Genomic DNA, 64,853 nt, shown 5'->3' with positions numbered 1-64,853 from the left:
AATGCAGTGAATTTTTTTTTAAGAAAATATATTTATAATTTTTCTGTTTGATACCAGTGATTATTGTACTATTAATTTGAAGCTTCAATCTTTAGAAATATATATTTACTATAAAATTCAAAAAAATAATAACGTTTCTTAATATTTAAAAAAATTACAAAAAAAATATATATATATTAAATTCAGGTATAACAGGTACAAAATAAAATCTCACGAGTATGCCTTTTTACAAACAAAAATATTCATATTAAAAAATCTTATTGTTTCTCAAATATTTAAAAAAAATACAATCAAAATTGAAAAAAAGCAATCTTTACACAGTACAAGAAAATTTTTAAGAAAAATTATTATAATATACTCAGGAAAATTATGAAAAACAAAAAAAATACAAATAAACTTACATAAAATCATTTATATAAAAATAATCACATCAATTCAAAAGTACAAATTTTCCAATTTTTTAATATTAAAATAGTCTCAAAATATATTATTAAACAGATCTCCATTTTTTTAAATATTAAATAATTATACTCAGGCAATAAATTACTTTCCATGACATTTTTTTTCTCTACAGAAATTTTCATTTTACAATACATTTATTTCACAATATAAGATTATTTTTTATATAATTTTTTAAATAAAATATTTCTTAGGTTATGTACAGATTATGTCAAATTATGGAGATAAACAAACAATGGAGAATTCAAATAAAAAAATGCGAACTTCGAACTTTTTTTTCGAATGTTAATAAAATATTGAACTTCTTGAACTTCTAAATATTGAAATTATAATTTTATATGACTCATGAATTTTATTATGATATTCATTTGATATTTTTAAATTTGAGAAAAGATGAAAATCGTAACATTTCTCTTCGATTCTAAGCAAACATAACACATCGCTATTGCAAATTGATAATGTCTAATAAAGTACATATTTTGGATTCATATTTTAAAATCGAATAATTTTTTTAGACTAATAACTCTGTTTCCTATATTCACGTTCTTGTGTAGAATGGTAAGATTAAAAATAATAAATCAATTTCATAATTTGAAATAATTTGTACATAAAACAAAATATAGTCCACAGATCTCCAATAACAAATAATTAATAAATAGTTATAGCCGATAATTAATTAATTTACACACTTTTAATTCCATTATAATATACATAAATAATTAAAAATGTTATAAACAATATTTTCTATTATTAATGACAATTTAATATTTTTATAATACACTTTATTAAGATTTTTTATTGTACGTAAAAAAGAAAGAAAACAAAGTATATAATAATTATAACTCTATAGTAATTGTTTTTAAATAAAACTAGCGTCAATCAAATGCAAAATTAAAAATAAATGTAACCTGTAAAATGTATTTACTACAAAAACACATACCTACACAATGTATACGATGTTTATTAAGTAATAATAATAACGAATGTATGAAACAATTTATATATTTTTATATCGTAAATAATTCTACAGTTAATTAATTATTATTCAAAGTATACGTGAAAAATGATTTTTACAATATTGTAATATATAAGTTTATATCAAATGCACATGCGTTAATAAATGTGCGTTTTAAATCAAATATTACCAACTTAATAATAAATAAATAACGTATTTTGTTTGACGCAGTTTTATTTGATAATTTATTTATTTTATAATAAGTTCACAATAGCACAGAATTAAAAATAAAATCAGAATGAAATCTCTATTTAATATAACAATATTACTTATGATAACGTATTGACTATCGAAATATTTATTTACGCCCTAAAACATGCGTAAAGCAGAAAGCGTCAATGCTATTGCAGACATGACTTTAAAATGAATTAACACTGAAATAAATGGATGAGTGTACAATTTATTAATTTTACCAACGTCAATTTACCAGATTTCTACCATTCATATTGCAGGTTAAATACGATTATAACTCTTCTATGATTCTAAGTAGAGAGACCATTCTGACATTCAGGGGTGTGCTTAATTCTGTGACAATAGTCAAAATGTCGTGATACGATTATATAATGATGTTTTCAGGTGACTTCAGGTTTTTTATTTTTACTTAAATATCAATTTCAGGTAATCATCTCAGTCATTTTATATCATTAATTAAAAATATTTCATATTAAATAAATAATTTCAGTCATTTTTACTCATACTGTGAATATAATGTACTTAAAAAAATATAATAGATAAATTAACTTAAGTATAGTACTAATGTAAGTAATATTAGGAAGCTTCCATATAAAGAATAAAATAAACACAAATTCCTTTAATTTGTTGAAATGAGTATGAAATATGTTTTTAATTTAGAAAAATAGTTTGTGCCAATTTTTCGGTTCACAACACAATCAATGTTACCTCTTCAATGTTTCTGTTTTTTGTACCACTTATTAAAAATTTAATTCATACTTACGAAACAATACTTAGCTGTTCCTTAAAAAAATGTAAAACTATATACTCTAGTTCTTCCTTAATATTTTATAAAAAGAAGTTTTTTAAAATGCAATAGCGCAGTTGAAAAATTTATAAAAAGTATACCTCGCATTTTTATAAAATAAAAAACACATTTTATCTCGAGCAAATAAATTTTTATCTCGAAAAAAAAAAATGTACTTATTACAGTACGTAGTATACGAGTGTACTGCCTTCATTATAAAATTTTTTGTTTTTGAATAATATAATTAAAATGTGACTGAAAAAAAAAACAAATTTAAAAAACATACGTGTATGAGAGAGAGACATTTATATATCTATTAATTTTTTTAAATCAATTAAAAATTATACGAATCGATTTAAATAAAGACATTTTTTTGTTAAAATAATTGTTTTAAAAAGCCGCCTTATGTTTAAACAAATCATACTTTAAATTAAAGAAGTAACAACTTTGTAAACAAATTAAACAAGACTTCAAAAGTGCTTAATCATAAAAAAAAAAAAAATGTAAAAAAGGTAATATAAAAAATAAAATTTTCTCTTTTCATTTTACTGCGATATAGCACTTTTGTAGTCGATACATGAAGTTGACTCATTTCATAAAATGCGTAAATTGACATATTAAAAGAAAAACCTTTTTATATTTTGCTTTGTAAAAAAAAGGTTTATCGTTTTTATTTTCTAATTCAAATGGAACAAAACAATGTATACTTTAGAATGAATGCGAATTTCGTTAATTAAAAAAAAATATTTGTAGAAAAATCCAAAAAAAAAAAAAAATTAGGCAAATAGTTTTGGTAATATTGTCGTTGTTAAATATTGTATAAATTAAAATAAAAAAAACGTAAATTAAAATTGAAAAAAATTACTTTAGGAAATTTAAAAAAATGCAAGAAACGTGTTGTTAAATTTAAAAATAATTATTCGGTCTCAAACTTACGATCGGAAAATCAATTAATGTACTTATATTTTCGAAAAAGTGTGTAACGCATGTTTGTTCCATAACGGTTTTTGTGATACACAACAAAAATCGTTATTTTTGTTGTTTTTGGAGTATGAATTAAGCGATAAAGTGAGATTGTATTTATATTTTAAAAAAATAATAGCATTATGAGCTTTTTTTGAGACTGTTCCTTTAAAAAATTTGTATAAAGTAGTTTGTAAAATGAACGGAACAGTGATAAAAATCAATTTTTTTGAAAAAGGTCGGTGCTTACAGGAATTAAAACTAAAATCAATTGTTTTCGCTCTTTGTAAATAATTTTTACGATAATTTGCGATTTTTTGAATTTGTTAAGTATGGTGGTATGTTTTCAGTTTTTTTTTTAAGAAAATTTTTATATATGAATAAAAATATACTAACCAAGTGATACGTTGATTTTTCAGACATCAGAAATATTTTTTCATGCGTTATAAAATTAAGATATTAAACGATATTTGTCAATTGTATAATTATGTACTTACAAGTCGTCCGCAGTTAATATGGTGACTAATTGGATAAGGGTGCCTTTGGCACAATCTGAAATAGGACAGATCACAAAGGACGACCTGCAAGATAATACACACACACATTGACATGTTAATTTTAAAAGTTAATTATTTTTAGGAATATATAATTATTATTACATAGACATGTGATTATTTGTTTTTTTTATTATTATTATTTTGTCTTTGTTATTTCAAAACAACTACCTCAAATCTGTCATAACCTATTTGTACGTTGCAAGAAGGACAGTTTTGTGTTAGTACTTATTTTTTACTTTATTAGTTTTGACAATAAATACATTAAGAATTATTAAAATGAGTATTTAAAAAAACGCCATATTTTAATAAGATCCAAAAATGTACACAGATTACAACAATACCGATTGAATTAAATAAATAGGGGTATTTTGCTGTTTTATGTTAAAAAAAAAAAAAACGAATTATTATATATATTTGGCGAAAATGATAATGTGTGTAGCCTTTTGTTACCTTTTAACCATGGTTTTATTATTATAAAAAATTAGAATTAAGGATTATTACTAAAAAAATTTAAATAAAAGCGATGAAATAAAAATTATACATGTATAGTGAATATTGTAGAACTTGTTAATGTTATATTGATATATATACACGTGGCGAGCTTATTTATTACACTACACGTGCGCGCACGCATGTGCCGTGCCATATGATAATATTATGAAAAAATATTAGTTTCGAAAATTCACACACAAACACTCCACCAAAAGATATTGTAACTCAGTTATGACATCTAAAAAATTATTAAAAATCATATTTTTTTGTACATTTTAGATGATTTCTTCTGTGAAAAACTGAATTACAATATTTCAATAGAAATGTGTCAGAAAAAAATAACTATTTGTTACAACTTTTGTTTTAAAACGATTTTCTTTTTATTTTCTTTTATTTAAAACAATATGAGTATATTGTGGTTCCTAAAAAAACGTAGTGTACGGTTCCTCAACAAATCCTGTGCAAAAAAAATATATATAAATAGAAAAATATTGCACAAAAATTTTGAAACAGAAGAGAGGCATTTTGCAAGTTAGGAAGGCTGGTTTTTTGTAAGTGTAAGTTTTTCGTTATTATTTGTAATGTTTCTTGTTGAGGGACAAGGTGCCTTCTTAATAATTAACACAACAGCCTGAGACGCGTGTAACAAGCTGTCCGAAGTTCCTATACTTGCTCCCTTAAAAATAATTAAATAATATATTGCAAGATTATACTTATGGAAGAAAAATATTGATAAAGAAAATACTTGTAAACATTTTTTTATAGAGTAGCAAAGACATACAATTAAAGAAAAAAGAAATTAAAATAAATAAATAAAGAACACAGCGTATAGTTTTGCTAATATAAGCTGATTTCAAATTATAAAAAATATTTACATAGTTAAGTGTACGTAATTTATGCTACTATACATTTATATAGTTAATTATTAATATAATTCATTAAAAAGAAAAACAAATGCTATCCTTTTTCATCCTGCTTTCTGTATATTATTTCCCAATATCAATGAGATTAAACCTAGCCTATTATTTACACAGTCAAAAATAATTTTTATTTTTCCAACCAGTATGGCAAAAATTACTTTAACTATAACGTCAAGGGGAAAGATTTTCCAAAAATAAAATAATTAGTTTAATATTTTTGATATGCGTCACATTTCATAATAGTACGTTATAAACTCAATCCAAATACGTTTCCCTTCTTAATTTCTTTGTTCAGGAAATAATGTGAACAGAATTTTTTAACAATTTGCTAATGATTAATCAATGCTACGCATGCAGTATAGTATTTAAAAAAGGAGTTTCTTTTTAGAAGTCTATAATTATTATTACTTACTTCTTTTTACAACTCATAACAATCAGTAATGGATAGTTCAAGTTGAAAGCCAACCCAGGTGTCAAATTTGAAGTTATTATGAAAATGAATTTGTAATTGAAACTGTTTGAAAAATAAGTAAATTTTTTATCATTCCGATTCACATAGCATTTCCAAGTCGTAAATACCATTGTTATTTTAATTGTAATTATCTATAGTCTATACTTTATTCTTCTCTTATATTTCTTTGCAATTTAAATAATTTTCGTAAGAGGAACTCTGTTTTATACCTATTCTCTATAAAATTGTTGACAGTTAAAGTTTTACTCTCAAAATTATTTAAATCCACTTAAATCTGAAATTAATTTGCTACTTGACTGTGTAATTAATAGAAAACATGGCACATATTTTACATTCACTAAGTCCCGTCCATTTTTAATTAATAAAAAAAGAATTATATGCTTAATTGCACAAAAAAAATCCATTACACACGTCGATTTTCTTTTATTTAAATTTTTGTCTATATATAAAGAAAATTCACACTTTTTTCTAGAATGAAAAGTTTTTGTTTATAATTTTTTTTTTAATTGAGAAAAAGAAAATATGTTCCTATATGTATGTTTCTCTTTTTTTAATTATGTTAGGTGCAATAATATTTAATTAAAAGAAACTGAAAATGATCGCTCTTCATGACAGAACATTTATACTTGCCATATTAATTATTTTTATTTCTTTTAAATGTGTACTGCTTGCGTATGATTTAAAAAATAAACAAACAAAAAAATAACATAATATTTAATTTCTTTTTTTTATTGTTTTATTACCTCCAAAAGATTTTATACATTCGCTGAAAGGTAAGTTATCATTTTATAAATTATATTTTTAGACAATTTACTTATCAAAAAAAATTAATCTGTTGATGCTGATAAAAGTTTACGTAATTTATTTTTTGTTGCTATGTATGAAAAAGTGCAACGTCGTTAATCAATGTGCATGGCCAATTAATTACTTTTTAAAAGCAAAATATATTGAAACCTAAAAAATGTTTTCCTCTTCAATTAAGTCTATCTCGGTTATCATTCATTTTTATTAAAAATTTGGTTTTTCTTACAAAGCGAAACTTGACTCTAAAAACTAACAAATCTGTTCTACAAATAAAATCGATAAACTACAGATATTCAACAAATCCGTTTATATTTGCAGAAAAGAATAGAAAGCCCACCTAGTTTCGAATAAAACCTTTGTTAGGTCCAAATAGTACAACTAATAAGCCGGGATGCATAGGAAAAGTTGAAAAAAAAACACCAATTTTAATGAAAATAATTGTAACGTGTTTATAGGACTCCAAGGAACATTCAGCCAACTTAACCTAGTCATAAGGGGGCAAGGCTCACAGCGGGGGGCATATGTAAAGCAAATAAAAATATTTTGTCACGAATTCCAAAAGTAATGCCATTTTGACCCGAAATTTAACTTTTTTGCACAAACACGGAAAGCTAAGTATTTATCGTCCAAACTGTTATCTAGACGGTATTTTTGATACGAATCTGATGTCAGATTAACGAATTATGACACGCATTCCCAAACCGAGCCATTTTTGGCTTAGAATTTTATTTTTTGGCACAAAAACAGCAAACTAAGTATTTACCGTCCAAACTTTGCTCTAGACTCTAGAGGGTATTTTTGGCCGCTGATTACAAATCCGATGTCCTATTACACGGATTCTTCCACGTCTTCCAATAATCATGCCAATTTCCTTTTTTTGGTTCATAAACTGTAAATTAAGTATTTACCGTCCAAACTGTGCTCTAAGGAGTATTTTTGTTCGCTTATTATGAATCATAGAATCCGTGTAATCGGACATCGGATTCGTAATTAGCGGCCAAAAATACCTCCTAGGTAACAATTTGGACGATAAATACTCAGTTTTTGTACTAAAAAGTGGAATTTCGGGTGAAATATGGCAGGATACGTGACAGAATTCGTGTATTCAGCGACAAAAAATGTCAACTACATGACAATTTTAAGCCAAAGCTCAAGATAAGCTTTCAAAAAATTTGTACTATATATGCCTCCTGCTGGGACCCTATGCCCTCTTATTATTGAAATTTTTCTTTAAATTCTATTAAAACGAATAAACAGGATTTTAAAAATAATTTTTTTTTCTATCGAATTTGGATTCCAAATTTTGATAGATTGACAATAGGAGTTAGAAAGTTATTTTTCGTATTTAAAACCTAACGATTCCGTTTCAAAATCTTGAATTATTTTCAATAATAAAGAACGGAAAAACATTATTTTTTTCGATTACAACATACTATGCATGGAATCGATAGGAATGTTCCATTTCCTTCATTTTAACAGGAAACGAGTTGAAGTTTTTCAAATCAAAATCAATTTATTTGTTTACCCGACTTCGACTGCTGAAAGAGGCAGTAATGAAAATTCAATATTGCGAACTCCATACGCCATATTGTAAAAAAAAGTCGCCGACCTATATAAAGTGGGGTTTCATTGAATAGCTATTAAATGGACAAATCGATCGATGTAAAAATCATTAAGATCAGCTCATCCGTTTGGTCTCTACAGCGCCACAAACTTAAAAGTGTCAAATAAAAATATAAAAAATAATTCAACAAAAAAAAAAATCGGCTGCGTTAAATAAAAACTGAAAAGAAAAAACTAGTTAAGTAGTTTACATAGCGACTCTAACAGTCATTAATGGGACCCAAATGTTAAGTCGCTATGTACACTACTGGACTTCTTTTTTCCTATTCACTTTTTATTTAACGCGGTCGGATTTTTATAATTAATTTTGTTATTGTGTTATCTAATACCGGTAAGTTTATTTTTAAAAAGATTTTCTCGTGACTTATAAATCAGGAGGACAATACTTTGCTGTTATCTCTTTTACGGTGGCAAAATATAAATCAAGGATATTTAAGACGAATAAATATGCAATTATTATAATCGGAAGTTTTTATTAACATAATAAACAACACATTTACACAATGCCTAAGAAAAGAAACCATGGTTCAAATTGTGAAAATGAATTAAAAATAGTAAATGCATTGAATGATCCGAAAATGTACAATAATGTTCTGTTCTTAAATTAGTTCGTTTGCAGCCATAATTCTCGTAAAATTGCATAAATAAAAACAAATATATTATTTATTTCGTTTGTAAACATAAAAAAAAAATAAAGATAACACAAAAATAAGTTATGGAAATGTATGTTATTTTGCAAAACCTGGTTTCAATTCAACAGTAGTATCACCGAATTCAGTAAATCTCATATGATTATCAATAATTTGGAATAATTCAGCGGGTTGTGGAATACGTCCAGTTTCTAATTTTGACCACACTGGTACATCATTTAAAAATATTTCAAATGCACCGGATGATATAAGTTGCCCTTCAATGATATTTGATAAAAAGAATAACATCATGCAAGCGTATAGTTTATTTTCTAAACACCATCTCCACCAACTCGGTTGTGGTTGTCCAAGAAAATCGAAGGGATTTGTGCTACTTAATATTAATAATATCAAAGCTATTTTGGCGAATGCCTGTAACAAAAAAATTAAATTTAATGAATGTGAGGTTATGGACATACGTTTCCAAAAAAAAATTACTTACTAAAAATCTAGCTAATAACATATTCATATTAGGTGGATCATAATTAGCTCCGTCAACAATTAAAATAGGATATTTTTGATTAATAATATTTGCGTATTCGTCAAACATTTTTCTATAACCACAGGAATAGCTGCAATAATATATAAAATTAAGTCAATCAATATCTAAATAAAACATAATTTAATTCAATTATAGACTAATTAAATATCATTTCAACTAATTAAGTATCGCGAATCTACTAACCAATAGAAAAATTTCAATGTTGGAGCACTAAGTCCATTACTAATTTTTGTTAAAGGAATTTCTTTATCTGCATTTGTATCACTTGGTATGTTTATAATAAAAAATACACATATTATTGAAAAATACCAAAATGTCACATTATGATTAGCCATAGCTGATGACCGATATCACCGTAAGCCAAATTGATTTACTTTTAATTTTGACAGCACTAAAATAACCCTATATTTTTTTATACAAAATATTATGCTCTCTTCGATTTGATGTACTTTTCACTTTGTTTACTTGTGACAAACACTGCTACCAATGTACAAATTGTGATTGTCACGTTTTTTATAAATATATTTTGAGTCTGAAGGTTGGTGTTACTGTGTTTCTGACGTATTTGAGTCAGTGTTGCCAATGTCCGGGTAATTACTTGTTTTCTATGTAATTTGTGTGTTACCGGGTAATTCAATATTTTAAGTTAAAGGAGCAATTAAGTATTTTATTAAAGGTGAATTATTCACCAATGTTTATTATGTTTGCTTGTATTTTAATAGAGCTGCATTAATTTTTTTCAAATTTAATCCACTTTAGCGCAATGTTTACGATATTAGCTATTTTGAAAATCACAAGAAAACATTTTATAAATTGCCCATAACAAAATAAACGAGTTGAATAATAAATAAATTTTTTATTATTTTTCCACAATACATATAGTGAACAGAATATATCATGTTTCTTACTTTTTTCTTTCCTTTTTAAATAATAATACGTTTTTTCCGTCAGAATATTAAAGAGACCAATTTATTGACTATTTTTATATAAAAAAGTGCCAAATACGATGATAAAAAAATAAAAATTTATATAGCCTGGTCTTATTTTTAAAAATTATGATTTTTACCGGCAATGTTCACAGTTTTTTCGACTTTTTTTAAGAAAAACGGTGTGCCGGACAAAAAGAAGTTAAAAGTCAAAAAATTAAAACTTTAACAAATTACGCTTTTTAAGAGACTAGTTTCGTTCTTTATTCTTTGTCGATCAATTGTTATAACCAAATTAATGTTCCAAAATTAACAATTTCTTTCCGATTTTTTTTTTTTTTTTGCTCAACAAATGGTCGTATGGATATTTTATTTCAGTTAAAATGTTGTGTTTCTCACGTATTTTGCAATTATTTAAACAAAATAACTAATTTGTTTATAAGGAATTTACAACTTTCTGTGACACTTTTTGAACCTTTTTGAACTTCCCACTCTGAATGAGCCTAAATGAGTCAATGTTCAAAAATGAATTGTTCTGATAATCATTTATAAGGACGAATTATTTTTTGTAGGAAAAGTAAATTTTTAATTTAAATTTATATCGTTGGCTAACCGACCACCGACGTCACCTAAAGCTCGTTATATTTCTCTTCTGGGGAGATACTTTTTCTCTTTGTGGGCTTGTGACTTGATCGAAAATTTAAGTATTTTGGAATTTTCTCTCTTATATATTTCTTTGGTACCCGTTAGGATATTAGGGTAACAAAAAATTTTACATATACAATGTTTAAATATATAAATATTTAGAAGAAATTGTTCTGAGGTTGAATGTTCAAAAATAAATTGTTCTGATAATCATTTATAAGGATCGAATTATTTTTTATAGGAAAAATAAATGTTTAATTTAAAATCATATCGTTGGCTAGCCGGCGTCAACAAAAGCTCGTTACGTTTCTCTTCTGGAAGATAATTCTTCGGTACTCGTGAGGATGTTAGTGTATTCTTTGGTTAGGGTAACAACAAATTATACAATATTTAAATATACAAATATTTTAATATTTGATCAAGTATAAAAAAAGAATATTTACAAATTACATATAAAAATGATTTTTATATATTTTTTCTTATTTTCATTCAAAGAACGAACAGTCTTTGACTTAAGTAGTGGGTAATACAGTTTTTTTTAAATTTTTTTTTATTAATTTAAATAATAATTTACATATAATTTTTAAATCAAAACAAAATAACAAAATCTTGAATCGATAATCTTTTGTCTTAGAATTTTATTGTCATATTTTGGGGCAAGCGTTTTGTTTATTTAATTTTATACATATAAATTATTGTCTAAAAACAACATTTCGATCCATTCTCACTGAAGTTCTATCATGTTCATCTTCGGATATGGTACCTTCATAGGCATTATTGACTATACCACCGTCGTTGGGTGGACCGAATAAGTTTCGGACACTACCTGCTGTTGATGATCGATGGTTTCGCCCATAAATATTGTTATTTAAACCACTATAATTATGATTATTTGCTCCTAATGTTTGCATTTGTGATTTTCGACGTTCAGCTAACACTGAATTACGACGTACTTCTAGAGCTTTGATTGTTTCACGTTTCATAGTGATTTTTCTAGTTAATACAGGTGTACCTAAAACAGGCAATATTAAATCTTTGCTCTTTTATATATAAGAAAATCGTAATCGTACCTGGATTCGCAGAATTAGCATCCAGATTAAAGAATCGCCGTTTAAATGCAACATCCAATGTACCAATTTGACGTTTTCTTTTTGCATGTTTCTCCAAATTGTGTATAGTTTTACGTCGGCTGACATCGCGTCCCGATCCAGAGTCATTATCATACTCCCCGTCTCCGTCTATACCACGCAGTTTTTGTAATTGTTTTACTAATTCCACCGCGTTTTTATCTATTATGGCATCTTGTGATAGATCTTCAGCCTAAATTTTATTTTAAAATAGATATTAAATTTGGAAATGTTATATTCTAATAAAAAAAAATAGTACCTTCTTTGAGCAATACACATTTAGGTCTGTAGATGCCAAAATGTGAGCCAATGTTCCAAAACGATGGAACAACATAGCACTGAATTGTATTACCAAGATAAGTGCAAAGAAAAATACGAATACTAAACCAATAGGTTCTAACTGAAGGTATTCTTTCGTAATATGCACCTAAAAATAAAAAACGTATTCTATAAATACGTAAGGAAATCACTCATTTCGTTTCAAATTTGATTATTTACAATGTATCTTCAGTGCGAATATCATTAAAAACATATTTATAAAATTTACAAGAAATGGATCCATCCATCAAAATTTTTGTTTGAAATTGTTACAATCGTTAGAATAGAAAACACATAAAATAATATTAAGGTTTTAGTGAATTTGAAACTTTTTTGAACATATACTAAAAGAAGTAGCCAGAAAGAGAAAATATTGGCTTAACAGGCAAAGATAGAGCTTGTTTTACATCACATCCATACTGCGCACGCGTATGTTTATTCAAACGCAAGTAAACGACAGTTCCGTTATCGGGTGATCATGCACATGCATGCGCATATCTTGCCTGAGTCAATTCTGTCTCTTTATTTGCCACTTCATTTGAAAGTTGCGCATTCTTCTAGAAGTATACATTGAATTTCACAGTTAGGTAACCTCAAAAGAAACATTATTTTCTGTTAATTTGATTTTGTAAGTGAAAAAGATTTTGTGGAAAAGATCCATTTGAGTGTGCAATAAACATGCGCAATTTGCTCAAACATTAAACAATACATCAATTTTAATTTAATTTGTTTCTCTAACTTATGTCTCGTTAAAGAAGATACAATATAAAAACAATTAAAATTAAAATTAACACACATGGATTCATGAATTTTATTCAGATTATTAATAAGAAACCCAACACCAAAATATAGAATTTAACGTGCTTCGTTGGGAACAAACAAAATGAACATATATTTTTTTGTTTAAAAAAAATTGTACTCTCATGTGATTTTAAGGTTATGGAAACATTTTTTATTTTAATTAGGAAAAGCACGGTAAATGTTAAACAATTTTTTCAGATAACCTCCGAAAAAATGTTTAAATTGTTTTAATTAGGCACCATTTTAACCTAATTATAACAATTTAATAGTTTTTTGGTTAAGGAGAAATTGTTGGTTGTGACGAATTCCTGGATAATCATTCCAGCTGCTGCCTGTAAAAACCTGTGGAAAATTTTTGAAACCCAAAAGCCCCCCGCCAATTGTTTGTTTATTTGTTTTAATTTTTATTTTGAAGGGCAGCAACGACGAAACTAGGAACATTGTTTTTATGGATAATGGATATTAATGGATTTTGATTTTTAGTTTTTATAATAGCCATTTGCCATTGAGTATCATAACATAAAAATATTATTTACATTCCACGCCATTCCACCCAAGATTAGGTGCATTCACAATTAGTTTTGTATTTTCTTTTTCGGGTAAACTTGTATAAAATTGTTGTATTCTATACAAAAAGTTTCAATGTGCTTTATATATTTTTGCCCATGACTGTAGTAATATTATACACATTGTGATATACAATCAGTGAGTAATTAACTCTGCGATGAATAGGCCCCCGTTGAGATATTAAATATTTTTTAAGAACGAAATAATCTCAATAACATTTTTTGACCTTCTGTTTCTCATCGGAGAGTTAAACAAGAATACAACAATTAAAACCATGTTTGCAATGGTGTAAAAATTATTGAAACATTAATTTTGGAACATGTATTTATATGAAAAGTGGGGGCATGCGAGAGTGCTTAAAGGTCCCACAAAGAAATTAGTCCTCCACATTGAGTACGTAATTTCTCTGAATACCTCTGCCGTCTCTTCAATATAGGTGATATTGGTCTTGATTCCCAATGGCCAATCAACATGAATTTGATCTTTATTCAATTGTAGTAAAAATACGACCAATACAAATAAAGCATTGAACATGAAGAAAGCGAATACCGACTTGTTGCGTAACTCGATCAAATCAGCTGCAATCCTAGCCTGTAATATTGGATAACACAAAAAAAAATTAGTTTATTGGCTTCGCAGTTCCAAACTTTTAAATTCTGTGATAAATAAACATTTTTTTTCCGAGTATAAAGAATGTAGTGTAGCAAATCATATTCGACGCACATAAATTTGGTAGCAGGAACCACGAAGCCGCCAGGTAAATTCTTCAATTTAACATTACCTCTTGTGTACTCTCATCATAGGTTATGTTTGTCTTGATACCCAGCGGCCATTTTATGTGTAAATTGTCTTTATTTAACTGGAGTAAAAATACAATTAAGACAAACAGCGCATTCAACATGAAGAATGCAAATACGGATTGATCCCGAAGATCTTTGAGATCAGTGGCGATACGTGCCTAAAACATTGTATAGTTTTGAATCAAAATAATTTGAAAAAAGGTTATATTTCCTGAAATGGAAAAATTAGTGTTTGCACAGATCATAACCTGAAAAAGAATAATAAATTTGGTTCGTTAATCGAATACCTTCTCTTGTGGATCATCGTCAATTGGATATAAATATTTTTTGAGCATATCTTTCCAAAATGAGTTTTCGGCAGCTGATATGTATTCAACATTACCATTACGTAAACCACTATCTTCAATCCAATATGGGTTAATTAAATGATCGCGTTTTTCTTTTGGTACAGTGGAAACGGTTTCAGTGTCTGTATCAGTTGGTTGATCAGTTTCATTTGATTTCTCATTTAATGTTTGCATATGTTGTGGGTCCCGCGAACTTTGTGATGTAGTTCGGCGGCGGTGGCCATGAACATCTACTATCCTGTAATAAATCAGAAATGACAATGACCATTAATTCCTGATATATTTATGTCGTTAAAGATAAGATATAAAGAATTAAAAACTTACTTTTCAATATTATGTAATTTTTTGTTTAATGTGTCCAAAGAATCCGCAATATGTAATAATTGTTGCTTTTCATCAGTACTTTTTTGATGGGTACATAACATACATTTGAATAATCCAGCTAGAGAAATTTCAATACTTCCCTCATCATCGTCATTATTACCTGAACCACCTTGTAAAAATCCAAGTAAAGACTTTTGCTTAGCTTTCTTTTTAGCCTCTTCCAAAGCTTTACGTTCTTCTTCAAGTTCCTGTTGTAAATATATTATATTTTGAAAACTATTTAAATTTAGAAAAATTCAAAAAATCAAATCCAAACCAAACCCAGAAAAAGAATCTTTTCTTGCTAAAAATCATTCAATAAAAGAAAAACTTCAAGTATAAAAGAAGATTAGAAAATCCACCTCTTCAGCGTTAATAAACAAAAAAGAACAAGAAGATTCTTCGGTATAGCTGTTTTTATTTATGGTTTTAAAATACCACTTTTATTGTGTGGGACAAAGCAATTAGTCATATCAAGTCGCATCAATACAGAATAGCAGTTAACGTTTTTTGTATTAATCATTAGTTTTAGTTTAAAATTTATATTACTTGAAATTTCTTATGAAAGGTAGTATATACTTGGAAATTATATAATTTCCAAGAAATTATTTATAAGAATTACAGTTACCTTTTTAGTTTTTTTAGCCGTAACTTCACGTGTACCCCATGCAACATTATTCAAATTAAAAATAGAATAAATCATAAGTAATAAATACATGCTTGGAACTGTTATATAGTAAATAACACCAAATGGTAAACAACCAACTTCTTGTGGATGCAATAGTCCAGTAATAACGATTTGCCCTGTCACCATCAAAAAAAATATAGAAGTGGGTGCTAACAAACCGTCCTCACCAATTTGCAAGAATATAGCAATTAATACAGCCATCATTGTTAAACCATAAATAGTACTTAATACGGCAGCAAAGAATAACTATATTAAAAGTATCTACTGTTAGTAAAAGAAATAATTAAAATAAAAAACCTTCACCAACCTTCAACCTTTAATTGTCCATCACCACTTATATAAGATGCTAGACAAACACAAACCTTTTTCGTTTTCTTTGTGGCAACTTCACGAGTACCCCAAGAGACAACATTTAAATTGATTATGGAATACAATATAAGTAACAAGTACATAGATGGGATGGAAAGGAGATAAATAATACCAGGAATAACACATTTAAACTCTTGTGGATGAAGACAAGCGGCTATAAACGTCGTACCCGTCATTACAATTAAGAAAATGGCCGATGGTGAACCTAAACCGTCCTCACGTAATTGCAATGCTGTACCAACAATTACAGCCATCATAATTAAAGCATACGCCGTAGACAATATTTGAGCGACGAGTAGCTAATTTTGTGGGAGGAGACAAAATATAACGTCACAAAAACATATAAACATGGATTTTGAAAGAAATGATTCTTACCTGTATATTAGATTTGCATGTGAAACATACTAACATGAATAATAGAATTGGGCAAATGTTGTAATAAAAACTAGTCCAGTTATCAATGTGGAACGCAGCAACAAAAGCTCCCACCAACATAAGAAATATTGTACCAGGACCCAAAATTGTACCACCCATCAAAAGAATCTGTAAAACAAAATTAAACGTCAGATTTCTTAAAATATGTCCTACCACATTTCAGAGTCATACTTGGTAGAAAATATACGGTAACGAAATATTATCATTAATTTTAATTGTCTCCTTATAATCCATAAGTAAATCCATAATATTTGCCATAGTAGATGGTACCCATCGACGACGTTGGTTGTAAAATTCATTAAAACCTTCCGGACAATGTGTGTAGGCATCTGAAGCAGCTGAATATTCTACACGATATCCACGTTGTAATAAAAGTGTACAAAGCCAACGATCTTCTCCTTGATCGTATTGTACATAATGACGAGCTTGATCTGAACGTGTTGTATATTTTGCCATGACATTGTCATCCATCAAAGCTTTACCTCTGAAAAGTGAAAAACATCCAGGACTACAAAGTACACATCCAATCATATGTTCGGTAGATTTTTGCAGCCAATGTCCAATAGCATATTCGAACATTTGATACCACACCATAGGACCTAAAATGTAAAAAAAAATTTTAGTAGTTTTTCTAACTATAAAACAGTATAAGTGTTTTGGTGAAAGAACAAAATTTTTAAGTACCTGATCCAATTGGATGAATTCGACCACATGCAGCTCCTAAATTCTTATTCTTTTTCATTAAATCAATCAGTAATTGTACAGCATGAGGTTGGAAATCAATATCCCCGTCCAAAGTTAATAAGAATGTATTTTCAGCGATAACAGCTTTACGATCCACCGAAATTGGTAGCTCCATTAAGCGATGTCCAAGTAAATAATACATATACATTACTTGAGACCAACGTTTTCTGTGACGTATCAATGATTTATCTTTTAAATGGGCAATCATTTTGGTTTTTCCTGGTAATGTCCAAACTAAACGACCACCATATGGTGTTGGGCACTTAGTTGGTGCACGTATATGAATACGTGTTTGATGAACATCTGTTGCAGCTTCATCAATTGTTTCCACTAATAGCTTAACGAACTTATTCACTTGACTGTCATCGTCATTGTAATCGGATATTTCGAAAGCGTCGTCAAAGAATATGTGAGCTGGAAAATATAAAAACTTGTACTTTAAGTATAAAAAAATTTTTTGATGATAGTTTCATTTTGTGTAAGTGGGTTTAGGAAACTATATTACTTTGGATGTTTAAAATACATACTTTCAAATTCATAATAATCTGGATCAACAACTCGTAAATATTTCTGCGCTACTCGCCTAGCACACTGATCTTCATCTAAACGTAACACAGATTTTAAAAACTCCAACATTTCGTCTTTAGTTTCATGCCACATAGTAGCACATGCAAAGATCCTGGTAATTTTATCTGATGATTTCACGGCATTATCTGATATCACTGAGTAATAGTCTTCATCTTTCTCCTTAACAATTTCCTCTAATTCCTCGCTTTTAACTTCTGCTTGATCGTCTCGTTGTCGATTCATACCCATAGATTGATCCACCAAAATGGCATCATACATAGGCGATACAAATAATTTTTCAGTTGTGGCTAAACGTTCACATTTTGGTGTCCAAATATGTAACGTAATCCATGTTTGTGATAATAGCCACAATAACCACACCCAAGCATGTTGATGGGCGATAAAATCATTCAAAAAATATACGGGGGGACTTTCAAAGAATAAATAATCCGGAATCGAATCGTGGAAGAAACAAGGATCTCCATTACGTAATCCACATGCAGCAATTAACAATGATATTAAAACAGGTACAGTTAGATTGACGGGAAAAGCGTAACTGAATCCTTGTATCATAATTTTACATGCAAATTTTCCAAAAATATAACATAAATATGCACCCAATATTTGGATCATTAATACGTAATATATTGTACTATATTCAGCTGGTATATTCCAATCTTCACCGGTTGGTATCATTTCTGCAATATCTGGTGTCATTGTACCACCTAGGATTGGTTTAATCTGAAATTGAAGCCATGAAAATTAATATTTTTCTGCGAAATTTATAGATTTTAAAGAAATGTTTCAAAATAACAACATTTTTTTTCTAGTCTTTAACTTTTACTCTCTTCTTATGAAGCCAAAACGTTCGTTTCATTAATTTTTAAAAGTGTGTCAAATTGATTCGGGATATTTAATAAGTAAAGATCCTTAAATTTTTTATCTATTTGTTGAGCAAAAAGTGCACCAATGTGGGTACTAGCGATCGATATCCACATAAACGCGACTTTGATAGCTATGTAAAAATTTAGTTAAATATAGTTATTCAGGTATAATTAAAATAAATAGTATTCGTTTTTTGTACTTCGAGAAAGTTTTTTGTATTTGAAGTATATCAATAGATCAAATAGTTTGTCTACGAGAATGTATACTTATGAAACGTATTTCACTTATATGTATCTTGCCTTAAATAAAAAGGCGACTAATGTAGGGTGCCAATTCAATAAATCCGCATATTGTCCGTTTTTCGTTTGTTTATTTTTTTTTTAGTTTTTGTAAATCTACTTGGAATCATTTTGTCGTATGGGGGCCCATCTCCTAAATACTTGACTACGGCCATGTGATATAAAATAATAAAAGCTTATTGCTTATATTTATCAGCTAATTAATTTGTTTTCCATAGCTACATAAATTGTGGAGTTTATTTTTTATTTGTATTTTTTTATTTGCTTCGCATCTCCCTTTTACTCCCTTAGGGGTAGAATTTTGGAAAATGCTTTCTTATCAGATGCCTAGATCACACAAAGAACACACTCTCCAAGTTTCAGGCCTCTACGACCAGTGGTTTAGGCTGTGCAATGTTCCTTCCGTCAGTCAATCATTCAGGACAAAGCATTTTATATATATAGATGAAATGAATAAAGTAAATTTTATCTATAATTATTCTTCGACAACCGAAGTCAAACTCGAAAACCGGATACTCCTACGCAAAATCGGAGAGTTGGCAGCTCTAAATTGCGAGAGGCCTTGTATATGTATATATTTTAATACATATATTAAAAATACAAACCTCTTTAACAATAATATCATGTTTACCAAATCCAGCTGACATTTTTGTAAAATAATCTGACACACTATCGCCTTTCAATACTTGGGCTACTAGCATTGCACAGAAGAAACATATAATCTTCCACGTCGATATAAATATGTACATAAAATACTTCGTTTTCTTAAATGAGTCCTTAATTTTTGCTAATTTTTTCATGATAGATAATGGTGAATCAATTGATACATAATTCTCCCACCATCCACATGATATAAATACTAATGCTATTGGTATAATCCATAAATGCGGATGATTTCGTTGTTCCAATAATGGCCATACAACAAAACCTGTTGCTTGAGCTGCTATTGCTAATAAATCTACAATGACTTTGATAAATCGTTTGGATTCTTTATTACCTCTTGATAATAAACCTAAAACAAAATTAAATTAAAATATAAAATTATTTATTAAAAAAATTATAAATATCTACCGCTTCGTGAAAATTTGATCTAGGAACAGAAAACATACTTATTATGATGCCGAAAGACCTACAGCATTTTTACGAGGTAATGGTTTTTGTGTTTTCATGTCTTAAGGAAGCCTATAAATTTCATTTCGAAAACGGGACAAGTTAAAGTAAAACCGTAAATTACAAAGTCGTTTCTTATGAAAATATCGAAATCTATGTTCCAAAATCGAATATATCAGAAGAATATGAATGCTAAAATATGACTTTATTTGATCATTTTTGTAATTTAAAACTTAGTCCAGATTTTTTAATGTTTTCTTTGAAAAAAATTCCACTTCTCTTTGATATGGAGATAATGACTGACTCAAATAAGAGTAAACCGAAAGGCGTTTTAGTCGTCTGGTAGAGATATTTTGTTTTTGACACTTCTATATATGTCTAGCTTAAATAGAAACAAATTGAGCATGACTTACCTAAAATAGCAGGAATAATACACATACAATTCGTTAACATTGCGCCTTTAACAACATCGAGATCGGGTAATATAACAAAGACTAGCATTGCAAGACCAATAGTGTGCAATGTTTCGGCAGTAAAAACTAACAAAAAATGATGGAATGGCGGTTTCTTCCACGATTTAAAGAAACATATACGGGATGCACGTATTAATGTACCAATTTCTGGTATAATAAATGCAAAAAATAAACACCACGTCCATGCTATACGCTCTTCATCTGGTAATTGTACTATAAATTGTTTTTCACGACCAATTTCTCTATTACAATATGGAACAACTTTATTTTTCTTTAATTGTGATGTCATAAATAATATTGCTCCTTTGGATATCGTGGCACCACCCAAAACAATTGCAAATGTTATAAGATAAGCGCATATTTTTAATATTTTGGCAGTGATTTCGAAACATCGTTGATTTGCCATTGATCCAGAATCCACCTTGCGTGGTGGATTTCGAAAGACGTCCCATCCTTTTGTTTCTTGTACGGTTCGTTGGCTGAAACAAACAAAAAATATAATGTTAAAAAGAACTAAAAATATAAACATTACACTAACATTAACCAAATTTTCGACTTTATTGTTTATAATCATAATTAAAAAACGTGATTTAAAAAAAGTTAAAAACTGTTTTTTATACTTGTATTGTTTTATTTTGACAAACAATTATTGAGTTTGTGAGTCTCTATTCATTCACACAGACCAAAGGCCAAATATAGTCAATTTACATAAGAGATCAGAATTTTAATAACTTAATTACAAAAAAAAGCTTTATATAAATTGACAATGAAGCATTACCTATAGATATTTTTATATTGTACAATTGATCAAAAGTTTCATAAAAACAATATTATTGTTCAAATAAGGATCCGATTCAGCCAAATTAATTTTGAGTTGGTCCAAAAATATGTTTTTTAACCCCCGAACCAAAGAAAAGGGTTTTATCAGTTTGGCCTTAATGTGTGACAGTCTGCCTGTGGCGTCGTAGTGCCTAAAAAAATGAACCGATTTGGATTTCTTTGTTTCGTTTGAGAGGTAATTTAATGAGGAGTATTCTTAGCTTTGTTCCAAGTGCAAGTTTAGGGTTCTGTACTCAGAACAACTAAAAATTAGGCGATGATCCTCAAAATCGGTTCAGTTTGAAGAAGGCTCTAAGCAAAAAGGTAATTTAATGGAAGGTGCTCTTAGATACGTTTCAAATGCGAGTTTATGGGTTCCGTATCTGAAAAATTTTTCAGGGATTTTTTAAATTTTGTAAATTTTACTTATAATTTTACTATGATCTATTCTTAGTAATTTTACATAATAGATACCCACTATTAATTGAGCGTTTACTCCAACACTCGTTGTAACTAATCTGTAACTGTGGTTTTAGAAAAATAATTTTATCTTTTTGTTATAAATAAATATTGTAATTATAATTAACAAAATGCTGAGTGTGCTAAACCTGCGCTAGTAAAAAATGAGTTTTTTCAAACGATTTTTGAAAAAAAGGTGCAAATATAGTTATAAGAAAAATTACATGGGATTTAATATGGCTATTATATTAATAAGCCTAAGCGGCCGTTAGGCTTATCGCAAATTGTAACGCATTTTGATGAGGCACCAGATTTTCGTAGAGGTCAGTACAGTGGACAATATAGTCTCCGTGATGAGGCTTCGAACTGCTAATAAATAATTTGCTTTTTATATATTTTTTATCGAATAAATTCTCTACAGAAACTCATGCACTCAGCGCGCCCTACATGTTTTATTATAAAAACCATTGAAAACCTCAGTTTGCAAAAACTAACGATATCTCAAAACAATGTAAAAGCCATACTTTTACATTGTTTTATTAAATTTTACTATTGCAGGTTGTAGCTAATTTAAAGATTAATATTTCTGTTCTCATCGTAGGGAACAAAAATTTTTGTAGGATGTGGAATCATATTCGTAATAGTTGATATTTGTTATAACGTAACAAGTACAGATTTAGAACAGAAACACACTAAATATTTCATAGAATTTTACGTATTTTCACGTATACAAACACATATACTAATAAATTCATTATCACTAGACATTTAAAAAATAAACTTCAAACACAATTAAAACAATTATAATAATCATAAAACAATTAAATTATTATAAACAATTAACACCATTTTTCAAATGATCGTGTAATTAATAAATGACAGTTTTGTTTTCTTAAAAATAAACACAAAAAGAACTTACTTTAATACAACATACGAATCTAAATTATGATATGTGTTAAAAGCACTAGTACCCGTTGGATACCCACCGCTATATAAGACCATTATCAAAAAAATAACGAAAAATTTTACTATGTGTAAAAATTCACTTCTTAAAACAAAAAAGTGTAAGTGCCACTACTTTTTGCATATTTAATTAATTAGAAAAGGTATATTTAATAAGTCACATAACTAATAATTAATTTTTATTTATATTTTAGTTTATTACGAAAAAAAATATTACTTATTATTAATTATTATATATTAATTAATTCATAATACTTAATATTTCTGTAAAAATTTAATGTGGATGCCACATATCCTCTATGTACAAATTGGAGTTTCAAATGAGATTATGTTCCTATGTATGTAATTTTTTAATAAGTAGAAAAAATTTAATAAGTATAAAAAATAAGTATTACGAATAGAACACAATTTCAATCATTTTGGAGTTCCTGACATTTCTGGCGTCACTTTGATTAAGTTTTTCTACCTAATTTATGAGTCGCATCTTAGAACGAAAGCATAATCGTAGTTAACAAATTAAGAAACTAAAGCAAATAACTTTCCAAAAATTGTACTCTAATTTTATGCACAAATTTAACAAAATCTCGATTTCTATTTCGAAAAAAGTCTGATGTATTTAATTGCAAAATCTGTTGAGATAACTTTTCGCTTTTGACTCATTATAATAAATTTTCAAACGAAAGACATTGCAATGATATAGCCTATATATTGACGTATAAAGTAAAACAAATAATTATGTATATATTAATTAGTTAGAACATAATTTTAATTTAAGTGTTCAACTTAATTAATTAGAAATTATCACAATGCATTTTGAAAGTGCGTGGCTAATTATTTTAATAAGTTATTTATATTTCCAAATTTGTACCAGTTAATTAATATTTTTTAAAATACTACTATTTTTTGTCAACTATTCCTGTATTTATTATATTTTTTATGTGGATATGCAACTATTATATTTCTCAAGTGTGTGTATCGTCTTTTATGCAACTTGTTTGACCTAATTGTAATTTCTCAAGTGTGTGTATCGTCTTTTGGCAACGAGAATACAACAAGGTAAGCTTCTTTTTTGTTGTTTTTATTTTAAAATATATGAGCTTGGCTTAAATATGAAACATTAATGAAATTCAAATTTAACTTTTTTCGTTGAATTGTGATCATTATCCGGTGGCAAGTATTTAGGTTGCGCCTTATCTATATCGGGATTGGCTCTAACAATTTCGATGAAAATTCGTATACTGACAGTATTTAACATAAGAGTAAAGGCAAATTGGAGGAGAGTCTCCATAATCGTGTCATTTTGCGTTAAAGAGTCTGTACATTTAATTGATAAAATTTTTAGATTTATTCCAATGATAGAGTAGTAAATTAAAGTATTGATTTCTCTCATGTTTCGAGCAAAACATTTTTAAGCAACTCATTACTCTCCTAAATGATACTGGGGTATTTTGCAAAGGAAATGATTAACCTTGGAAATTTTGTTGATAATAAATAAAGTAAATAATACAGAGTAATGCAAACAAAATTGTATTAAAATTGTAGTTATTATTAATATACTCCCTGTGCATTAAAATGTATAAAAAAGTACCAATTCGGAAATTCTGATAAACCAAGTGTGTAATCCTACTAAATTTGGGTCAAAATTTTCAAATTTGTGATCAAAATTATTCTAGCTCTCATAGGTTTCAAGAAGGTGGCGTCCTGGTCACGGAATTAAGCACATAAGTGATAGCTAACGAAAAACTGACATCACAGCTGAAAAGAATGACCCAAAAATAGTGGGTTTCAAAAAACATTTCAATAATAAAAAAAATGTTTTAGAATATAGAAGAGAATTGGGAATTATTATTCTATACTGTCTAATATTTCGATGATTCTTTTACGGTAGGTACTCTAGCTGTTTAAAAAAACAAACTTGTACGAGAATTTTTAATATTATAATGCGGGTAATAAAAAAACAATAAAGCTGCTGTTTAACGCGACTTTTGCAAATAATAAAAATTATTTTTTTTATACAACATTATTAAATAAATTAAAATATTACAATTATTTATACTTATTATCAAAAATTACTCACACATAAATAATAATATAGTAACAAATATTTACTCAATTAGAAATGGTTATTTAAAAAATTAATAAGAAATAAGTAAGTAATATTAACGCTTTCATTACAACTATGTATCACAATATTACTGAAATTAAGTAAATATGGAATTCGTTCGACCAAAATAATATGTATTTCAATAAAATTCAATTTATGTAATATTTTTGGTTTAAGATTATTCTGGATTATATAATAGGTGGATTACATATTACAAAATAAATTGTACAACATATTTAATAACGTGCTTACAATATGTGTATTTAAACTAACGCCATGACATTCAATTTGTTTGCCTTCCATATTTTCCAATATCCAATCAATACAAATCTTCGCACTCATTTATTGGACTACTTAAAATAATTTTTCATTCGATTTTTTCATTATTGAATAGATCTCGATTTTCCTTAGAATTTTAAAGCTAAGATATTTATTATACGACAATAGTTTGAAAACATTACAAATAAAAAATTTTAAGGCTTAATTTGAAATAATTTTTTAATTATTCAAAATTTTTTTAAAATTTTGGCAAAATCAAATATTTCAATTTTTAAACTTTGTTTTTCGGTTTTGAAAATGCCAACTATAGAATTTTTCTAAGCATCATAATCATCAGTGTAAAAGTCAAGTTATAAGTGTTTTACACGTCTTAAAATTTAAAAGCATTTTTTATTTTTAATAAAAATGTTATTATCAAGTTTGTTTGTTCTAGTGTAGTTAGATGATGTTGTTAATATCGTGACCTACATAATTATAAAACCATAAACGCTTTGGTATTTTTTACAATTATTACTATATTTTTAAATATGTAATATTATTATGTTGAATTAGATTTATATTCATTGTTTCATTTATAATATATTTGTTTATAATATAATTATGTCTATTAATGTATTAATAATAATAATTTCGGTTTTTGATTGAAAACTGGTGGAGGAAAACTGATACTGAAGACTTCCAAATTTTAATTAGGCATCATAGATCTATTTTTTGCGAATCATTAACTTCAACAGTTCATTAAATAAGAAGTCATTGAAATTTGAAGATTTGAAACTAACAGCTGCCCATTAATTTTGGAACTATTCATGCTTAGTCGAAGGTTGAAAGTCAGTCGTCTTCCAGCAAACAACTTTTATAATAAAATCTGAACATAGAAGGTATAAGTATTAACTACCTTCAGTATAATGCCTTACAAAGTAAGCGGTTTTATAGTAATATCAAGAATATCTTAGGTACTAAATGATTTGATTTTGAATTGAGAAGAAATTTCGTTTAATATTTGATAATGAAATACTGACAATAAAGAATTAAATAAGTTTTATTTGCTTAAAATACACCTCTTTTCCACTACGACTTTAATTAGAGAAATTTTAATGTACAAATAAATAAATAATTATTTCCCATGTAAAATGTGCAAACCTGAATTTTCTTGAAGTAGCTACTCCTTGAGAGCCTGGAGATTTTTATATTATTCTGCCTTATTTCTTTCGTGGATTAAGAACGGCTTTGATTATATACGTATGACCGGAAATAAAATTTCATACTTCCAAAACAAAAACAAAATAATTAACAATTGCAAAAATTAAAATAATATTTGAAATAAATAATGACTATAAAATATGTATAACGAATTTTATTAGGAATTAAATGACTGTCTGATTGAACGATTTTCTGAAGGAAACAAAAGTGTTAACTAATAAATATCTCATTAGTAGCTACTAATAATAATAATTATTATTATTATGATTCAAAAAGTGAGTAAATACCTTTTACTTTTAACAAAACAATATGATATAATTTCTTTTCTTTTATAATAATTTTTTGTGTGTATATTTAAAACAATAGTAAGGTAAATTCATATCATTAGAGGCACAAAAAGAATTTATTATTAAATTATTATTATTGTTAAAATATAAAATAAAAATTTTTTCAACACAACTTAAATCAGGAAGAGACAGTGACATTTTTTTTGTATTAGAAAACTTTCTATATTGTTCAAAAAAATGTAAAATTTTAAATAGTTTTTAATATGATATTTTGGATTTTTTTTTTTGGTGATATATGAAAGTCTAAACATGTGATTTATGCTTCGCAAGATTGAACAATTTTTAAAAATTCATATTTAACCAGGCTTAGTATGTGCCTTCAATCTAGTGGCTCTGAAAAATGCAGATAGTTAAGATACGATTGCCTCACTTTGTCTTTGAAGTTGGTTGAGATTCTAAACTTTATAATCAACAATGTTGTTAATATTATCACACAAGAAAATTTGAGCTAAACGAAACGATTCTCTCGAGTAATATTTAAAATCTTGATTTTAACTTTTCATCGCACTACTTTGTAATCTACAGTTTTTTTATAGCCTTGTGATTAAGATCTTTAGGACTGGAAAGAAATACTAATAAAATTACTTTTATTAGCTTATTTTATTCTATTTATGTATTTACATAAAAGAAAATGTTGTTTAATTCTATAAAGAAACATTTTTAAGTAAATCAAAATAAATTGGACAGATTATATTTAAGATCTAGTTTTGAACAAGAGAAATTTTTCTTGTTTTTTTCAGCAATTTCTTAACATTTGTTGTTTATTTCATTGCGTAGGCTGGTAGTCAATATAATATGTAAACACAAGTGGAAACAAACAATTGACTAAAGTAATTGTTGAAATACCATGTATAACCATTTTTGATCAGGGAATCGTTTGTTTTTTCATGTCATGTCAGTAGAGAGAGATAGCCAGCCATACATACATTGTCACACACACATGACAGATTTCCATATAATATACGCTATACAATATTCGAACCTAATTGGACCCTCACGGTGAAACAGAAACTTTTGTTCCATCTCCAATGGTTTACAGGATGAGTCCTACGGACTCAAGACCCCATTGACTTTTGTTGCTCATTTACGAACTTGACCTCACTTTATACGACCTGAGCACGCTGTAAAAATTTCAACTTGATATCTTTTTTCGTTTTTGAGTTATTGTATGGCAGACGGACAGACAGACAGACAGACGGACAACTGGAAATGGACTAAATGGTTGATTTTTTCACCTATACTAAAATTTTGTTCAAAGCATCAATATTATTAACTTAAGTTGTACTTTCCAAGATTGAAGATAATAAGGCCCAGTCGGTTTTGAGTGGCTTTTCAACCACTGTATCAGAAGAATGGATGTGTATATTAATACTCATGCTGCTCCGTCAACATCATGATGACCCCTGGACTCATTGTCAAATCGCTGTATTTTATTGTAAATCACAAATGTGCATTAACTTTTATTAATATTTATTCATGCATTGTTACACCCTGTATAGTTGTAAATAATACATTTAAATAATAAATATATCCATTATTTTATGTATCAAGGACGCCCCCTTTTTCTCTGTTGATTTTACAAAGGTGTAAGGTATAGCCCAGGAATAAAAAACCGCAGTAGATATGGTTTTTAGTGGTCAGATTAATAACTTTCCTAAATAAATTATCCGGCAGTATTTTTAAGATCTCAGCACCGCAGTAGTTTAAAATGAGCTTTTATCAGGTCTCTAGCTCATCATTTTCATTGAATAAAAAGATTATAGAACGATTGGTGATATATTTATTTATTTCGTAGAAATTTTGTATTGCTGAGCTTAAAGCGTGTTTTTGACAACTGATTCTTTTGCTATTTAAAAGGATTTCTGTCCTGTATTGCTTGTAAAATGAATTTAACAGACTTTCATTCTTGATGTGTGTATTGTTGCCTAAATTCCCATTTTAGTCATTTAAATTTCGCTTCAATTCATTTATTTCTCATTCCTTTGTACTTGTTCTATCTTAAGAAATTAATGTTAAATAACAATTACAGAATTACATTCATCTACACAGCAATTTTTAAAAACAATATATCCAAATATAGCCGCCAATGTAAATTATTTAATCGCAGGTAATCATTATAACTAGCATATAATTAACAATCATAATTATGGAGAAGCCGTTGTATAACATTCTATGCCTATAAGGTTCTCTTCCTTGGTAGGATTGTCGAATAGTAAATATTAAAATTTTACTAGTACCTACCTAGTATTAACGAAGAAATTCTAAATTTTGGGTTTCCCCAAATTTATCTGTCTAATTAGTACTTTAGTATGCTTATATCATCCGTATTTCTTGACAAATTAAATTTTGTACATCACTCTAACGGTATATTCATATTTTGTTCTGAAGTACGAAAATAAATCATCTATATTTTCTATTGTCCCCGAACGGAAAAATAAAATTTCGATTTTTGGGGCAAATATAATGATTTCCTATCAGATAGTTAAAAAATTTTATGTAGATATACAATTTCTTCAATATATTTTACGCAGAAAAGTAGGTGTCAAATAACAACATTTTCATAGATCACATAATGATTATTTTATTGCATGCAACTAACCAACCCAGTCGAGTCAACAAGCCAACAACAAGGCTGGTTGACCATGTGTATGTTTAATACTGTTATTTTTTTTTTTACAATAAAATCTTGTTGCATTTTACTCTAATTTTATTGTTTTTACGTTGGTAGAGATGAATTGATTATATGAGATTAAATCATTGTTTTTATAATAATATTATCTTTCGTATAAAAATTTAAGGTAGTACGGTCACTGGTTGGTCAATAGTCGGAAACTTGTTAAATCGATTCTCTATAATGCTCGCCTTCCGTGTTTATGTAGGTGTTAATTAAAAGACATGTATAATTACGCAATTGTATAATCCTGATAACATTGAAAAAGTAACACTATATTGAGATAGGCAAATTTTTAGTTGCGATCGGAGATTAAAATTATAAAGTTTTAAGGCTGTCTTTTAAAAATGAACTTTAAATAGAAATTAAAGACATAGGAGCTATCTAAAGACTTCACATATCCCCAATACGATAATCCATAGTTGTGACACCATTCAAATTGTGCAATTTTTCAAATTTTTTAAGCGTTTTTCTGGCGTAGATCCATCTATTCCAACTAAAAACAGGGCAATCATGTATAGTTTTCACATCACAAAATATACGCTTTATTAAATCCAGTTAAAGACTATTAGTTCCCAAATAGAATATATACAAAAGTGTTATAATATTAGCTTTCAAATGAATCCATTATCCAATATATTATTATTTTGTGTTCAATTTCGACTATAACGTAAACAATTCTTTATTTAAACAATACTTTGTAAAACGTATCTTAAAAGAAACGTTGATGAAGTGTACTGTTTGCTTGCTATTTTGATGCACTCAATTTCAGAGCATACCGACTTACAAAAAATAATTATTTTGCAATTTATTCAACGACAACATGCACATAGAAATTTATTGTCAAGATGAGAAAGTTGAATAGGAACTAGTAAATCGATTATATATATTTAAATAATAAATATGCGATAAATAATTCGAACAAGTGTGAATTTTCAGTCGTTGATGGGTCCAGGCGTCCTGCTCCCTGCATAAATTGATTGTATTATTGCAGAAAAACATTAATAAAAAAGTATAGTTAGTTATATCTAAAGCATAGGATTTTATAACCGAATAAGTGCTGTTATAATTATTAAGCTACCGTGCATTTTTTGGACCAATTTGCAACAGAACAAAAATTTGTGTAGATGGTGTCCTTAGGTAGTGCCTGAGCACTGAGTAAGAGTGATATTGTGAAAGATTGGTTTTTAAAGTTTTGGGCTGTCTAAAAACACAGGGCAAGGGTCATATTGAGAGAGCTTCCGGTATGGTGCCCATAATTTAAAAGGAAAGCCCACGTAATGTCACCCTTGCTAAGAGTTATTACACTTCCTGATGAATATCTGCTATTTTTTATCTTCTTATATATAAGAAGATATAGAATCGGTAATAATATAATAATAAGAAGATAATCGACACTTCCAACACTGTCCTCTTAAGTCCGACACCGAGTAACACACGTGCTACTTTGCTTGGCGTCAGACCAAAGTCAATAGAATCGGTAATAATATCTTCTTATTAGAATAAGTAAATATTCTTATTAGAATCAGTAGATCTTCTTATCAGAAAGAGAAAAAAAGCAGATATAATTCAAATAAAATCTGGCGGAGTAGTTAAAAGTTTGCCTCTCAATATTGCCGTTGTTCAGAATTCTTAGACTACTTATTATAATTATCTGTTCATTCAATTTAACGGACAGTAAACTTAACTTCCAATATATATCGTAATCTATAAAATACAAATACAGAATTTAGGGGGATCACAAGATATGAATTGCCATACGGAAATTCATTTTTTTAAATCGCCCATATGACAAAATTTACCAAATTTATATCGCCAAAATTACAATATAAAAAATAAAAAATTTTTTAATAAAATCTTATTGTGCGAAGACTGAAGTCTATTTTAAAGGTACGGAACCTTAAAAATATCCTATAATAATTATTAATTTCATATAAGCCTTTAACAGTGTAATAAATTTTAAATAAAAAGGTTTATATATCTGTAAGTATTCGGATAAATATACGCTTTTAAATGCTTCGGAAACATATATGTGTATTATATTAAAAAAAAGATGATTGATCACACTTTAAGCAGGTAATTGCTAATCGATTGTGAAAATAAAATGTTTGTAAGAAAAGTGAAGATGTTAGTTAAATCGAGCCGTATATGAATCAATCATAATTACAATGCATTTACACTCACTTACAATTTCTCATGTGATGATTGAGTATCTATCCGCTCATAGCTTTGTTTTATGTTACAAGCACGTTAAAAGTACAGTTTTGTACAATTTTGACTTAAAAAAATTGAACTAACTGACATTTATACCGTATAATGTCTTTATAATGTTTAGATATTTAAAATGAGCATAAAATAAAAAAAATAAAACATACTTTTAGAGCACAAGATTTTATTGTACCTACTAAAAAGTAGAAAATAAATTTTTCTATGAATCACTTAACATGACTTCGTAAAAGTTTGAGGCGCTCAATATAAAATATCGACAATGATTCAAAGTACCTCAATGTAAGCATGTTACTATAATTGTTCGGGTGGAATCTTGCAACTTATATTTATATTGAGCGCCTCAAGCTTTTACAAGTAGTAATGTATGAGTGACTGAAAAAAATAAAAATTTCTACTTTTTAGTACAATAAAAGCTTGTGTTCTAAAAAGTAGTTTTTATCTAAGACTAAAAACCGCATGTACATCAAATATGGTGGAAGCGATGGGAAAATCAGGACGCCACAATACCTTACTATGCATTGTCATCCAAACTAAGCTGATCGGGGCGAATTCAAAATATAACGTCTTTAAATGAAATTTTAGTTGCTAAAATAAGTTGCTTCTTTAAATCACTGCCTTTCTTTCTCAACTCGAAGACTAAGCTGCCTTTCTCATTAAAACGAGAAGCACATGGAATCTTTTGCATCTCCGGTTAAACCTTTAAAAGCCTCAGTAGCGCCCACATTTATAACCATTGTGGACTCAAAAAGCAAAGGCAAGCTTTTTCTGTCTAACAGCCAATGAAAGAACCTATAAGAATATACATTATACCAGATATAAGTAACAATACTAGAACTGTCACACTGTTGACTTAGAGGTGGTGTATAAAACATTAAACGTCATTGTCCTAAACTGATATAAAACTGGCGCGGCATCGATTGTAGTATATAAAATGTTTGTTGTTGTATTTAATATAGCGGGAGCTTATAATATTTTCAAGGTAGTCCACTGCCCAACAAGCAACAGCACACCTTTTAATAACATATAATATATGCATATCATTAAAAATACATATGAATATTGTTCATATATAGTAGGAAAATTTTTTATAGAAGTTATTTTGCGCGTATACAGTAACAAAAAGACATACATTAAAATATATCCTGTTTCTCGTAGTCCGTATTTTATTTATAGATTTTTATTTTTAAATGAGATTTGTTTCTTTGATATATTTAACGACCTTTTGTGTAATATACATATAAAAACGATTAATTCCTTTCATTTTTGAGAATTTCTATGACTATGGTACGAAGTGTGCTACATTAGCTTGGCTGACACCGACTCCAAAAATATAATAATTTTAACTACATAATATTATCGTTATTTTTTTTACTTTTTAGTGGATATTAATTTGTTTTGGAAAAGTTTTTACTTTTGAAGTCGGTTTTCTCTTTTTTAAAAGTTTTTTAAGTTTTTTTTTTTATTTTGTGATTTTTAGTGAATCTGAAGTATACTAACTAATTTGTCACTAAAAAAAGAATCATCGAAATCGGTTGCCGTGATATTGAGTTATTCGTCCTCTTGTCGTGCATTCTTAATGAAAATTTAAGACTTTTATGGTTTTCTTATAGATGCCGTTGTCAGAACTTGACCAAAATGAAATAGGGCCACTCGGAAAACACCAGCTTTAAAATAAATAAAGAATCATCAAAATCGGTTCACCCAGTCGAAAGTTCTAAGGTAACACACATAAAAAAAAAACAGTTGAATTGATTACCTCCTCCCTTTTTGATTGAAGTCGGTTATAAATACGATTTATTAAAAAAATCAAATTTGAGTAAGAAAAAATCAAATTTGAGTAAGAAAATGAACGAACTCAATACATTCACTTCAAGACATTTCCCTTTAGAAATACAACTAATACGACCATTACTTTCTAAAAGATTTCGAAAGAAAGAAGATTAACCTCCAATAATGTTAAAAAAAACCAGTAGTTTTTTTAATTTAATTCAGTCAAATCAATCAAAAACATGAAAAAGGCGTAAACGCTGCATCAAATTAGGTTTTATTGTTTTGTTGATATGATATTTCTAATGTAAAGGCAATGTTAAATATCTAAGTTTCTACCTCGACCGATGGGTCATTCTCAAAAATAAAAATTTTGTTTTTGTTTTACATAAAAAAAGTTTGTTTTATTCATTTTTAAAGTTGACAACAATTTGAGGTCAGAACGGTTTTTTAAGGACAGCTAGTTTCGGAGAAATTTTTTAAGTCACACCATTTTCGGCAAAATTTCATCATTTTCAGTAGGTACCTTTCAAGATTCTGAAGGCCTAGCATTTGCTTGGAAACTCACTTTCAGTTTGTCCAGGTAGCTTTCTTGGTGTCTCAAGGGACTTCGAAGTGACCTTCTTCAAATACATATGAATGTATGTTTGTTTGTATGTTTGTCCGGGTGGAATCTTTTCTACTAAATTTTGAAGCAGTGATCCTCAACCGATTCAGCAGAAATTTTGTATACACGTTTAGTCTGAATGACAATGCATCAATGACAAGGTAAGTGGCGTCCTGATTCTCTCATCGCTTCCACCATATTTTGTATACATGTCTTTTTTGCCTTAAATGAAAAATTTAAATAAAAAATATCTTTTTAGGACAAGATTTTACTGTGGATACCTACTAAAAAGTAGAAAATAATTTGCTTAGGAGTCACTCATACATTAACATTCGTAAAAGCTTGAGGCGCTCAATAAAAAATGCCAACAATGATTCGGAGCATCTCATTTCATCCATGTAGGTAGCTATGTTTGCTCGGATGGAATCTTGCAACTCAATTTTTTTTATATTGGGCGCCTTAAGCTTTTACAAATAGTCATGTATGAGGGATTTAAAAAAAAATATTTCTATTAAAAAAAAATTGGTGTATACGTCGAGGAAAAATATCTGCAAATCTGATATCTGTTTTGAGGTATCGTTAATTTTCATTATTACTCACGTCAGTTGTTGTCACAGTAATTTGATAAAAAGAAACATTGTATATTTTAATGATTATTTTATATTTGTTATCTCTGTTGAACAATTTTATTGTACTTTTACACTAAATATTAATTTATATGCATTTATCTGATAATTAATATACGCAACTGAATTATTAATATATTATTTTTAATCAACATAACAGATTATTACTAATTATATGTATATATGTAATTATTGTTAATTTTTTTGTCGTTTAAATAATATGTGATCAAGGCTAAATTCTTTCAAAAAACTTCAATGTTTATTAGCAAAATATTAAAAGTCTTAATTATTATACATTTCAAGGTTTTTCCGTAAAAATTCAGTTTAATTTATATATTTATAACACGGTCATTTTGTATTATTAACCATGAAAATCGAATCGATTTCATGTTTATAATATGGAAGAAATATTTTATGATGAAAAGAAAGTGCATCGTAGATAATTTTTGTGAAGATTAAAATCAACGAAACAGTGTGAAAGTGTTTCTTCAAGCCCATATGTGAATTTTGTGTGCTCTAATGAAAAATAAATATTTTTTAGATTTGTAGCCTAAAGTAACATAAATAAATGAATTAACCATTATAAATTTTGTTTTTGTAAATAGTTAATTAATTTAAAAGCGTTATATTTTAAGACCATGCATGGAATAATTGATTTTTATTAAAAAAAAATTACATTCAATTACAAAATGTAAATAATTATATTTTGCTTTATTAAATTGTAAATTTTTAAGTAATAAGAATTATTAAAAATTTTCTATATTAGTATTTTACAGTAATTAATTTTTCTACTATATTATACAGTGTAAAGTTAATTCGGCACCATATGGAAAACTTTTTTATTATTTCTTTTAGGATAAAAAGTTATTCTTAATAAAAAATTCGGCATGGCCGAGATGTGTCGAAAAATTTAAATTTGAGCAGGACTAAAGTACCTTTTGCCACTACTAACAATATGTATTGACAAAGGTTGATCTTATAGTAATGAAATTTGTTATCTAATATTAGATTGTTTTGGATGTCTTAGGGTAAGACAAATTTAAGACGTCTTAAATTATTGTTTTTATTCTCTACATATGAAATATATCAGAGTATATTAAGTTTAGTAACACCTAATAAGTCCATTTCCGTTTGTCGGTCGTAAGAGACAAAACAAAAGTTGAAAGATAATAAATGATCATTATAAAAAAATGTTTGAAACCTTTTTTTATTTAATATCTTTGTTTTCCTGTAAAGGTCCTAATTAGAGCGAAAGTAAAATTTTGATTTTAAAAAAACTCAAGACAGAGAGTTGAAATTTCTGTAGGTAGCTTCAAATAGTGAGTCTTTTGATAATTTCATATTTAACTGATCCGTTAACATTAAAAGGATCAGAGGAGTCGATTTTCGAGGAAAAATTTTTGTTTCAAAAATTAGTTTCAAAACATGTAGATTCAAAAAAATGGGGAATAAATTCTTGGAAATATTTTTGAATTATTTAGGGAAAAATGGCCGTCTTTTTATCCTTTTTATTCAGGGAAAAGTGGCCGTCTTTTTATCTTTTTATTTTTAGTATAACTTCTTTATAAAAATAGTACTAGCACTGCTATTGAACACAGTCTATAAATGGTATTTCAGCAGTTAATTCAGTCAATTGTTTTTATACACATTATTCTCAGCTCAGTCTACGACGAAAAAGTCGAGCACTTACTTTTACAGAAAATTAAGAGTAAAGATTAATTCACAAATTACTCCACAATATTTTTAAACTTTTAAATTGTAATGGAATTCACGTTGATAAACATGACAATTATTCTTTAAATCGTGAACAATTATATGTTATGTTTTTAAAACGAAAAATATTAAACAATAATTAATAATAAACTTTCACCATAAGTGATTTGAAATTTTATATCTAAAATTAATAAATATGTGCTGATTCTTTTTTTACAATTAATTATATTTTCGTCTAACAATATTCTGTTGATACAATAAATTATAAAATATGTGCCAATCGTTCGCAACACACATGCAATTTTTAACAAATTGCTTATAAACTAATTAATAGCAAATTAAAAACGATTAAAGTATAATTTATAAGATTAATACAATTTTAAAGCTAGCTAATAGCTGTTATTGCAAAACATAACCATTTTAGAAGATAACTAATGCTAATTACAAAACCATTATGTCCTGAATTATCTTAAAAAAGGTCCATTGACTTTCTTTAATGGGATCCTTAAATCTGTTATTTACTTGATTCCATTAGCAAATGGTTGTTGAAACAACACCATAAAACTACCAAATTTAATGTCAAAATTATAAAAAAAAAGGGTTAAATTGCATTATAATGACCTATTTCTCAAAATACATACTAAAATAAAATATTATATGACTTTTGGTTAATAGGTTTTTTAGAATAATTTATTATATTGACTATTCGCGAAACTTGTTTCTAAAATTAGCTAAAAATATCGTCTGGACTTAGAGAGTGCTTTATTGTGTATATGAGAAATATATTTTCGAAAAAGTTCTTATGTGGTGTGGAATTTAACACTATTTTAAAGTGCCAAAAATATAGGTATTTATTATTAGATTTATTGGGTGTCCCATAAAATTCTGAGAAGTTTTTAGATCCACTGAACTATTAATGAGATGATTCTTCGTTAACTTTACTCAATTAATTAAAAATCAAATAGGGAATATCGATGATTTTTTTTGCTTTAATAAAAGAACATCCATGTAACGAACAGTAGAGAAAAATCATTTCGAAACTATAAAAACGACCAAGATAAAAGCCATCAAAGATTTGTTTGTTTTTCTTTCTAGCAAAATTGGATTTGCATGAATTTCTTATGGCAAACATTGTATATGACGTCAAATACTATGCCTGCTCTATCTAATACTTGTGTCTCTATCTAATATCTGTCTAATTAGCAGTTTAAAATGTCTTATATAATTCATATTTTATAATACATTTTTTAATTTTAATATCATTTTTTGTCATCTGTTTTATGACATTTCATATTTATTTAAAGAAATACAATAAAAAAATTATCGATATTACCTATTGTATTAGTTGCTGATGCTTATAATATATTAGTTGTCTCTGTTTTCATAGGAAACTAAAAATTTAATAATTTGCAATTTGAAAATCAATGGCTTTCTAGCTAACTATCTGTAGATTTGATCATAATATATTTTTACTTGTGGTGCCATAAATTGAAACTACTTTAAAAATGGTGGAGGTGCATGTAAGACAATTATTTGGTAAATGTGAGTGGTGAATTTCTTTTGGTCTTTAATTTAAAAAACTGTTTTAGCTAGCTGAACAAAAAAGTAGAAAATAATTTCTTTAAATTTTCTCTTAGTTTTCTTTTTTCTAGATATCTGAATAATTTGGAATTTTGGCGGAATAAACTTCTGCTGTATCAAAGATTTTTATTATTTTTATTTCATTTGTCACAATATTATAGAATGAAAAACTTCTGAATTCGAGATTTATCGTTTTTACATTAAATGAGTGGTATACATTTATGAGTCGACTCAAAGAATTTTACCGAATTATGTATATCTACCCTTGTAAATTACACTCTGTATTAGATCTCGTTTAATTCACAATCTTTTTAAAGAACGATAAAATTGTATTTATGAAATATAAATTTATGTGTTGAACTGCTCTTAGCGAATTCTACTTCGAATATTACCCACTGGGAATGTAACACTTTCCGTTATAAAAATTGGATATATTTTGTCATAAATTGTTTTACCCACCTTCAAAACATATCATTTAACAAAGGATAAAAAACCTGTTGAAACTAAATTTATTTTAGTTTATTTTTTTTAATCTATAAGTATTTTTATTGCAGAAAGAACAAATCTGTATTTTGTTATATGCCTAAACAAAAGCCTTTTTTTTGTGTATTATCCATAAAACTACATCCATTTTAATATGCAATTGGCTGCTTCGGTTGAAAAGATTTCCATGAATTCATTTTTAATACGCATTTTTTAAAACTTACTTATATGAATGCATAAATGTAATGTAATTTTGAATCTATGTTCCTTATCTCGCGTTTATACTGTTTTCCGACAGAAATTAATCATTTTATACTAAAAAAACTTGGGGTGCATTTTTAGATATTTTAAAATGACTTTACTTTTAAAAGCACCACACGCTCTTTTACAATAAAAATAATTTTTTTTCTTAGCCAACCTACTTTTTTGAACTTTGAATGAAAGCGTTTAAAGATGTATTTGATCATTACGAGGACTTAATTGATCATCGTCTTCAAAGAGGTCAATGTAACAACTATCAAACTATGCTGAGGTGTTAATAGTAACTTTTAAAGCTATTTTAAAAGTGATTTTGTGTGTGAAAGACATTCTAAAAGTGTTAACAACTTTAAAATCGCAATAAAAAATCTTATCTAGTATATAAAATAAAAAAAAGGCTCTCTTTTTGATTTATGTATTTTAATTTAAATAAATATACATTTAATATATATTTAATCAATTTTTAATAGTTTACAATAAATTTTGTATACTTATCTAAAAATATAGCATGGTTTCTTTTAAACAAAATTAAATTTATCATTTTATGATTTTAAATTTGTGATAATAATTTTATAATAAACAGACCGCGTTGATATACCTTGACATTTATTCGTTACTTTCATTTCTCAGCTCTTAAGTATATATCAATTTTTCAAAGATATCATTTATTAAACGTTATTTATAGTATTCACTTAATAAAAGTGTAATAAGTAATTAAAGAGAATTGAAAAAAATATACTCAAACCAGGACTCGAGTGCGGGCTCTTAGATTAATGTGAAGCGCCCTACCAATTAGGCTATTCGAGTTCTAGACACAGAGTGCAATTTTTTCAACTCATTGAATTTTTATTTTTACTTTGTTTGTTCACTTATTTATTATTATTACTTTTTGTTTTTGCTTACTTTTAATCATGTATACGATATTTATTTACATCATGGTCTCTCGATTATAATTGATGATTTTTAATATGATACATACAGCGACATCAATCGAGAGACCACGATGTAAATAAATATCGTATACATGATTAAAAGTAAGCAAAAACAAAAAGTAAGTCTAATTCGTAGTTTAAAATGCTTATGTCATCCAATATTATTTAACCGATTTTAATTTTAATTTCATTTTTTGTCATTTTCTTTACGACATTCTTCTTTCTTAAGAAAAATGTCGTAAAGAAAATCATTGTTGTTTCCCTATGGCATCAGTTGCTGAGACTTATAAGGTATAAGTTGTCTCTGTTTTCATAAAAAAATAATTATATAATACTTAGCAGTTTTACAGAATGTGTTTTTATTGTTATTCTCTATTTTTAGTTATAAAAGTTGGTTAAATATACGTTAATTATAATTTGATAAGCGATTTTGTTCTTTCAACCTACCATTTTTCAGTTGTTTAAAAATAATTATTATTTTATTTGTGTATGCGATTGAACGAGTTTTTTTTTGTCTATTTTTAACATTTGATTATACAATATCTTACAAAATAATGGATTAAGAGCCAGACCAAAAAAAATCGTTGAATTAACTAGAGCTGATCATTTGAGGATTGGTTATAGTAGTTGTGTACACACAGGCATACTGCGGTCAGTCAAGCGAACGAGAGAACAGAGGTCAGATATATGCTATCGAAACGGTTATGATTTCCGTGGCATTTAAATGAATTTACTAAATCAGTCAATTATTCTTAGATATGTTTCAAGTACGAGCTTAGGGTTCCGTACTCGGAAATTTCTCGGTAGTTTTTTAAATTTTGTGAATTTTAATTGTATTATTAAAATATCTATGGTTTCATATGTTTGAATAATCTAAATTGATATTATTTTCGGAGAAAGTAGCTGTATCACCTACCATATTATTTATTTTATTTGTTCAATACTTGAATATTTTCATATTTATTTATTTCTTACCTTTAAGAAACAATAAATGTAAAGTCTTTTTTTATATTTTAAGATATTAATATTTGGTTCAAATAATTTCGTATTTATATAACAATAGAATGTTACAAATAACGTATTATTCATCATTATGTCTAATTTTTCTTGCATGTTAAATGTTTCCTGTCCAATATCTTTCTTTGAGTTGGTTAGCAAAGCCTAGGTTCATTGATAAATTGAGAAACGAAGAGGATTATATGGAATACAATACGACTGTGTCGAATTGTCTAAAGTGATTGGTGTGTGTATTTTAATAAAACTAAAAAACTATCTGTAAAAAACAAAATTGCATTTTGAGTAAAATTTCACTTTCAAAAAATTAATTATACATACATTTAGGAATTTTGCAGGGCCTTTTTCCGTGCAGGACAAGCACAGATAGCCCTGGACCAGAATGCTACTAGTCATATTACTTTCTTATTAAGAACCTAAATATATTCCTTTGTTCCATATTTAGGGGGGGGGGGATGCCTGAGTGAAAGTTTTAAAAATTGCCAACTTTTGTGATATCATTTCTTGATAAGTGTTGAATTTTTAAGAGTAGTGTTTCTTCCATTTTTTATTATTTGATAAAATGGTGAGTAATAAAAAACATCAATTTTTTTTTCATTTTTTAAAAGGCATTTTAGTCAAAAGCAGTATTAAAAACAATTTGGAACGACACCTAAGTTTAGTCCCAGGCATCGATTTGACCCTTTCTACTGACGAAAAATTTAATATAAAAAACACTACTATTTATTTTTCAACGTGTTTTCTAGGTTGTTTCTAATAAATAAATCATTAAATGAAACAATTTGTTTGAATATTTGTTAATAACAATTAATCATTTTTGTATTTCTCTCAAAAACATTTTATTAATGTCTGTATTTGTTAATGGTACTTAATAATTTAAATTTCTTTGTTTTATTCAAAGAAAGAAAGTTTTATTAAAGTTTTTAACCACAATATATTTTCAGTGTTTTTGTTACTCTTAATTCTCGTAAGATATCGATCATAATTTGTCAGTTAATATATCATCAATTGTCAAAAGAAGGTATTTATAAGATGAGAAAGTAAATCAAGTATTTTTTTGTTTAATGGTATAGGTAAGACTAATTATATTTTATCGAAATATTGAGGCTCAATACACAAATTTTATGAACGTCTTCCTTGTACAATTTGAATTCGAAAATTTCTCTTTCATATCTTCGATGTTTCTTTTTGCCTGTCATTTGTAGGATTCATGTAGAGAAGGATGCTAATTTATAAAAGAAAATGTAGCTTTGACCACGGCTCGTTTATCGAATTGAAATTTTTGCCTGCTGTTATTTTAAAAGAGAGCCATTCAAATAATCTGTTTTCTTTCTCACCAATCCTTGTTTTGATTCCTTTAATGACAGAGAAAAAAAGTCGAACTGGTAATAAACTCTAGAAAAATAATTTGAACGAAACGAAATAAAATTAAATTTGTGGACATAATTAAAAAATTAAAAATATGTAAAAATAAAATTTGTAACAAATTGGTCTGACTGAAAATTATTGAACTTTGAAAAATTAAATTAATAAACAACTTTATTCAGAATATCTTTTGTTAGATACGCGAGTAGGGAAACACTCTATATTATAATTTCCATTGAGCCCAAAATAAATTTTTTGAGAATTTATAAAATTGGCACACCAGGTTACTCTTTCATTAGAAAGTAACACGTTATTGAAATAATGTATTACCCACTGCGTCAATAGAAGAAATCATGTTCCTATAGCATAAAATATTAAAGAAAGAGAAAAAAAAATGTTTGCTTTTTTCGGACGTAATTGAATATCACCCACAGTTTTCTTAATATTTCAAGTTTAAAATGAATCTTTAAACAAAAATAATAATATACTCTTTTAGTTAGACCACGTATTTTGATTATAAAATATAAAATTTTCAAAATTAAAAATATCTTTTGGAGTAACAATTTCAAAATGATTGTATTATTTTTTTACTTCTTTGCAAATTGTAAAATAAATGAAGTAAATAAATCAATTAGATATTAATTAATGATTATATACCGAAAAAGAGTGATTATTTGTAGCAGTAAAATCAACATTTGATCTGTTGATACCGAAACGTCATATGCCAACTTTTAAGAAATAAAATTTTTCAAATCGACTTTTTCTAATAATATGCTATTTATCAAGAGAAATTTCTCACGAATACTATTCGGTTGGATATTGGTATTTCAGATCATTAATTATTTGTAAAACTAAAAATATTTCCAATTAATTTGCTTGTATTTTATGTTATTATTAATTTATTATTATTTTAATACCTTCGACTTTTCTAGAGTGAACAATGAGTTTTCTATGGTGGTCATAGCTAATGCTTTCCCTTAATTAATAAAAAAAGGCAGTTCTAAACTAGTGTAATAAACTCTCATATTTTAATTTGTGAGGTGTAACGCGTTGTGATCGTTTTGAAACTTTAATTTAAAGTTGATTTTAATTTATTTCCACTAGGTATATAAATTTAATGAAGATTTAAACTGGTTACATCAAAATGTGGACAAGATAATTAAGAAATTAAATTAAAATAAACAACAAAATTTTGACATAATAATGTGTTGGCGTAGATATAAGTATTTTTTCCAAAAAATGTTTTAACCATCATCTTCTGATATGGTAGTGAAACCGCATTTGAATTTGATTTTAAAATATCTTACCAAGGCTTATTCCAAGCTTCGTACCATGCAATAAATGGTTCAAATGTTAAATTTTATTTAATCTATTTATTTCATTTTCAATTTAAGACAGAATGGAACTTTATGCTTGAATTCATTTTCATGATTTATTTTAGAAACAGTATGACATAGATAAAATAAACTTCCATGGGTTGTATTGTACTATCAGGAGACTGATCCAATTCTCAAATAGTGATAAAATCAAGGTTTGAGAAGTATAAAACCGCAAGGATTTTGCAGAAATTAAGTGTTTCTGCAGCACTTAATTTTTAGGTCCAATAGTGACTCTAAGCTAATGTTTTATACTACGTGAGTTTCGTTAATTATTCTCGTTTAATAATTTACTTAGCGTTCAATATTGTGTTTTAAATCATTTAACGAAATAAAAGTTTTTTTATTTGATTTTCTACTATTTTGATTATTACAATAATTTCAACCTTGTCAAAATTAATTGAGAAATTTTCAAAATTAAAAACGATAACTAACGATGTCGTATATCTTTAAGATCAGGCCGAAAAAATCGCAGAATTTATTTTTTCATTTAATTTCATTTAAAATTTCATCACCTTTCTATCATTTTCCAGGTATGGACTCTTATATGGAAGATAACCTTATCACGTCCTTATACCATCATTTTTAATTCAATTTGGTACGGAATTCTGCTCCTTAAGAGCTAGCTGTATTATTATAAAAGCGCATGTCATTTTTGAAATGTTTATTTTAATTCTTTCTTTTTTTCTTAAATTTTGCATTCAAAAAGTTAAGAATTCGAAATTTGATATTGTACAATGGTTCAATTTTTATTTTTGTTTGTTTATTTAAAAAAAATATTGATTACATTTGATGTTTGACAGTCTTAAGTATGTGTGGTTATTTAAATAATTGACGGATTCTAAATAATTTTAGGCAGTTTAAGCGTGATATAGAATTTTGTAGTGTAATCATGCTATATTTGAAACTACAAAATTTATTTTTTTACCGTGAGTATTAGTCATATTATTGATTTTATAGGAGAATTATTCAGAAATTTCCAAAATTCAGTCTTTTTTTAACCTATTTTAATTTCACTATGAACAGATATACTAATTAGCAGTCTAAAAGATAAATTGCTTTTTTTAAAATTAAATTAAATTGAATTAGTAGACGTAAAAGTTCACATGACACGAGATTCGAACACCGAACCGTATACACTCGTGGCAAGTGCTTTATCTATCGGGCCAAGGATTTTATAAATTTAAGTACTTGTTTAACTTTTTCACCAGCTTATCACAGTGATAAAGCGTAATTAACGTAAGTAAATATTAAAGCTTTCCGACTTAATAATTATACACGGGATGAAAAAAACGAGCAGTTGTTGGAAGTGTTTAGGAGCTTGTATAGACAAAGTTCAGTTTCAGTTGTTATTTTAAAAGAAACACATTTTTTTTGTGTATGAAATTTTTTCTTCAAATTTTGTCCATTTAGCAAAATTTCAAAAATATTTGTCTATATCTTACGGCTTGAAGCAAAGTCATACGGATCTATATGATCAAACTGACCTGTGTTGCTCGATTAAGAACTTAAAGCCTTGCCTGCCATAAAAATTTTCAGCTCGATAGTATTTTTTCTATTTTTTCTTTTTGAGTTATCGTGCTCACGCATAAAAACTTCTGACTAAATTTAATATACTCCGGATATATTTCATATATACAGAGAATAAAAACTGAAATATTGACATTAAGTTTTTCAGAATTTTAACTTTCTTAGATATTTTTCTTCATGGATTTTGTTTTGCTCCAATATGTCATCACAATAAAATTAATATCTTTATAATAACTTTATTGAATCCGTGTGAAAACTATTAAATCTTTTATTCAAAAAAAAATACATTTTAATTATTTTTTTAAATTATGTAACACTTATATCGTAAAAAAGATTATATTTTTTCAAAATTGATTTATTAAACAAAAAAATAAAAAGTAATTTAAGTCATTAATACTTGAATTTTTTTCAATTAAGACATTTAACTTCTTTAAAATAATAATAATTGATCTAACTAACACTATAAACCTACTGACTGACTGAATGGCGACTACCAGTTTTACATTTGAAAAAAGAAAGAAATAAAAACAAAAATAAAATTAAATACTTGTTGAAAACTGTGTATAAGTCATAAATTATCGCGATGGGGTTTCTTATTATAATCATTCCCATTAGGTGTCCATTATTATATTATTGTTAAATTATATTTATTTATTATATCTTGTAATATTTGCGTTATTAAGGTACTTTCTCAAAAATATGATTTATTTACAAGTTTAAATTTATAAATGTGAAATGCTAGTGGCTATTATTGAAATATGTTCGGATGTTTTTTTAATCAAAAACTGTGTAATTATGAAATTCAATCAAAAATAAAAGCGAGAAATTTTCATTTGGTGTAAAATTCTTCTTGTATACAAAAGTTTGAATTAAAATACATTTACATGTTTAGAGACACTGATCAATTATAGTTAAATTTATTTCCTGCAACTTTGTTTATGATAAATATTATTGCAATTATATTAACTGAGGTATGCATATTTAGTACAATCAAAGATGTAACAGATTAAGGAAAATGAAATAAACTGCTCTCTTTTTTGCTAAAACCTTGTGGAATGTGTTTCTTAGGTGACAAATATCATAAGTAAATGCGTTAGTTGTACAAATGTTGTTTTAAATGAAACGGTCATTGTAAAAAATTAATAAATAGGCAACTTGAAAAAAAATTGAGTATAATTTATACTTTGTTTACAAGCAGTAATTTCAAGTTTTAATAATCGAAAAATTCTAAGATTCTCATATTGAAAAGAACATAAAAAACTAACGATTTTTGGACCTATGAAAATATAGTGTAACAAAAAACGATACCTATGAAATAATTATTAAAGCTGTACAATTAATTGATTATGATCTTTGGTACTAGTTATTCAATAAAACATAATACCGGGTGCTCACGACACCTCTCGTTTTTTTTGGTTATGACTTACATAAATTTGTGCTACCCTCTATTGTAAAATCATAAAACTTTTGGATAATGGAATATGAGTACCTACTTTTGAAAATTATAGTATTTAAATTTAATATGGGATTACTATAAAATATGTCATTCTTAATATTTATAAAAATATTAATAACAATAGACATTTTTATAATAAAAATTCTTTTTAAAAAAAGTAAATAATAAATGTTTATTTATTTTTATATAAACGCGCACAGTCTCAACAACAATGATACACATTATTCAAATCAAATACTTTCATTTTTGTTGCTATATAGAATATCGTACTAAAAAAACCAGCATCATAAAAATAAATAAGAATTACGAAGATTGCATTTTTTCATGAATTATTTTAGTCAGTTTTACTGAGAATTTATATTCATGAAAATATTTATGTTTTAAAAAAGTAATTAAATTAATTATTATATCTATTAAATAAAATTGAAGATTTAAAACTTTTATGGTTTTCTCATGAATGCCGTTGTCAGAACTGGACCAAAATGAAATGGGACCACACGGAAAGCACCTCCCTTCAAATAGATAAAGAATCCAGTCAAAAGCTCTGAGGAAACAAATATTTAAAAAAAAATACAGTTGAATTGATAACCACCTCCTTTTTTGTTTGAAGTCGGCTAAAAAACATGACAGACATGTTATAGAAAGGAGAAAAAATTGATAATTCTTTCTAGATCAATATGGAAGACCCCGTAGAATTTGTTAGGAAAGTTAAGCAGTGTCAAAACAATATTAATACAAAACGAAAAAAAAGTTTGATAATTTGATAATTAATAATTTGCTGAAAAAGTCTACTGTGTACCCCACGGGCTTTCTTGTTTGCAAAATGAAACTGAAAAAAATTGAGAGATGCTTAAAAAAGAGATTCCCATTTTCTTCTGTTTGTACTTCAAAGAATGCATACAACAGTGCGAATTATCCACGTATTTTAAGATGTGTCAGAAAATTGGCAATAAATATATCTACGGATTCAAGCACTTTAGTTAAAAGTTTCAATGATTTTTATTCGTTATGCGTGTGAGGTTGAATTTAAACTAACCAGAAGTTTCAAATAAATTGTTTAAATGACTTTCAAAATTAAATTGTTTACCTATCATTTTTGGACATAACCGTTTTTGATTTTATAATGTCATAATTGTGAGAACGTAAAACACCTTTAACGTTTACTAAATATATACTATAAAGGTTTTGTTGTGGCTATTCGCAATCTCTTCGTATATTATTTGAATTGTGTTCTTGAATATTCCTTCCATCCGATCCATGTCGTGTCATGTCATACATAATGTAAACTTATGATATGTTGTCAAAAGGATATCTTAAATTATAAATTATTTCAAGGGGATTATACATAGTATCAACTCCCATTTACTTTGCAAAAAGTAAATGTAATATATTCGAAGTAGTTGCTTGATTAAAACTACAAACCATAGACTTGTAAAATAATCTGTCATGTTTTTTTAAACTCAGGTCAATTAATTATACTTTAGTCACAAGTTTGTAACACTTAATAATATTGATGCACGAACAAAATTTTGCTATACCTAAGTGTTCATAAAATAATTTAATAAGTCTTTTTCCGGTTGCCCGTCTGCCTGCCTTTCTGTAAACACGGCAACTGAAAAACGAAAAGAGATATCGTTCTGAAATTTTTATAGCGTACTCAAAACGAAAAAGCAACATAAGTCAAAATGGTCTTGGGTCCGTAAGACTCATCTTGTAAACCGTTAGAGATAGAACAAAAGTTTAAATAAAAAAATGTTCTTTATAAAAAATTAACAACTTTTGTTTGAAACATTTTGTCGTTAACATCATCATTTACCTGAGAGAGCGCAAATTAATTCAGAACGTAAGTTAGTAAAAAAAAATTTGTTTTTTCAACTTTTAGAATTTATGATAATCAACACGGACTATGCAGAGTATTTAAAAAATTAATTTAGTCGATTGTTTTTCACTTGTTTTATACTGTTTCATCTTCATGCAACCAAGTGTTAGTACAGGATAATCATCAAATAAGAGTTATACATGTTTGATTAGGTACAAAAACATACCGTTATGCATGTTTAAGATATCAATTTAGAGGTTGCATTAAAGCTACGTAGGTATTTTTAACTTCAATAGTGGCAAAAAATAGGTAACGTTGAAATATATGAATGTTAGCTATTGTTTTTGAAATATTTTTATGAAAATATTTTTAATCGCTTTTGTAACTTTTTAAACTGTATAAAAGAAAACTGTACAAAATAACTATGTAATTGGCTTTGAAGTAATCAAACAATTCTTTAATAGTCTTGGAGTTCTATGGACTTCTTTTAATCTTGGTATATCAACTAAATTTTTTAAGTATCTCAATTTCATTAAATTGCCCAGCTATATCACAATCACTCTTAAGTAAAAACATAAGTTTACTTATTGCATATAATAAATAATACAAATAAAACGGCTTTAAATAATATGAAATGTAAAGAAGCTTAATATGATTATGATATGGGGTCTTAAAAGACTGTTCTAACAAAACACACATCTTAAAAGTATTTATATGGATTTAATATAAAACTTTTAAATATTAATAATAATAATTTAAAAATATACAAAGCATAACGATTTTTCAAAATGGAATTAATCGGAGGATTACCAGAAATTTTATGCCATTTTATACATTCTTATGCATATTATGCATTTTATATCATATATCGAAATGTGGGTTTTTTTTTGTTTTCTTAAATTATGTAATATGCTAAGTTTAGCCCCAAGTATAAGCTTAAAGTATACTAAGTTTAGCCCCAAGTTTGTAACGCTTAAAAATATTGATGCTACGCACAAAATTGTGGTATAGGTGTTCATAAAATTACCTAATTTGTCCATTTTCGGTTGTCCGTCCGTCCATCCGTCTGTGGACACGATAACTTAAAAACGAAAAAAGATATCAAACTGAAATACTATAGCTTTTACAGCTTGCTCAGGACGTAAAAAGTGAGGTCGAGTTCGTAAAAGAGCGATATGTGTCTATTGGGTCTTGGTAGGACCGTATCTTGTAAACCGTTAGAGATAGAACAAAAGTTTAAATGTAAAAAATACATGTAAAAAATGTTTCTTATCAAAAAATAAACAACTTTTGTTTGAACCATTTTTATGTAAACATCACTGTTTACTCGTGATAGCGCATACTATGCACAAATTGTATAGTATGTATTATATGGGAATATCAGTTATATTTGTATGACATGTATGTATGTGTAATCAACACTGTCTATACATGGTATTTCATCAATTAACTCAGTCAATTGTTTGTTTTTACTTGTTTTTGATTATCTCCTAAATAATTTTTAATTTGTTTTTAAAACCAATTTTTACAAGTATTTATAAAATTATATTCTTTCGAAGTTTACCTTTTCGAATTTAAAGATAACTAAAAATAACAATACAAGAACTCTTCCTGGAGTCTTTATTGTTCAAAACTTGAATTTATTCGGCAAAAATCAACCATAACAAATTTAAAAAACGTGCATCATTTCGATTGTGTGTCATTTAAAAACTTGACTATAATTTGTTCATAACAAAAAAGGAATAAGCACAATTTTGTGTTCATTCCTCAATGTAAGACCTATACTTCTGAGAAAGCTTTTATAAGTTTTTAACTGATTGCATTATAATAATTGAAATATACACGTAATATATTTTACAAATTTTAAAAATTTTTTTTTATTTAGCAGTAATCCAACTAGATTATTTAGATTTTTTTTTTTTTTTTTTAAATAAAAATCTTTTGTTACATGTTTCGTCTAATTCAAGACATTGTTACCAATAAAAGTTATATTTGATAATTGTTTCTATTTATACAAAAACAATTATGTCTTAAATTAAAAACAAATTAGGACAAGACAAACAAATTCTTTTAAAAAACAACAATAGTTAAAAATTCAATACTTCACAAATAAAATAAATTGGGGATAAAATCATATAGCACCAATATAAAATGACATTAAGTAATGATATGTAACAATTAGATAAAAATAAAATCATATGATTTTAATAATAAACAAATAAACATAAAATTAAAAATATAAATAAAAAAATATATTAAAAAAACATATAAAAACAACTGATGCAATGGAGTATTGTTAAAAGGCTATCACAGAGTTTCACAATTCCACAAAGTAAAGCTCGACACAATCGAATATGATTGCATTATATTGTCTACATCTCGCGCTTAGTTTTGCTGGTAAAAAATGTTACCACATACTGACAGACAGAATGCCAAGGCACATATATATTTTTAAATAAGGGAGTTAAATAATTATAGACTCTAAAAACGTTTAGATCTTATAAAATTTTTCATTTCTATTTTTGGGTGAAATAAATAATTACTTAAAGAAATTTAAAAAAAAAATGAAGCAAATTGTATAAAAAATAAAAGAAACAAATGAAAACAAACAATTGACTGAGTTAATTGTTGAAATAGTTAATTGTTTCAAACAAAAGTTGTTTATTTTTTGATAAGGATCTTTTTTTATATTTAAACTTTGGTTCTATCTCTAACGGTTTAAAAGATGGGTTTCATGGACTCAAGACCCAATTCACCTATGTTGCTCATTTACGAACTCGACCTCACTTTTTACGTCCTGAGTGCGCTGTACGTTCTGTCAGCTTGTTATGTTTTTTCGTTTTTGAGATATCGTGTTCACAGACCGACGACGGACGGACGGACAACCGAAAATGGACTAATTTGATGATTCTATAAACACCTATACCAAAATTTTTTTCATAGCATTAATATTTTTAAGCGTTACAAACTTGGGACTAAACTTAATATACTATGTTTATTTCATATATACATGGTATAAAAATACATATATGTTTTTTGATTTATATTAAGTGCAACAATTACATGCAAAATTGTCATTATTTTTTGCATAATAAATAATTTTAAAATAATAATAAAAACAATATTGTGAATTTTTTTTTTTGCATTTTGAAAAATATAATTATTACAATACATCACGGAACTTAATTATTTTTTAACGTTTTATTTTATTTATCAACATTTTTAAATGTCATTTAACCGGTTATGACATACATTTCTCTTAAATACTAAGTATACTGCCAGACATTTTAAAAGTGACTTCACTTTTATTTTATATATATAGTAAGCAACATTTTTTTCGGATGAATATTATAATTACTTATGATTTTTATGCTTTAATCCAAAAATAAACTTTCAATTTTCAAGAAAAAATGTTTCAACGGTGTTAACATCTAGTCAGAGGTCAAGGCAATATTATTATTTTTAATATTAATCATTGCAAATAAAAACCCGGTTATACAATAACTGTTAATCAAATATTTTTAGAGTATAAAAAATCGCCATGTATCATTAAGAAGTCGGGTTCTTATTTTAACCCTTTTGCAATCTTTTCACACTTTCAGGCTTGCTGTAAAATTTGAAAGAATTGAAATGCCTTGTAATAGTTCAGCGATCATTTTATGCTCTTGTTAATTATTTGCAGCAATATTGTCAGCGTATTAATGGCAACTAGCAGATACCCAAGCGCTTTGCTGGGCAATTCCTCCTTTAAAAACAATGACTATCACGTTATAGCTAGCACTCACTTATCCTCCATTTTGTTCACAATTTTGTGGATTTTAAATTAACCTGATTTGTATACATTTTGGATCAAAACTACCCCATCCACGGAGTTTTATCAAATTCCAAAACCAACATTTTTTTTCGTTTTTCTCGATTTTTTCAAAGGGACGTACCCCTTAAAAAAATTTCAAAAAATCGAAAAATTTTTTTAATCTTTAATTTCGATAAAACTCAGTATATAAGGTAGTTTTGACCCAAAAGGTACAAAAATCGGGTGCATTTGATGACTGGCCGAATAATTTTTGAGATAAGGACTAAAATCGTTCCAAATATTGCGATATCGCAAAATTACCCCATTTTCTTCAAAAGGTTTGCCCTCAACTTTTTCTGCCGGTTAAAACCTTTAATGTAAAGAACTATAGTCAACGTTTCAAATATTTCGTATAACGATAAAAAAGAAGAATAGAAGAAAAATTAAAATTCACTGTAAATATATGTAAACCATATGAAGTTAAAAAAAATATAGTAATATGACAAACATGCAAACGTGGATCTACATTTGTCTATAAAATTATTAACATGGGTTTTCCATATACAAAATTCAGATCCCCTTTTTACCCTCTTAGGGGTAGAATTTTCAAAAATCATTCTTTTTTTCGAATGCCTATGTCATACAGAGAACACATTTTCCAAGTTTCAGGTCTCTACCATCAGTGGTTTAGGCTGTGCAATGATCCGTCAGCCAATCATTCAGGACAAAGCATTTTATATATATATATTGATAATAACATATAAGTTCATGCTTGGATAGCGAAAAGGAAAACTATATTTCCCAAGTTTTGTAAAATGCAGCACTGGTCAAGTGGTCAATAAGTATTTAGACAGGATTTCTTTTTGAGACTAATTTCAAAGTTTGTGAATTTATCTTACCCATGTAACCAAATTTGTAATTTTATTTATTTATAAAAATAATTATAGCCTGAGAATTTTTCTATAAGTTCTAATTAAATATTACAACAAAAAAATTATAATATTCTTCGAACAATAAATATATTTTAAGTTACCAAATATCGCCATTGGGATAAATATTATTATTATAACTTGACTAATGAGCTATTGTCCAATTTTAGGTATCAATGTATTAAAAATTATAATTACATAATTTTGTTGTTGTTGTATTATGTACCTTTTTTAAAAACTGATTATTTTTTTGAACAAAATTTAACGCATCTATGGAGAAAGTTTGAAACAAAAAACTAAAATTCAATTTTACATAAAACAAAAAATTTGGTTAATTATTTTAACAAAAATATATATTTCAATTAAATTAAATTAATCAACCAGAAAATTATTATTTTGTTGTAAATTTTTACTTTCCATAAACACAAACCAAATCATTAAACGCGTAATTAACATTATAGGCAAATTATATTTTAAAGGTACATTCACACTACTTCATCCTTCTTCTATCTGTGAATTGACAGTTTTGAGATTTGTATTCATTTGCAAATAATATTATTTTTAAATGTAATATCTTGAGCCGAAAAGTTTTCATGTTTAACTGGATGGAGAAAATAGTTTTTGAAGCCCGAATCAACAAAAAGGAGTGTTATAAGTTTGACCGCTATGTGTGTGTGTCTGTCTGTCAAAGGTAATTAAAAGGAGAGTGTTCTAAGCTATGTTTCAAGTGTAAGTTTAGTAGTCCGTACCCGGAAAAACTAATAAATAGGTGATGATTCTTAAATCGTTTCAGTTTGGAGAAGGCTCTTACGAAAAGAGGTAATATAATGGAGAGTGTTCTTAAATGTGTTTCAAGTACGAGTTTAGGGTTCCGTACACGAAAAATTTTTCGGGGTTTTTTTAAATTTTGTAAATTTCTCTTGTTCTTAAGTAATTAGAATAATTTGAACTAATTAGTGTAAATGCTAACCGGTAAGATCATCATGATGGTATATTTGTGGTTGAAGTATTTAATGTGGATTACAGGTGGAAACTTTTACTTAAATAATTCATTGATCGTTCAAATTGGTAAGCATAGTAACGCGGAATTTTTTTTTGGAAACAATTTGATCGAATTTTGGAAATTTGTTTTGTGTATTTTAATACCATTTTTATGTCAAGATCAAGTTTGATTTCCCAAAACTTATTTTCAAGAAGTTTTAGAAAATAAAAAAAGGTATAGAAATTTTATCGAAATGTTTTTGTGTAGCCTTAAAGTTCGCATTTTTTAATAAGTAAAAACTTATTAGAGCCAGTATAAAATTTGTTTAAAAAACTTTATTTTTTTTTATTTTTTGAAATTGTTGTTTGTAGTTTAAAGTTGAGGCAGTGAATTTACCCAGTGTGACTTACCGGTAATTTTTTTAACAGTTTAACAGTGACTATATAGCTATACGGATTACGGATATGAAAATTCAATCACCTATATTTATAAGAAACAGAATTATTTTCGATAGTTAAGTAGTACTTCCTTAAAAAAGCTGTAAAATTTGAACAACTCGACTATTCTTCTCAAGAAACATGTTATTATCGTTTAAGGCGACACGATCGATGATTACGTATTCTTATTATTAACGAGCTATTTACAAAAATGTATTATAACCAATATTGCTTGAATTATGCGTAGTTATCTTGTTGTATACATCATACCATCAAAAAAATGAATATTTTTGCTATGGAATTTGCGACATCATCTGTATTTATACAAACAAAAAAGGTCTTTAACCTTTATCGATTAACAATTTATATAAATGTATTCTGTATACATATTTAATATAAAACATTTTATTTTTTTATGAAACAAGTTCCTTTTCTTTCCTGCATACAAGATGTGGTACCGTTCCAGGTCATCTTCAATAAAAAAAAAGAAGTAAATGCACATCATATTCAAAAATATTGAAATTCAAAAATCGAAAGAATTTTTTTTATTTAGTCCAAGAAATGATTGCAAGAAAAGCATATATGTGTCGAAAATATATAAAACTCATTGCCAGATTTTTATTCTCTTAATTTTGGGGAAAAAATGGCAATAACAATACACATATGATTTTTTATAAAAAATGAAAGAAATGAAAATCAAATTACTTTTTGTTCCTTCCTTGCGTATGGGAACTAACTGTAAAATACAATTCTAAGAAGAAAAGTTCAAATTTTACCATTACTACAGTACTAACCACTGACAAAAAAACATTTTTCGTTAATTTAAATTAATTATTTATTTCTTATGTGGCAACGTATCTGTTTATATAGAAATTCTTATGAATTTCTTGATAAAGTCAATAATGACGCCTAGTTGTGAATATGGTCAGTATCAGTCATAAGCAGGCTTACTATGGTTTCTTAATTATTTATTCAAGAAATCGCAGTTCAATTTTAACCCGCCTGTTATTGAATGGCAAGATGATTGCCTTCATGTAGAGAAAATAACTCCCTTTTTTCACAGACATATATAAAGTAGACACACGCCGAGAAATTGTGTCTTCGTAGAATTTTTCTATATATAATATTCGAGTAAAATCATTACGGAATATGTTATATTTTATATCAAGTTCGAAAAATTTAAACGTACTAGACTCTATTTTAATTATTCAAGTCATCTTTATATTTTGTTGCTTATTTTTCTTGGTTTATAAATTATACTAGAGTGATATCCACCCGCTTCACTGGGTTTAAAAGTAAAGATTCATAAAGATAGATCTCGCCTGTCCCCTTTTCATAACACTCAAAATAATGGTAAAGATAGTTTTACACAGGTAAAATATATGTATGATTTTCAATTTTTTTAATAGTCTAAAAGTCGTAATTATTCATTGAGTCTATCAGCAAAGATGGCCGTGAAGTATTTTATATTGACTATTTTTACAGAAATCTGTAATTTATGGTAATGTCAAATGACAAATTAAATTAATTTTTAATTTTTTTTAAATTATTTATTAATATATCTTTATAAATCATATCTCATGTGTTATTCTGAAGTATGAGCTATATTGCTGTACAGTTTCATTAAAAACCATTAAAACTAGTTATAGCGTGAAAGCGTATAAACAAACAAACATGCTTACTTTCGCATTTATAATATATAGAGATAGAGATTCAACATAAAGAAATGAAATATTCACCTTGTACCATAATAATATTAATTATAATAAAATTGACTACAGTAAACTAACTCGAAAATCAATAATTATATTCTTCTTGTTACATATTAGATAAGTACCAATTATAAAATTAATTTCTTTCTTTCTTTTAATATACAAAAGATTGATCATCATGCTATCTATCATGGTATAATTCATAATCATTAGGCAACATAAGTATACATACAATCAGAGAATTAAAAAAAATAGTTAGCATTTATTAAAATCCATATATGAATCGAAAATGAAAGTTCACTCACTACAAAAGAATAATAATAGAAAATTATTAATTATTATTAGCAGCTATAAGTTTATATAATAATAATTTATTAATATAATTCAAGTTTATATTTTTTATTCATATACCTATACGGTACCTATTGTACGGTTAATAAGATTGTAATAAAATAAAAGGCATAAAGATAGATAATCAAATATGGTCCATAGAGTGGCACTCTTGTAAATAATTTTTACATTTTCATAAAAATCAAAATTAAGACGCCATAGCTCATACTTATAAGGTACCAAGTTGTGTATCACACAAAAACGAAGATACAAGCCGTATTTAAAAATCTACAATTCATCCATTTAGTGATGTTATTCATTTTTTTTGATATTTGCCTTTTTTCGTTATTCTGTGATGATTGCTTTAGAGTGCCGGATGCTTTAGAGTGCCGATGATTTACAGTGCCAAAATTTGTTGTACCTTTACAATTTCTTTGATTATATAAGTATATATTAATCTTTTTGAATTTTAAGAATTTTTGATGAAATCTAGACTTAATTTGGAAAAATTATTTTATTGAAACTAAGAATGCTTTAGTATCAACTCAATAAATTTACTCTAGCTCTTGAAACAATGGGGTTCGAAAATTAAAATAGGTAGAAACAGATACATATAGTATATATGTTAGCATGAGTGATATTAGAATATTGAATCCATTCTATCCACGAGAAGTATTGTGTCTATTCTCTATTACAGTATTATGGCGTTCACACCGATACTGACAAAGTGATATCCACAAAAAATTTCTTAATATGATCGCTTCAATGAATTTTTCACAAGAATGATGTTTCAATTTAGGTCCAGAATAATATCTGGTATACTTTTTAAATAAATTTCTCTCTTCAAAAATTATCTCAAAAAAGTCGAGAAACTCAAAATCGCAGTTACGAATGTATCCAATTTTAATGATCGACGAGATATTAAAATTCTTTGGTTTTCTTACTCCTTCTAAGCAGGTTTTATGCTAGACAAGCGTTTTTATACACCAAACGTTTGATTGTAATCTGTTAATTTAAATAACTTCAAGTTCAACTTCACAACAAAGTTTTTTTCGAAAATAATTTCATAGCGTTAAACACTAAATTTCCAATTAACAAAAAGATATGTAGATCTCAGAAAATAATGACGATATCTTTAATCTAACGTTTACTTTTGAAAAAAGATCTTTGTGTAAATTTTTCCAGAATTGCAGCTTAATTTATAATTTTTAGCCTAGACGTCCGGTACAATGAGGCTAACAAAACTATATTATGTTGACCCTCAACAAATCAATTAATAACAATAATAATTTTTTTTAAATGCATTTTGTGAAAGTTTAAAATAAACACGGTAATTAATTTCTATTTTATTATTTTTTTGTTATAATTATTAATTTAATAACAATTTTATTGAATAGCAGCAACAGAATCAACAATATTTAATAACAAATAGATTTTTTTTATTACTCTGATTTGGTTTATTTATTTTTATTCAATTTAATTTTTTTAATTAATGTTTTCTATCACTTTTTTTTAATGAAAACTTATAATTAATTTAAAAGAAATAACTTTTAAATACTATCTTATATGATGCTTGAAAAACATAAGATTTTTTTATAATTTAATTTTGTAGTTAATCCATTAATTTTTAGAAATTGATTCTTTAAAGTGAAATTTTTGTAATTAAAAATTTTCAAGGTTAATTTATTGAAGTAAAAATTAAGAAATGGAAAAACATTTCCCTAATAAAATTATGCGTATTAAATCGTTCCGGTAAATCGTTTTTTATAGAAACAGAATCGTTTAATTACACATTTTAGAAATCTTAAGATCTGTCGTCGCATCAAATGGTCTCTAGAAAGAAAAATGGTCTTATAACAGTGTAATAGCACTTTTCTAGTTTGCTGCTTGTGAGAACTAGAAAATTCGATGAAAAACGTTTCTTATTAAAAATAATATAATCTAAATTTTCTGTTTCATGAATTTTCTTCGTGAACATACTAGAAATTTGTTTGAAAAGAGAATTATTTAAACTGTATGTTATAAATAATTTTGAAATGTTTTTTGACTTAATTATAAATTGATAAGTTTTCGAGTCATATAAAATAAAATATTAATAATAATAATAAATTTAATATTTGAATTAATTATTTTAAGATGTTTTTTGTCTTTATTTAAAAACAAATGATTACTTAATTTATTTTGTACTCACCTTCCATTATAATTATCTTGTGTAAGTGGTGTACTTTCTCCATCTGAAACGCCATCATCGCTTGCATTTTGATGGCGAAGACCATTTGACGCCATTACGTCTGTAATTAAAAAATAAACAAAATTATATACAAAATATTTAATTATTATTATGAAATATGTATTTTTGAATATAGAGCCGTGAAACGAGATATACAAAAACAGTATGTTTTAGAATTATTTACAATACGGAAGTATTGAGACCAGATAAGTATTTAAAAAAATGATTTAAAATTCTTTGAAGATATAATTTCTTCAAGAACATTCAAATACTTAAGGATGGAACCCCCGAAGAATGTAAATGAATTATACTTTTCATTTATTCATAAATTCCATATTCATAAATTCAAGAAGCATTTTTATGAAGATAAAAATTGATCTTCTTTGTTATTATTATAACTGGCTAAGATTATACTGACAGGTGTAGATAAATAGTACATATTTGTTTCTTCGAAATTTCCGACCTCAAATTGAGTTTCCTAGTTTAATTTAAGAAGACACTAAAAATGTAATTTTATCTTAATTATCTCTTTGTTAATCGTATATTAAGTTTATTCTATTTAATGTGAAAAATGACTCCAGCCAAAAAGACTACTGTGGACTTTCTGTAGCAACTTATTCGTTCAAGGTAATTTTCTATGACTTTTTACTAGTTTCGGGAGTTATTTTGGCTATAGGTTGACGAATTTTAGCTTTTAAGTGCTCCAACGTCACAGGTTTGTTGATACAGGCGCAACTCTTAAGAAAACTCTCACAAAAAGTTATTTAATGACGTATTCTAGGCTGAACGCATGCGTTACGATGATACGTACGCCTTACCCTATTTCTAATGTTTACAGTTTCCTCAAACTTTTGCACAGTAATGGGAATTGTTCGCTCACCAGGACGATTAAATTGGCCCTAATCATCCCGTTAAAGTATACAAAGTTCTAACAGAATTTTTATACCTGTAGAACAAGTGAACAATTTGAGCGTTGTTGAGCATTTGAACATTTGACGTATTAAACAAGCGAAAGTATTTACACCATTCTAATTTACAGAGTTGCAAACATCAAATACTGAAATTGGATCACCTTTATTTGAAACGTGCATTCAGAATTGTATGTCAGGTAAATAAAAATTATCTAATCAATTAATAATGCCCTTGTAAAGTTCTGAAGTGATCGGACATATCTTGTTCAATGAATCATTACAAAAACCTACGTAATTATAATGAAAGTTCAATATTGATATTGTAGCTACTTCAGTTTAATTAACCCACTAGGTTTTTTTTATACAAAAATTCCCCACATAAAATTGCATTTGTATCCTCCATTAAATTGGAATAATGACTTCATCTTAAAAACATAATAAGTTGTCACAAATATACAAACTATATTATAATAACCGGAAATTTTACAAATATTTTACAAGAATATGATAAAACCTAAAAGTGTGATTGTCCTTGTAAGGTTATTATAAAATATGAATCATTTTTCTTGTTATCACCTGCTTCGATTGCAAAACTTAAAAATATCATATTTTTGACATAATAAGCTTTCGTGTTTCTCTTCTTCCTAACTTAAATTATATACCTAGTCAAAACTTCAAAGTTTTTATTATGACGGGCCTGTGTTATTTTTTAATCGAAAATATTTTCGAAAACGCGGCGTTTTCTTTCAGGGTACATGGAAAATTTGGTATTTAGTGCACATTTTCAAGTTACTGAAATTTATTAGAAAAATTAACACTTTAAAAAATAAGTAGTTTTTAAAAATTTCTGGAAATTTTAATTTTCAGATAGATATGCTCCAAAATTGTTTTCTAAATTGAAAATAAAACAAATTATTTCACAAATGTTGATAGCCATAATGCTCTTGTCAATTATCTTATAAATTACATGCCATCTATATCAAAACATTAATTTTACCCTTCCAGTGGCTACAGCTGTTTTAAAATAATATCTTTGTTTTTACTAATTTTACAAAATTAGTATTTTACTTTATTTATTGAAAAATTTAAATATTGGATGAATTATAAATACATAATTTTGGATTTTAACTTGTTAGAAGCACCTCATTAATTTTTTCAGAATGAATCTTTCATAATTTTTGACAATACATATGCTCATTTGTGGTAAATCTTCTCAATTATTTTTGCTATGGTTTAATAAATATCAAAGACACTTTATTAGTTCATATGTTTCATTTGACTTTTAGAAAATTTGTCTAATATAAATGTACTATTATCATAGAAGGAGATAGAAAATACAATTTATTTTTACTTATTATCTTTTTTATCTGTCTTTTGTTTCCTGTCTAAATATATATAGCAAAATTTTGAAAAAAGAATTTTCGCATATCAAAGAACCTTCAGGGATATTATTAAATTCGATATAGGGCACAATTATATGAAAGAGAAGTATTATTTTATTTTAAGTTTTAAGATAACTTGCGATGAATAGATTCTGACACATACAAATTTTGGACATTAAAGTATTTTGGATGTCTACAGCATAAAAATCAAGCTATGCATTTTTAGTAAATTTCTTTCTAAGTCGAATAAACAAACAAAATTTTTCTTAATTACCCGAAATTTAAATTTATGAACTAAAAACACTATAGAATATTTATCACTTTTAAAATCACTTTAAACTGAAAACAAATTATCATGTCTCACAAATTTTAAAATTTTTATTTTGTCTGAAACACTAAAAACTTTTGCCTTTTTGCATATTAAACAATTTCACAATATGTATGCTTTTAGTAATTAATCCTTTGAAACATATTATTCAAATAACAATTAATATTTTGATAGTAACTTTCAAGAGCTTTTTATCATATTGCCATTTTTTGATTAGATAAATATTTAGTAGGAAAAAATTGCTATTAACAATAATTTATCAATGAATTTTATCAAAGAATAAACATAGGTATATTACGTTTTTATTGTAATTAGAAATTGTTCGAATTGTTTGTTGTTATATGGATTTATATTGTTGGCATATGTATGGAACTCGAAAAGAAATAGTTTTACATTTTCTATTTTACTAAAAAACGTATATTGATTTTAGACATATATAGGACAGAAAAGCCATAATTGTACTCGTTAACTTTATGGAGCCAAGTGCATCAATTTGTTTTAGTTTTTAAAATTTTTTATATTAAATGATAGAATATTGATTTTCTCGCGATAAAAAATTAATTTTTTACAGTTATTATTAATGTTTTCGCTAAAATGCGTTAAAGAGTTGCTTTTTGGTAATCGGTTTCATAAATGGTACACACCTGTTTCTCTTAAATGGTAGGTGCTGCGATGTTATACATAATGAACTCATTGACCTCTGAAATCAAAACTTTTCTTGTTGGTCATAAAAGTTAATACACAGTTAAGCCTATATTTAATTGTGTATTTGATAAAAAATGCACAAAAAATGGAAAAAACCCTAAATAAACATAACTTGGATGTTTAGGTACTCTAAAAATTTAAATGTATGTTTTCTGCAACTCTGTATTGGTACCATTTAAGAAACATGAGATAATTAAAAAAATCAAAAGAACTTCTACAGTTAATTAAAAAAATTGTGTGAAATTGATCCTGCTAAGTAGTAAAATGATCATAGAAATATAAAAACGTTCAGAAAAAATATCAGATATTATTCAAAATATTATTATAAACTTTTCTGAATTTTTAACGTCTTTATTACTTATTTAACCCGGTTCGAATGACAGCCCAGATACGCAAATGATTATCCTCTCCCATCTAATGGAAAAATGATTCAAAAAATTGAGGTCAAATTTTATCAGGTTTTAAGATTACATAAGATTTATATTCATCCTCATTTATCTTTAGGATTTCCAAGTATTAGATGGTCAATGTAGGCCGGCTTATCATCTAAACTAATTTAGCTTAGAAATAAAATTATAGTTTGAAAATTCATATGCAAATTATTATTAATTCATATGCAAATTAATGCATTAGTATTACCTAATTCACTTTACTTAACTATAGGAGAAATGCCTATTATCGTGATTTCTTCTAAGTTCTAAATATCTTCTAACTTACAAAAAAATTATATAGAGATGAATTATTATGGTAAATTTGAGAATCTATTGAATTCGGCAAATTATTGCAGATTCGTAGGATATTATTGTTAAAAAAAATCTTCAAATACTAAAAGTTTTGGAAATGGAATTAATGTTTTAAATACAATATGAGAAATAGTTGTCTGATTTTCAATGACTAATCTTAAATTTGTTTTCAGCTCCTACACCGACTAGCTAATTTTATTCCAATCAATTTCCGGATTTATTAAATTTATATGACAAAATTAATAGTAAATTTTTATCAACCAACCTTCAATTAATAAGTATGTCGTCATTTATTATTAAATTTTGATGATAATAGATAAATATGACATGCTAAAAAATTTAAAGAAAATCTACCGCTAGTAAATATGAATAACATATTATGGATGCGGTATCTTAAAATTAGCTAAAAAGATTTTAGTAAAAAGATATGAATGATTGAAAATAATAGAAAAGTGATGTCATTTGAAACAAAAGATGAGTTTTCAAAGAGATGAAGCACATTAAATATTTATATTACTTTACAAGGTGTCCCAAAAAAGTATATACTGTTTAAAAGATCATTGCTTTTAACATTATAAGAAAGTTCACGAGTGAGCTGCCTTTTCTTTGAAATCCAATAAGATTAATAAAAGTTTCGATTGTTCTCATCCTTGCTAAATTTTAAGCTTGCTTGCTAAGCCATATTACATTACAATAAACTCAAGTTTCCGATAATTTTTACTGTCCAAGTTCCCGAGATTTAGTATTTCATTTTATTAATACAAGTATTCTGTACTTACCAGAAAAAGGGAAATTTTCTTCGTCGTCACACAGTACCAGACTACAGATTCTTGGTTTTTTCAGACTCGTCAAAATGCAATGTTTCAAATATGACAACGTGGACAATAAATGTCAAAGTGCTTTTTTGTTTTTGTTTGCAAATTTACATTTGAATGTACTGTTAATAACATCTGAAATTTCTTACTTTGTATTGCAATATATTTTCTTTGGAAAACTTTAAATTGCGAGATATCTGTTATATCAAATATTTGGTAACCAATGAAAAAACTATTATCTACGTCTTAGGCTCATGTGAAAAAACGTCAAATATTTTTTAGAACTTTTGATTTGAATTAAACGTTAATAATAAAAGAAATATCATTCATTAGTACTCATTGTTTTGAGACGCTTTGTATTGTAATTCAATAAAATGTTTCCTTGTATAAAAAGATAAATTATATTTATTTATTTGTAAGTGTAATTTCTTGTGTGATTAAAATTTATTTTAACAGTAAAAACCATGACATTTAATTGTGAAATCAGTTGAATGAACATTTTATTTATTTTATTTTATTTTTTAATAAATATAAATAATAAATTATTTATGATAATATTTGTCTATTTAATACATATTTTTAGCTATTTAATTATTTTTGTTTGCTTTATTTAATTATTATTTAATTTTATGTATTTTTGATTGTAGAATTTATTTCATAACTACCACCTACTATAAATTTCGTTATTAAATAAGAAAAATATTAAAAACTATACAAAACGGGAAATTTTAGAAACGTAAGCTTTTGCCTTGGGTTAATTTTTGACACATTGCACATCATGCATTAGAGGATTAGAATATCTTAATATTTAGCGCTTTCAATTGATTTGATACGATTTCTCTGCACTTCCACCATATTATGACTTTCTATTTCGGAATTCTCTTTTGGGTGGCAGTTTGTTTTAAGTTTATATATAATATGAGGTATCTAGGGCAAATAATATCACCTTAAGACCAAACAACTAAAGAAATCAACACAAGAGTAGACTGCGGCTGGCGAAAATATTGGTCGCTAAAAGA

General features: G+C 26.8%; 2 protein-coding genes across 2 annotated transcripts; both read right to left on the bottom strand.

The window, feature by feature from the left end:
• Positions 1 to 8,746: 8,746 nt before the first annotated feature.
• On the bottom strand, positions 8,747 to 9,986 carry LOC123305315 (thioredoxin reductase-like selenoprotein T homolog CG3887). Its single transcript, XM_044887002.1, has 3 exons — positions 9,659 to 9,986; positions 9,416 to 9,545; positions 8,747 to 9,345 (listed from the first exon to the last, which is right to left on the bottom strand). Exons 1-3 carry the CDS (start codon positions 9,808 to 9,810, stop codon positions 9,013 to 9,015), a joined length of 615 nt encoding a protein of 204 aa, XP_044742937.1. The 5' UTR covers positions 9,811 to 9,986; the 3' UTR covers positions 8,747 to 9,012.
• Positions 9,987 to 11,685: 1,699 nt separating this feature from the next.
• Positions 11,686 to 61,717, bottom strand: LOC123305798 (chitin synthase chs-2). Its single transcript, XM_044887631.1, has 15 exons — positions 61,518 to 61,717; positions 58,912 to 59,011; positions 20,880 to 21,418; positions 19,962 to 20,368; positions 18,133 to 18,913; positions 17,546 to 18,019; positions 17,033 to 17,460; positions 16,802 to 16,969; positions 16,420 to 16,725; positions 15,331 to 15,578; positions 14,947 to 15,244; positions 14,641 to 14,817; positions 12,433 to 12,600; positions 12,117 to 12,366; positions 11,686 to 12,058 (listed from the first exon to the last, which is right to left on the bottom strand). Exons 2-15 carry the CDS (start codon positions 59,004 to 59,006, stop codon positions 11,739 to 11,741), a joined length of 4,659 nt encoding a protein of 1,552 aa, XP_044743566.1. The 5' UTR covers positions 59,007 to 59,011; positions 61,518 to 61,717; the 3' UTR covers positions 11,686 to 11,738.
• Positions 61,718 to 64,853: the final 3,136 nt, after the last annotated feature.

This window comes from Chrysoperla carnea, chromosome 1, assembly GCF_905475395.1.
Source record: "Chrysoperla carnea chromosome 1, inChrCarn1.1, whole genome shotgun sequence".
Taxonomy (NCBI): domain Eukaryota; kingdom Metazoa; phylum Arthropoda; class Insecta; order Neuroptera; family Chrysopidae; genus Chrysoperla; species Chrysoperla carnea.
This window is presented reverse-complemented; position numbering and strand designations above follow the sequence as displayed.

Bases quoted from the DNA above. Each gene is read 5' to 3' on its own strand.
- LOC123305315 (XM_044887002.1), bottom strand. From the start codon at position 9,810: ATGGCTAATCATAATGTGACATTTTGGTATTTTTCAATAATATGTGTA. The intron at 9,546-9,658 runs GTTAGTAGATTC...ATATTATTGCAG, and splicing joins ACATTGAAATTTTTCTATTG to CTATTCCTGTGGTTATAGAA. The intron at 9,346-9,415 runs GTAAGTAATTTT...TTTTTGTTACAG, and splicing joins TGTTATTAGCTAGATTTTTA to GCATTCGCCAAAATAGCTTT.
- LOC123305798 (XM_044887631.1), bottom strand. From the start codon at position 59,006: ATGGCGTCAAATGGTCTTCGCCATCAAAATGCAAGCGATGATGGCGTT. The intron at 18,020-18,132 runs GTATGTATTTTA...TATATTTTCCAG, and splicing joins AGATTATTATGAATTTGAAA to CTCACATATTCTTTGACGAC. The intron at 17,461-17,545 runs GTACTTAAAAAT...TTTACATTTTAG, and splicing joins AATTCATCCAATTGGATCAG to GTCCTATGGTGTGGTATCAA.